We start from the raw sequence: 72,089 nt of genomic DNA, 5'->3' as shown, positions 1-72,089 counted from the left end.
ATGTGATACACAAAATGTTATACAACTCCTATGACACAAAAATTGCGTTCGCAACAGCTTAAACTTCCTTAGCCTTTAAAACATCAACAATAATTACTCCAAAGGAGAACAGAGATTACATATCGAGAAATAATGCACATGGCCACTATGAGAACAGTGATGACTAACTCCGAGAGAAAATAATTCGACTTCAATATAGAGTTCACTTGCAGGACGGTTGGTAACCACGTTGTCATATTTCAGGAGCTTTACCAATTGTTATTCAAAATCAAACGTGTGATATTTGTGAAAGCAGTTACAAATAAATTGAAATTGTAAAATTAGTTGGATAAAAATTAAAGTGATTGTGGTTGAGTAATTGGCATGATTATAGTTTACAGTTATAATTTCCTCACTAGTTGGTGAATTTATTTTATAATTGGAATTTAACTGGAAGGCTTTACAAGGATTGCTCGTTACCAGATGCTGTGGACTGGCATCAATAAGTTTATCGTATCCCAAACTTAGACCTACACTCTACCAAAACTATGATAAGATAGTTTTGGCACAGTACGTAAATGACGTAGCAAATGGTAGGCTCACTGGTAATATTGATAGCATTGGTAGTGAAAGTAACATAAATGAATTTGTAAGAGGGAAACTTGCAGCCGACGATTTCTTCTCCACTTTTGTCTTGTTTCCTCGTAAGTATAACCGCAATCCCTAAAGAATATGAATTCCATTTTACAAGTGGTAACAATTATTTGATCGCATAACTTCTGTGTTTTTATGTAACCAAAGGGATTGCTTTTTATTACGTCCACAAACATATATTTTATATATTATTTCTTACTCAACAGAACTTTCTTCATCACCGTCACAGGCGAGAGTTTCCTCTTATTATTGATAAATGCGAAAATTATTTATGAACAACAGAAGCATGTTTAGTACCAATTTGTCTAAGTATTGAAGCGATATTTGATATAAATTTGTTTTGCAGTTATTTTATTTTACCTTTTTTTTTGAAGAAAATGCTTTTTCACGTACTGCATGATAAATCCGTATTGTTTTCTTTATTTTTACTACAACATCCCATTGTTTCACTTTACAAATGAATAACTTTCGAATAAAATGAATTAATCGTTACAAATTTCAATTTTGCTAAAAGTGCTGCTTACTTTTAAGTAACCGGCAGGAGGCTAACTAATTGGAACAAAAGTTTCCATAGCTTATGCAGCCCTTTGCATACCCTCACTCAGTTTTTAGATGGTTCGCTGTTTCCAGTTTTTAGGGGAATTTAATAAGACACTGACCTCATGTGTAAAGAAAGCAATCATTATGAGGTAATGGCTAATAGGGATGCAACCCACTTAACGTATAGATAATGTGGGTGCGACCTTAAATAATCAAAGTTACCAGGAAAACTAGGGAAGCTACCGCAGTCAACGCTTACTTATGATAGTCTACGGTAGTCTATGCCAGTTTTACAACTATACCTAAGACAGAAACACATACAGGACAATCATATGCTGGAATTTATTTCAGAGGCCAGTGAAACTTTTTGCATTTATTCTCATTCTGCAATAAACTGCTAGTATAGAATAACACGCAGCCCGATAGTTTTTGAGACACCGAGACACTCTTACAGGTGAGTCAGCTTAAGGAAAACAATAACATGTTGCAGTGCTTTTGGCAACTTTCATCTTGCGAAGCGCTAACGTCTGTTGGCAGAAACGAAAGCCGTCTGTAGAGGTATGATGAGGTGTTGCCATAGAAATGTTTACAAAATTGCGTGTGTGCGTTTGACGAAGATAAACAGTAAGATCGAAATATGTGATAGTACGCTGTTGGTATGAGATACCACAGAAATGTGGATGATGTTGGTGACGTCTCCGGATTACACTTTTTTGGTAAAGTAGTTTGGATATAGATATGGAATATGGGACTGGTTAGAATTTCAAGTCAAAAATGATGTGGTAGTATGATGGACTTATCGAATACGCAATCGAGAACTGAGGACTGTTAACCAGTACAGCCTAGCTGTTAGGGGGCATCCAGAGCATAAGCCATGCAACCGGCTGTATTCTGATGATTCTTGGATGTGTATTTAGTGTGTCACTATCGCTAGTGTAGGATTTCGTGTAGTATTCTATGCCTGTAAAAAAATATAAATTAAGTAGAGCTCCATCCGCCTCTGAAGTTAGTCTGTCAGATAATATTTTACTTTTGCATAAAAATGAAAAGAATACTGTTTTAGGATTAGCGCGTTTTATTTAGTAAGCAGCTGTCTCATGACATTTGAAATAAACTATTCGGTTTATATTAAAAGTAGATTTTCTTGAGTATCGCATCTCCGCTTAAAAATTCGTTACTTATCTCCGAATAATTTTCACCATTATTTATAATTAATTTCAAGTTTTTAATTTTAGCCTTGTTTGTTTATAGGGGAAAAACTGTTGTAACATTTTTACATTTTTTGTTTCAACGGAGTGTAAATAATTTTTAAGAACTCGGCTCCTGGATTAAATTGAAAAACGATCAATTTTAGTACTTTCATCAGAACTTGTTTTTCAAAATATTTTGACCTCTTACGTTTTCATTATCATTTTATACTAAAAATGGAATAATTCTTGGTGAAATTCTTTTGAGTTAAGGCAGATAAAAAGTATACATGATCCTATATTACGTGGATTACCTAAATTACACAAACATTGGAGTCCTCTATGCCCAGCAATGTCATCCCATTCTTCTCCTTCTTACCTTTTAGCGAAGGAGCTAAATAACATGATTAAGAAGAAAACTAATTTTAAAGCTAAGATATATATATCAAAAGTTCCATAGGTCATGTTGACAAAATTGAAGATATACAAATTCCACAGTTTCTAAAGTAGTATACCTACCTACAATTTCTTCTTTGAGAATGATATTTCTATTGTCATACAGCAAAACAAGTCCTATTAAGCAGTTTTCTCCACGAAATTTTCTCAAACGAGTCTTAAGGAATTTCAGTGTCGAGGAGGATGTCTCTGCTGTTGCAGTGATGCAGGAATACAAGAAAGGATCAATATTAAAAATGCAACTAAAGGAAAATTTCTGGAGTGCAAAACCGAAGACACTCTACTGCACAGCCTGGTATAGCCCTTTTGTTTGCACCTTCCCTTTCCCATTTTGCTACTCACAGCTTGATCTCTGCCTTCAGATTAGAAACGCTGACAGTCTCATCATCCCAAATTACTTAGTAGTATTTTGTAGTCAGAGTTTCTGCATCCCTAATTATAGGCTTGTGAAAGACGAGGAAGTTTTTGGTAGAGTTGTGTTGAGATTGTAGAGACTGAGAACGTCTCTAGATCAGAGTTTAATGTGTCATGAACAGGGATAAAGACAGTCAACCTAAAATAAATTTTCGTACTTGACGCAGCACCGATACATATGTTAACTGTCGCGATGTGATGCTCCGTATCTGAATAGTGCTTCCTATAATATCCGTCAGTTTGTTTCCTTGATCTTACAGCACGCAGAGCTTTGGAAGCACATTTCCTAGTTTTGTTTCAAAACTGAGAAATTATCCGACAAATTCCCAGTTTTTTGCTAAAAACCAATAATCTCTTTTTGGAAAATCCCGCTGAGGAGCGGAGGGTGTAAGATGCGGGTCACCGAACGTGAAAAGACTTTGCAAGAACTATCTACATTGAAATTATTCCTAGGCGCTCCCCAGTTTCTGAAAAAAAATCGAGGTCAAAGTTGATGACGGAAAATCGAATTTTCAATGTTATAAATTAAAACATCGTCTAAAAACTAAAATTTTTTATTAATATAATATGGGGTCCGAAGATAATAATGTTCAAGCTACTAACGTTTTTGATCTATCATGGTGTAGCTAGGATACCTGTCATTTCACCTGTGTAGCTGAGCGGGGTCGCCGGTCGAGCTGTCAGTGCATTAAACTAACTGCTGTGCGTGGACGAGTCCTGGAAGCGGATTATTTTCATTCGATATTTTATGATTGTGTCTCAAATTACTCTGATAATCCGAATTTTTTCTTTGCCTGTTTATGGAGTAAAACATCGGGAGGTGTGATTAATAATCAAATGCGTATATGTGATGTATTGATAATCATTTTGAATGGTGATACATAGTACAGGAATACACCTATATTATCGCGTAATCCTAACTGATCGTCTATTAGTGAGCGTTCTAGCAGTCAGTGGGGTAAAACATATCATAGAAACAGGCAAAACATAAATATTTCTGTAGAATGCCCAACGCACGACCAATATCTGGCCACATTGATATTGTTCGTGGAAAACATTCCTGATTCACGCTGCTAAAATTAGGTTTATCAGAACTCAATTTGGACGTGCACCAAGCGTACAGGGGCATATCTTGAAACACAGGCGTAGACAACAAATGACGGACGAACGCATGAATTTTGATGGCATCCAGCCTATCTTTTAATTCACTGCTCTGCTGTGACGTTACATTACTTGCAGTAGTGCGACGTAATTCTTTACCTGTCAGAAAAGGGAAATGTCAGTTGGTTGACAAAGAGAGGCATATTTCGGTAGTATCACTTTCACTGTGCAGGTCGGCTGAGCCTTATAATCTATGAAAGTCCACTGTTCAAAGTGCGGTCAATGCGAACAAGAGGTGACCGAGACGAGTAACCAATGGCACCCCATACCCACGCCGGGTGATACTCCAGTATGGCGATGACGAATACACGCTTCCAATGTGCGTTCACCGCGATGTCGCCAAACACGGATGTGACCATCATGATGCTGTAAACAGAACCTGGATTCATCCGAAAAAATGACGTTTTGCCATTCGTGAACCCAGGTTCGTCGTCGAGTACACCATCGCAGGGGCTTCTGTCTGTGATGCAGCGTCAAGGGTAACCGCAGCCACGGTCTCCGAGCTGATAGTCCTTGTTGCTGCAAACGTCGTCGAACTGTTCGTGCAGATGATTGTTGTCTTGCAAACGTTCCCATCCGTAGATTCAGGGATCGAGACGTGGCTGCACGATCCGTTACAGCCATGCGGATAAGATGCCTGTCATCTCGACTGCTAGTGATACGAGGCCGTTGGGATCCAGCACGGCGTTCCGTATTACCCTCCTGAACCCACCGATTCCATATTCTGCTAACAGTCATTGGATCTCGACCAACGCGAGCAGCAATGTCGCGATACGATAAACCGCAATCGCGATAGGCTACAATCCGACCTTTATCAAAGTCGGAAACGTGATGGCACGCATTTCTCCTCCTTACACGAGGCGTCACAACAACGTTTCACCAGGCAACGCCGGTCAACTGCTGTTTGTGTATGAGAAATCGGGTGGAAACTTTTCTCATGTCAGCACGTTGTAGGTGTCGCCACCGGCGCCAACCTTGTGTGAATGCTCTGAAAAGCTAATCATTTGCATATCACAGCATCTTCTTCCTGTCGGTTAAATTTCGCGTCTGTAGCACGTCATCTTCGCGGTGTAGCAATTTTAATGGCCAGTAGTGGATTTTAATATTTTAACTGTGATGAAATCAAGAGTTAATAGTGTATCATAAAGACTCACTGATGAAACCTATCTTATGACATGGTATAGTATGATACTCACATGGTTATTTTTCGATATAAGAAAACAGTTGTTAAAACAATTCTCATTTGAATAAATTTACGTTTTTTGTGATTGAGAACTTTTTCTCTCTTTGTACCGCATTGAGAGAGAAAATAAAAGTGTCGGAAACCGGCAGCAAATAGAGTTCAGGGTAAAAAAATAAATTAACTGTTTGGTGGATTGCAAAATGAAAAATATTCCTCTCGACTGGTTATTCTCCTCTGCGTTATGAACTGAGGCAGCACTTGGAAAAATTGAGCAAAGGGATGTGGTGAAGTGAGGTGGAAATGGGAAGCGGTGTCCACGTTTGACGTGCGAGAGGTCGCTGGTGCGTGGGTGCGTGAGCATCGGCCAACCACAGCCGGCGGTACGGCGACCTGGCCGCTCCCGGGTCCGCTAGCCTCAGCCTGGCCAGGTGGGGGCGGCGGCGGCGGCGGCGGCGGCGGTCGATAGGGCGAGCCAACTGGGTCGCCACAGCGGGGCCCCGCCACTCCCCCCCCCCCCACAACCCTCCCCCACCACACACCAGCGCACAGCGCATCGACCCACCTCCCTCCCTCCCTCACTCACTCAACCCTCTGCCCGTCCGCACCGACCTGGCCATGACACCTTCACTCTCGCGCCAAGTCAGCTAAGCACACTCCGTGCCGACACATGTTCACATCGTGTCATCGTGGTTCCAGCAGGGAAGACTGCCAGTCAGTTACCATTACGGTCATATTCTCGAGTGCAATGCACACGCTGCGAAAATGGACAAAATACACCTCAAGCAACAAAAAGAAACTTGCAAACAAGGCACTTTATCAATCAAACGCCGTTAGGAAGCCAGGGCTTGTAAGCAACTGAAAATTAACGGCGTATATTTCGCGCCCTTAATTTCATTAATCATTCGCGAAACTTTCGCTAGTTCGTGAACCGTTTCCGTATTCTATTGCACTCTAGCGAGACATTTCTAAACTCAACGCGATCTTACTTATTTACCGAACATGGTAAGATTGGTACATTTTACATAATAACTATATAAGAAATGATAATTTCAGTATAACGAACAATAATGAAAAGGTATTGCTGAATTAGAAACGATTGCAGACCATATAATGACAATATGAATAACACTAAGAACTAATTACGTTGATGATGATGTCGTGTGACGACGGCCTCCCGTCGGGTAGACCGTTCGCCTGCTGCAAGTCTTTCGATTTGACGCCACTTCGGCGACTTGCGCGTCGATGGGGATGAAACGATGATGATTAAAACAACACAACACCCAGTCACTGAGCGGAGAAAATCTCCGACCCAGCCGGGAATCGAACCCGGGCCCTTAGGATTGAATTCTGTCGCACTGACCACTCAGCTACCGGGTGCGGACACTAATTGCGTTAGACAAGAGCTACTACTGCTGCTGCTTCTGCAAACAAAAATAAAATAATAATTATAATAATGATAGTGGAAGTAGCAGTTACGAAATATATTTCTGGCGTACAAAAGCGTTATTTTCTGAGACAGCTAGCTCTGAGGCGGAGAAACTGAGGCAGACTGCAACAGCGAGTAGCTTTGTGTGAAGTTGTTTGAAATCTCGTAGATTATCTCATGTAAGTGTAGGCTACAGTAGTTTTCCTACAAGTTTTCATCAGTTAAGGTCGCACCCGCGTTACCTGTACGTTAGACATGTTGCATCTATCGGATGTTAACCATAACGATCGCTTTCTTTACATACGTGATCAGTGTTTTACTACACACATAAAAAAAAAGCTTTGCATCACCACGGTTCCCAGAGTTCTGGAACCTGTACAGAAAACTGCAATAGAGATCAACATAAACATCATACCTGCCCTTTTTATTGCTCATGAAAACCACACATTGCATACTGTACCATTACATAGTACTGTAAGACCTTCAGAGGTAGTGGCCCACACTGCTGTACACACTGGTACCTACAATACCCAGTAGCACGTCCTAGTGTATTGATGCATGCCTGTATTCGTCGTAGCATACTATCCACAAGTTCATCAAGGCACTTTTGGTCCAGATTGTTCCACCTCTCAACGGCGATTCGGCGTAGATCCCTCAGAGTTGTTGGTGGGTCACGTCGTCCATAAACAGCCATTTTCAATTTATCCCAGGCATGTTCGACAGGGATCACATCTGGAGAACATGCTGGCCACTCTAGTCGAGCGATGTCGTTATCCTGAACGAAGTCATTCACATGATGTGAACGAGGGGGGCGCGAATTGACGTCCATGAAGACGAATGCCTCGCCAATATGTGCCGATATGGTTCCACCATTGGTCGGAGGACGGCATTCACGTATCGTACAGCCGTTAAGGCGTTTTCCATGGGCACTAGCGGCGTACGTCGGCCCCACATAATGCCACCCAAAGCAGCAGGCAATCTCCACCATGCTACACTCGCTGGCCAGTGTGTCTAAGGCGTTCAGCCTGACCGGGTTGCCTCCAAACACCTCTCCGACGATTGTCTGGTTGACATGTGACACTCATCGGTGAAAAAAACGTGATGCCAATCCTGAGTGGCCCATTCGGCATGTTGTTGGGCCCATCTGTACCGCGCTGCATGGTGTGGTTGCAAAGATGGACCCCGCCATGGACGTCGTGAGTGAAGTTGCGCATCATGCAGGCTATTGCGCACAGTTTGAGTCGTAACACGACGTCCTGTGCCTGCACGAAAAGCATTATTCAACTTGGTGGCGTTACTGTCAGGGTTCCTCCGAGCCATAATCCATAGGTAGCGGTCATCCACTGCAGTAGGAGCCCTTGGGCGACCTAAGCGAGGCATGTCATCGACAGTTCCTGTCTCTCTGTTATCTCCTCCATGTCTGAACAACATCTCTTTGGTTCACTCCGAGACACCTGGACACTTCCCTTGTGGAGAGCCCTTCCTGGCACAAAGTAACAACGCGGACGCGATCGAAGCGCTGTATTAATCGTCTAGGCATTGTTGAACTATATACAACACGAGCCATGTACCTCCTTCCTCGTGGGATGACTAGAATTGATCGGCTGTCGGACCTCCTCCGTCTAATAGGCGTTGCTCATGCATGGTTGTTTACATCTTTGGGCGGGTTTAGTGACGTCACTGAATAATGAAAGGGACTGTGTCTGTGATACAATATCCACAGTCAACGTATATCTTCAGGAGTTCTGGGAACCAAGGTGTTGCAAAACTTGTTTTTATGTGTGCAGATTCCCCTAACAACCGGAAGTGCTGAACTATCTAGGAACTGAATGAGAATATACAAAGTGCCACGTAACATAGGGAACATTTTTCTTCTCCTAGTTATCCTCTTGTCCGCTGCTGTAAAGATAAACAGTATTTATAGCAGAGTTTACATTGTTAATGTTTAATTCGGGTTTTAATAGCATACGGTTGATATATATAGTGTGAAAGAGAGGGATGTTGTAGCAAAAATAAAGAAAACAATACAGATTTATTATCTAGCACTAGAAAATGCAATTTCATTAAAAAGACAAAATATACCAAACGCAAAACGAAAATATATCAAACATCACTCCAATATTTCGTCGAACTATTATAAAACATATTTATGTTACTGATAAACAGCTTTTGCATTATCAACAATAACAGTTTGTCGTTTGTCCTAATTAAGAACGTTCTTTTGAGTACAAAACAATATATACTGTACTTGCATCAGAAGTAATTTCTTTCGTTTCATAAAAGCACAGAAGTTACGCAATCAAGTAATTCTTATTACTAACAAAATGCAATTTATGTCCTGTAAGGATGTAAAATACGCAATGGACTAACGCTATATGACGTGCAGTTCTAATTATGGCAAAAAAAAAACACAAAACAAAGAGAAGTCATCGGTTCGCAATTTCTCTCCAACGCACCAACGTTACGAATACTACCAGTGACCCTACCATTTACTACATCATGTATGTAGTTGTTTGCTCATATATTTATAACATGCTTTTTAACAATATTGTATACTATGTATGTGTATTGTGTGTGTGTGTGTGTGTGTGTGTGTGTGTGTGTGTGTGTGTGTGTAGTGGAATGGAGCGGAGTGTAATGTTGGTATTGGATGATGATGATTATTATTATTATTATTATTATTATTATTATGGTGATGGTGGTGTGAGAGGGGAGAAGATGAAACCCGGTGTGCCGGCAAACAGCCTACTCCTCACGTATAGCAGCACAGGTATCGCCAATCTTAACGTGCCCATCCGATGGACGGATTACCACCAACAGTGCCACTTGTCCTCACTTCATGAGACGCTGCGGAGGATATTGGCGCAAAGTCTGGTGATCAGGAACCTTACACAATCCTCTCTCCTTCCATTGATGACCAAATAATGGTAGTGAAAATTTTTCCCAACACTAGGATTCGAACTAGCTTATCCCCAGGTCGAGTGCCATAGCAGAAGCGTGCTTTGGCAAACTTTTTATGTTATTTTTTCCCGGCGCCTACAGGGAGGGGCAGGGGAAAAGAGGGCAAGGGTGAATGAGATGAGAGATTGACCGCATAAGCAGTGCAGCAAACGACGTGGCGACTGAGAGGCAGTGACAGAGGCAACAGAACATTGGTTCCCTGGTGCAAGAATACAACAGTGTAGAGAGCGGGCAGCCCTGATGCACTCGACGACAAATCAGGATGGGAGGGGTGAGACAGCCACTGCAGAAGACATCGAACATCGCTCCATGAAGGAGACACATTAGCACATTGACGGTAGTATCAGGGTATCCCATATTGCGAAGTATCCCTTCTGTAATCGACTCCATGTGACGCCTGGCTAGCCGGCCGCGGTGGTCTCGCGGTTCTAGGCGCGCAGTCCGGAACCGTCCGACTGATACGGTCGCAGGTTCGAATCCTGCCTCTGGCATGGATGTGTGTGATGTCCTTAGGTTGGTTAGGTTTAAGTAGTTCTACGTCCTAGGGGACTGATGACCACAGCAGTTGAGTCCCATGGTGCTCAGAGCCATTTGAACAATTTTTGAACGCCTGGCTAAAGTCAAGTGTGCCCAAAAGACCAGGCATACAACAAGTGTGAGCAAGAGCGATTGTGTGTCGACAACACGGAAGCCAGTGAGAATGTTGTTGGCGCCACTGAAAAAGGTTTGATCAGGAGAAAGTACATATTTGGTTAACCAGTTAAGTCATGCAGCTGAAAGCCAAGTAGAGATCTTTTTCTTGCTGTTGATTATGTCACAGGTGATAATGGCATATCTATGATATACCTTGAGCCTTGTGGATGGAAATGAGGGGACTTTTGAGGAAACTGTCAGGGATATTTATTATAGCCAGCATAAGGTCTTCACAAATTTCTGTCCACGCCAGTAGGGAACAAAATGTCCGATAAAGCTCTAGTGGGAGGCCGTTACAGCTGGGTGATTTGTTTGTAGAACGTGTCTTGATACCATCATGCACTTCATCCTCTGTGATGTCTGGCATTCATTTATACATCCAAACCCTCCACTCCCAGACATAGCGACCCACTTATCTGTACTGTCCTGTTACCCCTCATCCCTTCTCCTTCCCTCCCTTCCTACATATGGTATTAACTGGAAACTGACCTCAAGGGACTTGGTGGGTGTATTTTCACCACCACCACAACCACAACCATAACCACAACCAATTAGAACCAGCTACGCCAACGCCAAATGCGTTTTCCAGTGAATCGAAAGGAATCATTTTTATTGCATTTTAATCCCATTTTTTAAACTTACAACTTTTAAAATACTAAATGTATATACACTGCCCGAAAGAAATTAGTATACCTGGAAAGATAAGGTCGATTTTGATCCAGTGACCACATATGCCGCCTCACGGCATGTTGCAGCTTTTTTTGCTCCCTATGGCTTTGCAGCACACTTCTCCTATGTTGCCTCTACTGGTAGTGGAGTGGCGGTCCTCATATGTGACAGTATCTGCACTGATGCAGTTGCCTATTTTCCAGATGTGAAAGGTTTGGCTCTAACATTTGGTGGCATCAGGATCATAAATGTCTATGCACCATCTAGCTCAGATCACAACTGCAAACATTCTACTTTCTTGTCTGAGGTAGAATGAGATTTTCACTCTGCAGCGGAGTGTGCGCTGATATGAAACTTCCTGGCAGATTAAAACTGTGTGCCCGACCGAGACTCGAACTCGGGACCTTTGCCTTTCGCGGGCAAGTGCTCTACCAGGAGGTACTGGCAGAAGTAAAGCTGTGAGTACCGGGCGTGAGTCGTGCTTCGGTAGCTCAGTTGGTAGAGCACTTGCCCGCGAAAGGCAAAGGTCCCGAGTTCGAGTCTCGGTCGGGCACACAGTTTTAATCTGCCAGGAAGTTTCATTGTCTGAGGTAGTCACGCCTCTCTTCTTTGGTCTTGATCAAGACAGGCAACTTCAACTCATCCAGGCACCGAAGGACCAATTGACACATCACTTTCCAAGGTGCTAGTGGCCATTGTCCAGCACCTTAACTTTGTGGACTCTTAGGAACATGTTCATGACGATTGTCCAGGGCTTATGAATTTCACTAGTCGTTCTTCGAGCCACCTCAATCCTGTTTACATCCCCCATGATATTGGCAGTGGGGCACAGGCTGCTAAAGTCTGGCTTGTTGCATTTTCTGACCATGACGCCTACATCTATGCTGTCGATCAATGCTGCCAAAGGGTGAGTCCAAGTCAGGGACCATGGAAACTGGACATCTGACACCCCTACCGAGTAAAATTACTAACAGCCTGTGGAAGTAACGTCAGGCATAAGACAGTTATCTCCTTGTGGATCAGCGAAGTGTGTTGGGATTCTTATTGTACACGAGTTATAGTAATGATCTCGAAAACGATTTTGATGTTAACATCAGTCTTCCGCAGTGACTACTCTGAAGGATGGTAACAGGTGCAAACGTGTACCTCTTTTGTATCGATTGTGAATAAATAGTTGCCACTATTTAAGTTCCAACCATCGTATAATGAAGCACTCTGTGACACAAGTTGCACAAATATTCAGTGGGATCTTGATAGGATTTCAGAATGGTTCAAGGATTGACCACTTTCTTTAAATGTTAGGAAACGTGAAACCATTTGCTTTACAAAAGAAAAACCTAATATTCTATTAGTGCAATCACTGAGCCACAACTAGTATCAGTAAACGGATACAGATGCTTGGCTAACAATCTGTAAGGGTATGTAATGGATCTATTATATAGGCTCAGTCATGTACACGGGTTAAGCAGGTACCAAACTTCGGTTCACTGTTAGGATACTAGGACACTGCAACACGTCTAGAAGAGAGAGAGCGTGTAAAACACTTGTGCAATCCATCCTAGAGTTATGCTCACCTGGTATGGGAGCCCATACGAAATACAAGTATCGGAGCATATTGCACGTCTATAAAGAAGGGCAGCACAAATGGTCACATGTTTGTCTGGCCCATGGGTGAGCTATACGTAGATGGAGAAAAAACTGAATTGAGGAGGACAGACGCCAGCAATCGCGTGAAATCCTAGTCACAAAGTTACAAGAACCAGATTTAAGTGGGGACTCTACGAACATACCGCCTCCCACGCGTCGCTCCAGTAGAGGTCTTGCTGACAAGGTCAGACTGACTACATTGCGCACAAAAGCATCTAACCAGTCATTTTTTCTGCACCCCATACGCGACTAGAACTGGAAGAAGACCTAACAAGTGGTCTGTCATGCACTTCACTCTGCTTTGCCCACTATACACGTAGATGTACATTGAGGTGACAAAGATCATGGAATACATTCAAATATCGCATCGAACCTCTTTTGGACGGCGTAGTGCAGCAACTCGACATGGCATGGACTCAACAAGTCGTTGGAAGTCCCTTGCAAGAATACTGCGCCATGGTGCCTCTATAGCAGTCCATAAACCTGAGAGTTTTTCCTGCGCTGGATTTTGTCCACAAACTGACCTCTCTGTGATGTCCTATAGATGTTCAGTGGGATTCATGCTGAGTGATCTCGGTGGGCACATCATTCGCTCGAACTGTCCAGAATGTTCTTCAAACCAATCGTGAACAACTGTGAACCGGTGACATGGCTCATTGTAATCCATAAAAATTCTATCCTTGTTTGGGAACTTGAAGTCCATGAATGAAATTTCAGTCAATGATTGATTTAGTTGGACCCAGTCCATTCCACGTAAACACAGCCCACAGTATTATGTAACCAACTCCAGCTTGCGCAGTACCTTGCTGACAATTTGGTCCACGGCTTTGTGGCGTCTACACCACATTCGATCCCTACCATCACCTCTTACCAACTGAATGGGGACTCAGTTGACCAGGCCACGATTTTCCAGTCATCTAGGGTCCACCCGATGTGGTGGAGGACAGTCCAGGAGAGGCGCTGCAACGATTTCGTACTGTTAGCAGTGGCACTCGCGTCGGTCATCTGCTGCCATAGCCCGTCAACGCCGAATGTCGTCCCTGTCGTAACGGGTACGTTCGCCGGACGTTCCAGATTGATTTTTGTGGTTATTTCATGCGGTGTTGCTTGCTGTTAGCACTCACAACTCTACGTAAACACCGCTGCTCTCGGTTGTCAAGTAAAGGCCGTAGGCCACTGCATCCTCTGTGGACAGAGGTAATGCCTGAAACTTGATATTCTTTGGCACACTCTTGACACTGTGGGTCTCGGAATACTGAGTTCTCAAAAGATGTCCGAAATGGAATGTCCAATGCGTCTCACTCCAAATACCATTCCACTTTCAATGACGTAATTCCCGTCGTGCAGCCATAACCACGTCGGAAACCCTTTTACATGAATCACAAATGACAGCTCCACCAAAGCACTGCCATTTTGTACCTTGTGTACTCGATACCACCGCCATCTGCATACGTGCGTATCGCTTTGTTGTCACCTCAGTATATCTCCAGCTATACGCTACCATTATCCTCATTTTTACATCCGTCATCGGCCCTACACTAATGAAGCAAATTTTGTCTGTATCACTGCCCCCCCAAAACCTTTAGCATCCTTCGAAAGCAACCAAAGACTTCCTTTCCTTCCGGATCCATCTGCTCTCTCCTCTTCCTCTGTCACCTACTGCAAATGTTGCTACGCTCATAGTTACTGAACGCGTTTTCCTTGAGTGTTTCTGCGGAGAATTGTTGCCAGCAGGCTCCATTTGTCTGATGAATTGCAACAGCGCTCAGTTAAAGAATAGAAGAGGGACAAAGACATTCCGGAATTGCGAGGTGGTCCACTGCCCCACCTCGTCCACAGGCTCTGGAGAAACAAAAATTCTTTCTGGGAAGTACAATAGAGAAGACCGTGTAACGGGTTGTGAAGCATGCTACATGAAGGATAAGCTGCAGTGTCGACCCCAACGTTTTTCAAAAATTCTTTCAGAAAATTCAGAAGGGCTCCGAAGAGACAGTGAAGACACACGCGTGCGCAATTAACACGCGCAAAACAAGCGACACGCGAGAAATCTCTAACTACCCACAAGATACAGCTGTGTTTAAAATGCACCACGAAGTATGTTATAGTTTTCCACGGGAGCGATGACTCGTATCTCGATCATTTGCTGATTAGTAGTTGTCAGCCGCGGTGGCCGTGCGTTTCTAGGCGCTTCGGTCCGGAACCGTGGGACTGCTACGGTCGCAGGTTCGAATCCTGCCTCGGGCATGGATGTGTGTGATGTCCTTAGGTTAGTTAGGTTTAAGTAGTTCTAAGTTCTAGGGGACTTATGACCAAAGATGTTAAGTCCCATAGTGCTCAGAGCCATGTGAATCATTTTTGATTAGTAGTTTATATTACAGAAGAGTGTTCGTAAAGAATAGATTTTCGCTTTGTTTCCATGTACTAGCGCTAATAGTGGTAGATAACCATCCGGACATCATAAAAGTTTTCTTACTCTCACATCCCGAAAGGGCACATCGCGTTTAGAAAGTACTAAAGAAAAGCATAGTATCGAAAAACTTACCAGTAATCAAGGACAAACATGGCACGTAGTAGTTGTACAATACTTACAGGAGCACACGACCTCTCTGACAGTAGCATAGATGTGTACACTTACCTGAAACAAAAGAAATTGTTATACTTAGACACAAATATTGCAAAATACATCATCATTGTAGTTTTTTTACAATTTAATGGAGCTTCAAGGTGCAAAATTGGCAATCTTCTGGCGACCAGACTTGATAAATCCAACTTCTGGTATGTCAGTAAGACCATGAAGGCAGCATTGGAAATGCTGGAAATTTACACCTTTCCTATATTAACGGTAACACACAATTTCACCTTTCATTCTAAACCTTGTAAAATGACAGATAAAAGATAAGCATTTGGTAAGCTGCCTAAAATTTCAGGAATAACTACGACATTCCGTGGCATCAAATCTGAGAAATGCTGACTATACTGCGAGGACACGGTATTTACTCTGACTACATAAAACTTTGCAGGCCATTGGTATTCACTGGTGTAGACTATCAAGCACCAAGTGCAGACCTGACCGTCTCATACGTAATTTTCCAAAGGAGAGACGGCGTCAGCAGGTTACCATTGCCAGCAATATGCCAATCTCAGACAGTTTGGGACAAAGACTTGCATCCTGAGTTAACGTCTTCTGCAACTATAACTTATGTTACTCTTAACAATGCCAGAGTGAACACGGTCGTGAAACTTAGAAAGGGGAAATACATTAAGGTACCAAAAGTCATGGGATACCTCCTGACATCGTTCAAAAATGGCTCTAAGCACTATGGGACTTAACATCTGAGGTCATCAGTCCCCTAGAACTTAGAACTACTTAAACCTAACTAACCTAAGGACATCACACACATCCATGCCCAAGACAGGATTCGAACCTGCGACCGCAGCAGCAGCGCGGTTCCGGATGAAGTCTAGAACCGCTCGGTCACAACGGCCGGCCCCGATATCATGCAGACATCTTTTCACATGGTGTAGTTCAGCAGCTCAGCGTGGCATTGACTCAACAAGTCTTCGGAATTCCCCTGCAGAAATACTGAGCCATGCTGCCTTTCTAGCCGTCCGTAATTGCGAAAGTTCTGCCGGTGCAGAATTTTGTGCACGAACTGTCCTCTCAACTATGTCACACAAATATTCGATGCGATTCATGTCGAGGATCTAGGTGTCCATATCATTGGCTCTAATTTTCCAGAATATTCTTCAGACCAATCGCGAGGAACTGTTGCCGGTGACATGACGCACTGTCATCCATAAAAATTCCAGCCTTGTTTGGGAACATGAAATCCATGGATGACTAAATGACCCCAAGTAGACCAACATAACCATTTTCAGTCAACCAGTCAATGGTCGGTTCAGCTGGATCAGAGGATCTAGCACATTCCAAGTAAACACAGCCCACACCATTACGGAGCCACCACCAGCGTAAACAATGCCTTCTTGACACCTTGGGCCCATGGCTTCGTGGGATCTGCACCAAACTTGAATCCTACCAGCAGCTCTTACCAGCTGAAATCGGGAACCATCTGAGCAGGTCGCGGGTTTCGAGTCGTATAGGGTCCAAGCGATACGGTCACAAACTCAGGAGAGGCGCTGCGGGCGATGTCTTACTGTTAGCAAAGGCGATCGTGTCGGTCGTCTGCAGCCATAGCCCATTAACGTCAAATTTCTCCGCACTACCCTAACGGATACGTTCGCCATACGTCCCACACTTACTTCTGTCGTAGAGTTGCTTGTCTGTTAGTACTGACAACTCTATGCAAACGTCGCTGCTCTCAGTCGTTGAATGAAGGCCGTCGGCCACTGATTCATTCGCGGTGAGAGATAATGCCTGGAATTTTGTATTCTCGGCACGCTCTTAAGACTGTGGATCTCGGAATACTGAATTTCCAAACGATTTCCGAAATGAAATGTCCCATGCGTCTAGTTTCAACTACCATTCCGCGTTAGAAGTCTATTAATTCTCGTCGGAAACTTTTTCACATGAATCAACAGAGTACAAATCATAGCTCAATCAGTGCACTGCCCTTTTGTACCTTGTGTACGCAGTACTACCGGTATCTCTATATGTACATATCTCTTTACCATGATTTGTGTCACTTCAGTATCTTCACTTGCGGTAATCCAAAGCCAAAATAACTATCATTTCTTTTTCCTTTCGCGTTCTCCTTTATATATGCAGTATGCGTACGTAAGAGCTCCAAAATATTGTATTAGCTGTATTTTCACAACCTTAGTATGAAATGAATAGCTTACGACCTGCTAATGTGAGAGCCATAGTTCAAATATAAACATTTCCTTTAACGCAATAATCAAAATTTCTGATTCCCTAAATCCACGTGCAGTTCAAATTCGACCCCGATCAATATGCCGCGCGGGATTAGCCGAGTGGTCTAAGGCGCTGCAATCATGGACTGTGCGGCTGATCCCGGCGGAGATTCGAGTCCCCCTTCGGGCATGGTTGTGTGTGTTTGTCCTTCGGATAATTTAGGTTAAGTAGTGTGTAACCTTAGGGACTGATGACCTTAGCAGTTAAGTCCCATAAATTTCACACACACAGGATCAATACGTCTTATTTAACAGGCCCCTTTCTCATCTTTCAAAGGAATAGCTCTTTCCTGAATTCTGTGTAGTTATCTTTACTGAAAATGTCCGTTTTCAGAATATTCGAATTTTAGAAAGTTTAGGACTACAGGAGAATAAAATCAAAATTTTGAATGGATTACGCTGCGTCCAAAAATGCATAATTTTACCAAAAGAAGTTGTTTTCTGATGGCACAGGGTGGCTATAATTGAAGTGCAACTACTCACAGAGCTCCAATGTGGACTGCAGTTACCGTATGGCATTGAAACTTGGTAAACATTCTGCATCGCTTAATGTGTAAGCGATTTATTGTGGAAAAAATTAGTTACAGTTTTGATCACCATTGCAGATCTGACACTGTGAATGCAAGGAAGGCGTATAGAAATGTTTCCATGTGTAATGGATTGGGAACGGAACCTGGGCAGAGATGGTCAAACAAGTGAGAAAGGTATAATGTTTGTTTTATTATTAACCACTACTAACACAATTTGTTCAGTATGACCACCGGAAACGTCGACAACATGCTCCATCCACAAAACGACGAGATAAATAGTTGTTCGCAGCAGCTGCGACGGAATCTGAGTAATGTGTTCCTCTATACCGGTCCAGATCAGGAAGAGAGCGAACGTGTCCCTGGTAAATGCTTTCTTTTATGTATCGCCAGAGCTAAAAGTCAAGTGGATTCATGTAAGGTGAGCTTGCAGGTCATACATTTGGATAACCTTAGGAGATAACACGTTCGTGAAAGTTTGCATTAAACAAATCTTTTACTGGGCGAGCGACACGAGGTGTTGCCCAGTATTGTATGAAAAGAGTGGTTTCCACACAGTTGCGCTCTTCCAAAGCGGTAATCACATGCTGTACGAGGTCGTCTAGATAACGTGCCGGTGTCACCTGACAGGCTCTCTAGGTATGTTCTCTTCAAACATGAACGAGCTGAGAGTAAAAGTGCTCGTGATTCCACACCACACAGTCATATACGACGAGTGCAATGGCTCTTCGCGCACAACACGTGGCTTAACAGCACCTCAGACTCACCAGTCCTATGTATTCACTGCATCCTGTAGTGTAAAATGTGCCTTGTCACTCCATAGAATATTGCGCGTCCACATGCCATCAGCTTCAATCTGTGCCAGAAAACGAAGAGAAAATTCAGTGTGTTGCTGCGGATCATGAGGTTTCACTACACCTTCTGGACCTTGTATGGGTACCAGTGCAAAACAACCGAAAAACTTTCCGTGCTATTGACCATGGGGTGGATGGTTCTCGCGACACTGCACGAGGCACGAGCTCCATGGTCAGTTACAGTAACAGCAACCTCGTCAATAAGTTTAATCTTCAACAGGGGTTGGACGCCTACCCGTTCCAGGTGCCACACCAAGGTGAAATCATTAAATGATATCGGACCTCTCCTCACACTTTTCATTCGGCGATAATGTCTCAATGCAGCACTTTCATTGACGCCACTGCTTGGGGTGTCGTGCCGTCATACAGTGTACAGCCGCCAGATTTGCACCAGGTGGCCAGAATTGGAATTTTTTTTCCCAGCGTAAATCAGTTCCGTTTAAACGCATTAGCATAATTATCAGGTTTCGCTGTCCTACAGTAATTACAGCCTACACTGGACCTCTGTGAATAGCTGTACTTCAGTAACAAGCACTCCATTTTTCAAGTAGAATATTTGAGTTACTATAAAAAATTTGGTGAGCTTTTCCAAACCTCAAGAATATTACTACAAGTACAAAACTTACGCTACATAAAATAGAACTTATCATTTATAGTAATGTAAGGCTATGTAATCAGTTGTTAATTTATGTCTTTTGTATTACTACTGTTAATGGATAACTATATAACTTAACATTTTATGGTAACTGACCTAGACGAGTCTTCAAGTAGGCGTTGCACACAAAGTCATTTACAGGGCGCGTTTGGCCTTCACATGTAAACTTCCTTGTTAATAAGTCCACACTAAGCAATGAGCGAGGAATAGTACTATGTTAATCAGTTAGCACAAAAAAAATCTTCACTAACCTATCATTATGTACTGGTAATTGTACTTAACAGCCACTGAGTATAGATAATATGTTACTGATACTTGTCTGTGTAATTTAGATTCATCGTAGTCTTCGTGAGTTTACTGACATTTATTGTTACAAGCTCGAGCTTGCTTTATAAAAGCCATACTCATCGATGTATATGTTGTGGGTAAATAATAAGAAAACGAAAACCTTGTGTTGCGGAAAGTTATTTAAAAATTACAGAGAGCTTCTACCAATCCACAGCTGGCTTAAAGAAGGATGGGAAGACTAATCAGGAAAACGACTGACAGGTTAGTAAACTTATAATCCACTGAACATGGAAATAACTAACATCCACCAACGCGATCCATTCGCGGAGCACGCCCATTACTTCCGCCAACGCCGCGGGGAGCACACGTGTTGCAGTTAGCGAAGATTATTCCAAACCGATCCACCAGAAGCGTAACCAGATGGGTCGCTTAGCAGCGTTTTTCAGTGGTATATGGGAACCGGATTGGATGCGGTCTCGCATGTGTAACTCCGGCCGTTCTTTATGAAGCGCGGAGCACCTCAAATAGCGTGTGACCGCAGCCAGGTGTGTGTGTGTGTGTGTGTGTGTGTGTGTGTGTGTGTGTGAGTGTGTGTGTGTGTGGCGGACATTCCGGCTCAAGCTGGCCAGTGTGTCGCGTGTCCGACATAGATTGCCTGTCACGCACTTGTCACACGGCAGCGAGAGGCAATGAACTCCCGCGTCTGCACTCGAAAGCTCGGTCAAGTGTAACTTGCATCGATTGTGTCCCCACACTTCCATTTGAGTAACATCTTTGTTCTGCATAGTGACACTGTTTTCGACAGAATGAATATTGCTTTCTTTATGAAATGTAGGCAGGTGGTGTGACTGCTTGCTGAAGTGTGTGTTTTTTTATAAATAAGTTTCTCATTTTACTGAACAAGTTTTTCACTCTAGACTGTACGAACTCGCGAGGTAATGCTGACCCCACGAGTCAACTCACAAGACTGATTGAAGAAAGACAAGCATTTATAGATTTCGATAAAGATTTTTGCGTTCTTGGCTAGAACATATTCTTCGAAATTCTGATGTTATCACGGACAAAATGTAAAGAGCTCAAGTGTATCCAAACCATGTACAGAGAGCAGACTAGAGTTCTGTGTGGTTATAATTAAACCGCAGCTACTTACAGAGGTCCAGTGTGGGCTCTAATTATCATATGGCAGCGAAACTAGGCAGATATGACTTGACTTAATTCCTTTGGCCCCTATGGGGGCATAGGGCATCCAGGAGAACTTGCCATCCATCTCTGTCTTTGGCCATTTGCCTCAATGCCGCCCAGATCTTGCCAACTCTTTCTGCTTCCCCTTCCACTGTCCTCTTCCATGTGCCCCTAGGTCTTCCTCTCTTCCTTGTTCCCTGGGGATTCCATTCCAATGCTTTTCTCTCGATGGCTTCATCTGATTTTCTCAAGGTGTGCCCCAACCAACCACACTTTCTCTCTCGTATCGGGTCTTCTATAGGTATCTGGTTTGCTATTCGCCAGAGCTCCTCATTACATATTTTTTCTGGTCACGAGATGTTCATGATGCATCGAAGACATCTATTTATGAAGCTGTGTAACTGGGATGTTATAAGTCTTCACATTTGTATTAAAAATACGGATTTTTGTTTTGTACGTGATATTTCTATTTTTCCATTTTGTATACAATTGTTTGAAGGCAGCATTTGCCTTTTTAATGCGGTTTTTCACGTCATCTCCAGCTCCACCATCTTCCGTCACTATACTACCCAGATACAGGAATGAGTTGACAGTCTCCACTCGTTACTCCCCTATTAACAGTGAAACTTCCATGTTCCCTGAATTTACTTTCATTTCCTTTGTTTTGCCTGTATTTATCTTGAGGCCAGCAGTCTCTGCTTCTTCTTTCGGTAAGTTTAATTTAGCTTGCATATCAGTCAGCCTTTGAGGTAGATATGCTAAGGCGTAAATGCGGGACCGATTAACTGGAAAAAATAGTTCCAATTTTGGCCACCAGGTGCAAATCCGGTACTGTAAAGCATCTCGCCGAAGCCTCCGGTGCTAATATTGAATAAATTGTGCAAGCAGCGGTTAATAATAATAATAATAATAATAATAATAATAATAATGCCTTTTTCACTTGTTTGACCTTTTCTGCTCACGTCCTGTTCCTATTCCTTACATATGGAAACGTCTGTGCCCGTCCTTCTTGCACCGATGGCGCCAGATTTACACTTTGCGGCCAAAATTGGAATTAATTTCTTTCCGGCCTAGATCGGCTCCACATTAACGCATAAGAATATCCACCTAGTTTCGCTGCCTGACAACATTTACGATCCACACTGGATCTCTGTAAGTAGCTGCACTTTAATTATAACTCTCCGGTGCGTAAAAGGGATGTAGTAGGTGAGTAGGGAGTGTGACAGCGTTGAGCCTATCGCCCATGTTATTGATGATGATGATGAGGCTATTTGATTTGTGATGCGCCCATCTGCGCGGTTATCAGCGCTCGTACAAATTCCCAATCCTTGTAAGCCCAGTCTCGCCCATTTCCCGAATGATGATGAAATGATGAGGACAACACAAACACCCAGTCTCCGGACGGAGAAAATCTCTGACCCAGCTGGGAATGGAACCCAGGACTCCGTGACCCACATGTAGTAATACTAGCCATTTTGTAGCATACTCTAAATAAATGTTGTTTGTGATTTCTTGCCCTGTTGCCATATTTTTATAACAGAACGCCCTACCAAACACGTGTTTAACAGCAAGAGTGAAAATCAGCCACTTTTAAGGAAGCATAGCAGGAAAACAGTTTTCTGCTACCAAGACTGTTCGGGCTTAATTAATACTAGCATTCAGTTATTACATTCTCAACAGACAGCAAAACAACTAGCGATGGTGTAAGTGAAGAAGATATAAAATGTAGAGCGGCAATAATACAAGCAAGAGGAACTTTTCTGAAAAAAGATACCTATATTACTATGGAATTTAAATGTGCCTTCTGCAAGTAATTGTCTGGAATGCAGTCTTATATAGAAGTGGAGTGTGTGCAATGAACAGTGCAGACATGAAGAGAAAAACCTTTTGAAATGTGGTGCTACAGAACAATGCTAAAAAGCAAATGCGTAGGTGGAATGACTGATTAAGAGAGACTGAACAAAACTGGGATGGAAATATCTTTATGGCACAGGTTTACTAAAAGAACTGAGAGATTAATGGTACACATATTGGGCATGAAGGAATCATCAGTTTGGTAGTGTGAAATGGGAGGGCATAAAATTTGTACAGTTCTTATTACAATACGCAGGTTCAAATGAATGTAGCGAGCTCTAGTTACGCGGAGGTGAAAAAGACTTTCACATGATACACTGCTTCGAAACCTGTGTCTAGCTAGTCTTCGGACTGAACCACATTTAATCTCTGCCTTCATTAGGATTCTGCTCAGCTTTTTATTTATATTCACTTTAAATTCACGTGCGTGATTAATTTTCTGTAAAGTCATTGTCAAGGAAATTGGACAGATGAACCACAGCACCTCACATCAGAGATTACGCACCTGTGATGTCCCCACAATCGGAAGACAAGGTCTCACTTATTTAGTAACCTAGCTATGACCATCCACAAAACAAAAAGCATTCGCAGATTTTTTCTCAGGTGCTGCTGTCCGCGCTGAGACAAGCTACCTGCGCACAATTCAATGCCCAGTTGCTTTTGATTCCTCAACCTCATAGCCTTTCCCGAAAAGTTAACCTGCATGGCCAGTTTCCGTCTGTCGAACAGTCAAGCATATGCCCCCATTGCCTCTGTTACACTTTTGTCTCTATTAATTACTCACTCAGTACTGGTACCTTCCTGTCTGTCCTTATTCCATCACCTCACAAGTACATCGCTGCTAGTACTCACAGTTTAAAACTACCCACATGTAATTTGTATTTATTGTTATATTCACCACGAACAAACGTAAACTTTTTTTCTGTACTACAGCAATTTCTCACTGTAGGATTGCGCATGGTGCCGCAGGAAGAGTGGTCAGTATTCAGGCATACGACAGGAACGATAATTTGAAGCAAAACGGTCTTTTAAACATGAGCTCTAAAATGCATATCTTAAGATCTGTGAGCACTGTTTCATCTTCGATACTATGGAACAAATTTCTTCTATTGCAAATCTCTTTGCTTTCCTGTTTTGGGAGGAGGTAGTATGAAACAAAAAACGAATAAATTGCTCTAAAGTGCATATATCAAGAGCTGTGAGCATTTGTCCAACTATGCTATTCTGAGATACATCTCTTTTACTTTAGAAGGCACATAACTCTTAAGGTATGCATTTTAGAGCGCATGTTTATTAAACTTTTCTCCTTCAAATGATAGTTCCTGTCATATCCTTGAATACTGACCATTCCTCCTGGGGCAACCTATATACAGCGTATTTAACCTGTATAACACGCAAAGAAAAACATGTAGGCGGCTTGGTTACATATGGAGTGAATATATAACGTTAGAGTTATCACATAAAATATAAAGAAAATAGTATTTTTGTGTAAAAGGCTAGTGCTTACATCGATCCAAGAAGTTAAGCTGCACAAGTATGGTTCCCACACTGATGTAATTACCCCCTGAGGATAAAATGAAATTTTCTAAGGGGTAAAAACAAAAGGGTTCGATTGTGTTCCGGTCACGAAACCAAAATCATTTTAAAAGATCATTACTGTTATCACTATTATAAGGCAATAATACTGATTATATAAGTTAGCGCTAATTACATTTTTCCCTTACTAGGATTAACGTGTGACAGTATTTGGTGGGGTTACAGCTTGTGAAATGAATGTATGAACAACATCTTCCTCACGTAATCCATCCGCAACGCATATAGTGTGTACTTTGCACTACGCATCTATGACGAAACTGAGACATGTACATCATACATGCTTAAATATTTCATGGAAATGCGTTCTTCGAGTTGCAGGTAGTTCCCAGAATGGATCAAAAATTGCTTAAATGTTTCATAATTCACATCGTAACAGATAAACTATGTAAAGATTACTATATTACTGTAGGGTCTACATATTATTATCATCATTATTACTATTATTTTCATTATCATTTTTAGCGGCAGTGGTTAGACACAAAGCATTGGCAGTCTGAAGTCTTCCAATTTCTGTCAGAAAAAAAGGGGTCCATTAATCAAGTGGTGTACAAAAAATAAATGTAGTGCCCACATGTTAACTTGTTTGCTTTTAAATGAGAGAGCAAGATATGGGTGACGGAAACGCCGCAAGAGAGAAGAATAGTGTAGAGAAACACGTCTTGTAGCAAGTGTCGAGCCTCAATGTGGACCTTAGCTTTCTTATGTGAGAAGTAGTTGTAGGTAGCAACTGAGATGCACTGAGCATCGCTTCATCAGACTGTATGAAACATTGTTAGAAATAAGTAGTACCAACTGTCTCATTGACGCATTAGTTGGTGATTTAATAAAAAATGTACAAAAGCTAAATTGTCAATTACCTTTTATCATTTTAAAAATAAAAGTGTTAAAAAATTCTTTGTGATTCTAAAGTTTAGTAATGGCTAGCTTTGATGATGATAGAAGGCAGGAGAGTTGAGCTGGGGGTAACAGCCTATACCTTAGGGGTGACGGTCTAAGAAAGACTGGGATCCATCGCTCTATAACGAGTCGAGTACACTGTCTATAAAAAGCATTTCTGTGCATTCATAACTGACAGGATGTGGTGGACATACTGGGTGACTGAGCTACACGTCTCAAGCTTCCCTTTTCAACACCGAGATGCCTTTAGACGGACGCCTCAATGATCGGCGGCGGCAGAAGGCCAAGGGCCCACCCGACGCAGAGGACGGCGACACAAGCGATCGTCGCGCCAAGATTAATGTGTGCGACGAGGGGGCAGGGACGAGGGGGCGTTCGGCACGCGGAGCCTCCCTTTCAGCAGGCCTGAAACTCGCCCTCAGCTGTCACCACGATGGCCGCAGGCTTCCGGTGGGATCGCGGTGTCCCTTTATCTCCTCAAACACTGGCGTTAAGTGATCATGCTCTGGCTGACGCATTCTAGTTTATGCGCATACTGCGCTGCCTCTCTTCCCGATTTTTTAGAACCGTCTGACACATACAGTTACGTCACACATTCTCACTTTTGTTATACAATGCGACAGCAGCGCTTGAAAACGATATCCGATTAATGAGAAGGCGATCGTTTATACTGATTTTGTAACAGAGTGTATGGATTTCTTTCGCGTTCGGTCAGTGGCGACAAAAGAAATCAATTGATTTATACGATACCCTGATCCGAAAACCAGGCTCCGTCGGTCCAAAAATAACGAATATTCTTATTGTCAACTGATAATGAAAACATGGCACAAGAACACAAAATACATTTCCTATCTTAATTTATATTAAAAACTCCCCGAAAGTTACACATTATAATACATGCAAATATAATTAATTAACCAAAGCATAACAACAATATTACCTCTGAAGTTTCTGTACGTTTCTATGTCATTAAACTACGACTTCCTTCAGGTGAGTGATAAAAATATTAACTAGGATTGCCATTTGGAAAAGCTGATGGTCATGAACATCACAATCGATAACTATTAACTACATGTTGTGTCGTGAAAACATGTGTCAACAATGACGTTCATTTACATATTTTTCTTAGTATTTAGTCCATAAATTTGATGACAATATTTAATGTTCAAGAATTTAATTAATTCCAATTTGTTTCCTTTAAAAAACAGAATCACACATGAAACCAAATAATGGTACAGAACACATTACATCATATCATATGCCTAGAGTTGTAAAACTACCATAAGCTACCGTACACTATTTTAAGTAAGCGCAGGGTACGGTAGTTTTCCTTTTAGCTTTGCTCATTAAATGTCACACTTGCGTTACTGTATGTTAGGCGGGTTGCGTAGGTACAGAGCTTTGCCTCACAACGATTACTTCCTTTAGTTACGCGATCAGTGTCTTACTAGGTTCCCCTATAAACTATCAGCGGTGAACCACCTAGAAACTGAGTGAAGATATTAAAGGGCTGAGTAAGCTACGGAGTATTTTTGTTCTAAATAGTTGGCCGCCTGTCTGTCACTTAAAAATGAAAATTAATTATAGCAAAACTGGTACTATCTATGTTTAATTAAGGTTTTATTCGAAAGTTGTTGATTTGTCGCGTGAAACAGAGGGATTTTGCAGTAAAAATAAAGAAAACAATACAGACTTATCGTACAGTGCTAGAAAACGTAATTTCCTTGAGAAAAATATAAAATAAAAAGGAAAAAAATATTAAACAACGCTTCAATACTTCGTCAAACTTATAGCCTATAAAACATGTTTCTTTTATTGATAAACAACTTCCGCATGTCTCAATAATAACTGGAAACTCGTACCTTTGATCATGATGAAGAACGTTCCATGGTTCAAAATGGTTCAAATGGCTCTGAGCACTATGGGACTTAACTTCTGAGGTCATCAGAACTAACCAAAGTACATAACACACATCCATGCCCAAGGCAGGATTCGAACCTGCGACCGTAGCGGTCGCGCGGTTCCAGACTGTAGCGCCTAGAACCGCTCGGCCACTCTGGCCGGCAACGTTCCATGGAGTGCAAAATAACTATATATATATATATATATATATATATATATATATATATATATATATATATAATGTTTGTGCACGTAAACTGAATTTGCATAAAAAGTATTTGATCTCGTTACACAAACGCACAGCAGTTTGGCGATCAATTAATTTTTATCACTTGTGAAATGGAATTTATATTCTGTAAGGATACAAAATACAGAATGGACCAACACTGAAAGATGTGCGGTTTTAATTATGGGCCAAATAAACAACCAAGCAAACTAAAAAAATTCATTTATGTTTCTTTCCGTACCAACACTACCAATGCTCTGGTTATCCTATCATTTATGCGTCGTTTTTGATGTGCACGAAAACTACCGAACTGTAGTTGGTAGAATTCATCTCTTATTCCATCCAAGAACTTTCCTTCTCTCCTGATCTCCCTATCCACCTCTCGATAGTAACATTGCTTTTATTTTGTAATTCGGTGCTGCCCTCAAATTACAAAAACAGAAGTCATCCGCACAATGTACACACAAATATATTATTCCGTTTGAAGGCTCTTTTTATTACAAAATGTGGCGTTTCAGTGCAGTCAGTTGCAACAGTAACAACAAAAAAAGCTTCCGGATCCGTCATTCTCTAGGTTTACAGAGAACCTGAGAGAAATGAAATATCACGTTACGGGACTGTTTGTTGTGACTCTCTCGTAACCTACACACACTTAGCGAAGACTAATGTTTCTTTGTAAGAGTATAAACTGGCTATTAAACAGTACAAAACTTGACCTTTCGCAGAAAGAGTTCCTTAATCTCAAAATTAATATCATGTTTTGTTTGAGAAACTTGTTTACGGACGCCATCATAACTGCTGCTGATGAGAGAATTGCGGCACAGCCGTGATGACAAAACAGTTCTTAAAATTCACCAAAGCCTCTAAATTGCACAGAGAAATCACGGAAACTGCATTGACTCCAACAAGTGTTTTCTTGATTAAATTCCTGGGACTTGGACAAGCATTTACACGTGAGGCGTGTTGCGAACACGTTAGATATGCCGCTGAGAAGATGAAAATTGAAACTATTTTGAGTTACGACGATGTACGCTCACGTGTAACCTTCCCATCTCTCAAGAAGTCTCTGATCTTCGGGTATGAGTTTTCCAAACAGGTCTTCTCCCCCACCCCTCTGTTCACACGCCTCCCCCTGCTTAATTACGACGATGGCTGTCACGTCCTCTTACTCTCCTAAAGAACCCTTTGCATCAGAATTTTGAAAGGAGTGAAACGTTGAAAACTGCGTTTTTGGACTCACTGGAATGCCAGACCATAGAGTTACACGCACAGAAGTACGGAGAAGTTATGCAATTGTACCAGATGTATTTGGAAATTCAGTGGCTACTTAAATCAAGGAGGAGTAAATATAAGTGTGTGAATCACATTATTAATTTTTTTCATCTTGATTTGTTGTAATCTTCTACAGCTGATATGTAATTTCTTTGAGATGTAACCCGTAATTACTTTATTATTATTACAAAATTGCATTGTTCAAATCGTCGCACAGAAACAACATGCATTAGAGAAAGCCGAGTTAGCCTGTTTGATGTGGTGTAGTGATGTTCAGACCTGTGAAAGAGCCTGGGAACAAAAAGTGAATCCCATAATTATTCATAACGATCAGAAGAAGTATGAACTTTTACACCGAAGTGCCACATTTTATAGTATACTATCACTTCCGTGAATATAACCTAAAACGTCCCTACTCTCGATTTACAATCTATTGAAAATTTACTCAATGCATGGTATTCTCATAAAAAAAGAAGTTTTAAGAACTTAACCACAGTTTCATTGAGAAGTCGTGAGTAAAATATTATTTCAGATATATATATATGTGTGCCCGCATCTCGTGGTCGTGCGGTAGCGTTCTCGCTTCCCACGCCCGGGTTCCCGGGTTCGATTCCCGGCGGGGTCAGGGATTTTCTCTGCCTCGTGATGGCTGGGTGTTGTGTGCTGTCCTTAGGTTAGTTAGGTTTAAGTAGTTCTAAGTTCTAGGGGACTTATGACCACAGCAGTTGAGTCCCATAGTGCTCAGAGCCATTTGAACCATTTTATATATGTGTTTTGGCTGCAGTCCAATCGTTGCTGTTGTGGATGTACGTTATAGAATCTCTTGTTTTCTACAGGTTCGATTTTGCCGCAAACACCTATTGGTGCTGGATCGTTGTAATGATTTAAAAAACTCATTCTTCAATCTCTATTCACAAAATGAAAAGTTGAACTCTGAATACTGGCTGGACGATATCGACTATCCAACTCCTACAGCATGAAGAGACTGACCACAAACTGACTTTTATTCCCAGGCTCGCCTCGGACTGTGGGAAACAAAAATATTTCAACTGAATATCATAAGACAATCTACCTTCTTGAAGCGCACAAGCTCTTAATATAATCTTATTTTATTTTATAGCAAGTACTTTATTATTAATTAACGCGTTTTAATTTGTTTCAAGTTTTTATTTTTATAAAATAAATCCGACCATTATAACATTTAAATGTAAATATAATAATCACGAAACATTAAATTTGGTAATATGGTGCTACAATATAGATTACATCATTAATAAATGACGAAAATAACAGCATTTTTGTCTAGTCCCACAATACAGATCAGTAAGTGCGAGAAAGTATTCCTCTTCTAGACCAGTTCTTAAGGAATTAAGCGCCATTACAGTAACGAATATACAACAACAATTAATGTCCCTGAACCGATTAGAATAATTACATCACAAACTATGATACACACTTTCACTGCTATGCATAATCTCAATCCAAACATTTAAAAGAACGAAAGGTTTCCTAAAATAACGGTGGTTACTGTTCCAACGCTGTGTTGGGTTTATCTTTCTTATTTGATACAATTACACAGCTTTCCTCAGATATGGGGATTTGTAGCAGAAGTAGTCAAAAGGTACAGAAACTTGCAGCGTGCGTTTCACATGAGATTTATATAAAAGAGTGACGAAATATATAATTTTCAAAACTTTATACCGGGGATAATTGAATCCAGCAAGCTAAATAATAGTTTTTGACGCAAAATTCCAACAGCCGCAATGGACAACCTCATTTGCAATGCATTAGAAAAAGTGGCCTCGATGCGAAATTTTACAGACCGGCAGATTGAAACTTATAAAACTGCGGTTCTAGGCGCTTCAGTCCGGAACCGCGCGACTGCTATGGTCGCAGGTTCGAGTCCTGCGTCGGGTATGGATGTGTGTGATGTCCTTAGGTTAGTTTGGTTTAAGTAGTTCTAAGTGACAGATGACCTCAGATGTTAAGTCCCATCGTGCTCAGAGCCATTTCAACCTACGAGTCATTTGAATCTCTCTCTCTCTCTCTCTCTCTCTCTCTCTCTCTCTCTCTCTCTCGCACGGCCAACGTGGCCGGCAGAGAGAGAGAGAGAGAGACAGAGAACACTGACAATATTGCAGTCTAATGAGAAAGGTTACATAACAGCATCAGACAAGGCAAAACAAACCACAAGGAATCTTCTAACGGTGAATTTGTTTACTAAACAGCTAGATCCTTCTACACAAACCGCATACATCACAGGAGATGTTTGAGTACTTTATAGGGGAGTTCTGACACATCCGTCTCGCTGTCCAGGTGTTGTTGTGGTCTTCAGTCCTGAGACTGGTTTGATGCAGCTCTCCATGCTACTCTATACTGTGCAAGCTTTTTCATCTCCCAGTACCTACTGCAACCTACATCCTTCTGAATCTGCTTAGTGTATTCATCTCTTGGTCTCCCTCTACGATTTTTACCCTCCACGCTGCCCTCCAATACTAAATTGGTGATCCCTTGATGCCTCAGAATGTCCTACCAACCGATCCCTTCTTCTGGTCAAGTTGTGACACAAACTTCTCTTCTCCCCAATCCTATTCAATACTTCCTCATTAGTTATGTGATCTACCCATCTAATCTTCAGCATTCTTCTGTAGCACCACATTTCGAAAGCTTCTATTCTCTTCTTGTCCAAACTATTTATCGTCCATGTTTCACTTCCATACATGGCTACACTCCACACAAATACTTTCAGAAATGACTTCCTGACAATTAAATCTATACTCAATGTTAACAAATTTCTCTTCTTCAGAAACGCTTTCCTTGCCATTGCCAGTCTACATTTTACATTCTCCCTACTTCGACCATCATCAGTTATTTTGCTCCCCAAATAGCAAAACTCCTTTACTACTTTAAGTGTCTCATTTCCTAATCTAATTCCCTCAGCATCACCCGACTTCATTAGACTACATTCCATTATCCTTGTTTTGCTTTTGTTGATGTTCATCTTATATCCTCCTTTCAAGACACTGTCCATTCCATTCAACTGCTCTTCCAAGTCCTTTGCTGTCTCTGACAGAATTACAATGTCATCGGCGAACCTCAAAGTTTTTATTTCTTCTCCATGAATTTTAATACCTACTCCGAATTTTTCTTTTGTTTCCTTTACTGCTTGCTCAATATACAGATTGAACAACATCGGGGAGAGGCTACAACCCTGTCTTACTCCCTTCCCAACCACTGCTTCCCTTTCATGTCCCTCGACTCTTATAACTGCCATCTGGTTTCTGTACAAATTGTAAATAGCCTTTCGCTCCCTGTATTTTACCCCTGCCACCTTTAGAATTTGAAAGAGAGTATTCCATTCAACATTGTCAAAAGCTTTCTCTAAGTCTACAAATGCTAGAAACGTAGGTTTGCCTTTTCTTAATCTTTCTTCTAAGATAAGTCGTAAGGTCAGTATTGCCTCACGTGTTCCAATATTTCTACGGAATCCAAACTGATCTTCCCCGAGGTTGGCTTCTACTAGTTTTTCCATTCGTCTGTAAAGAATTCGTGTTAGTATTTTGCAGCTGTGACTTATTAAACTGATAGTTCGGTAATTTTCACATCTGTCAACACCTGCTTTCTTTGGGATTGGAATTATTATATTCTTCTTGAAGTCTGAGGGTATTTCGCCTGTTTCATACATCTTGCTCACCAGATGGTAGAGTTTTGTCATGACTGGCTCTCCCAAGGCCGTCAGTAGTTCCAATGGAATGTTGTCTACTACGGGGGCCTTGTTTCGACTCAGGTCTTTCAGTGCTCTGTCAAACTCTTCACACAGTATCATATCTCCCATTTCATCTTCATCCTCTTCCATTTCCATAATATTGTCCTCAAGTACATCGGCCTTGCATAGACCCTCTATATACTCCTTCCACCTTTCTGCTTTCCCTTCTTTGCTTAGAACTGGGTTTCCATCTGAGCTCTTGATATTCATACAAGTCATTCTCTTATCTCCAAAGGTCTCTTTAATTTTCCTGTAGGCAGTATCTATCTTACCCCTAGTGAGATAGGTCTCTACATCCTTACATTTGTCCTCCAGCCATCCCTGCTTAGCCATTTTGCACTTCCTGTCGATCTCATTTTTGAGACTTTTGTGTTCCTTTTTGCCTGCTTCATTTACTGCATTTTTATATTTTCTCCTTTCATCAACTAAATTCAATATTTCTTCTGTTACCCAAGGATTTCTACTAGCCCTCGTCTTTTTACCTACTTGATCCTCTGCTGCCTTCACTACTTCATCCCTCAAAGCTACCCATTCTTCTTCTACTGTAGTTCTTTCCCCCATTCCTGTCAATTGTTCCCTTATGCTCTCCCTGAAACTCTGTACAACCTCTGGTTCTTTCAGTTTATCCAGGTCCCATCTCCTTAAATTCCCACCTTTTTGCAGTTTCTTCAGTTTTAATCTACAGGTCATAACCAATAGATTGTGGTCAGAGTCCACATCTGCCCCTGGAAATGTTTTACAATTTGAAACCTGGTTCCTAAATCTCTGTCTTACCATTATATAATCTATCTGATACCTTTTAGTATCTCCAGGGTTCTTCCATGTATACAACCTTCTTTCATGATTCTTAAACCAAGTGTTAGCTATGATTATGTTGTGCTCTGTGCAAAATTCTACCAGGCGGCTTCCTCTTTCATTTCTTAGCCCCAATCCATATTCACCTACTATGTTTCCTTCTCTCCCTTTTCCTACACTCGAATTCCAGTCACCCATGACTATTAAATTTTCGTCTCCCTTCACTACCTGAATAATTTCTTTTATTTCATCATACATTTCTTCAATTTCTTCGTCATCTGCAGAGCTAGTTGGCATATAAATTTGTAATACTGTAGTAGGTGTGGGCTTCGTATCTATCTTGGCCACAATAATGCGTTCACTATGCTGTTTGTAGTAGCTTACCAAATGGTTCAAATGGCTCTGAGCACTATGGGACTCAACTGCTGAGGTCATTAGTCCCCTAGAACTTAGAACTAGTTAAACCTAACTAACCTAAGGACATCACAAACATCCATGCCCGAGGCAGGATTCGAACCTGCGACCGTAGCGGTCCTGCGGTTCCAGACTGCAGCGCCTTTAACCGCACGGCCACTTCGGCCGGCTAGTAGCTTACCCGCATTCCTATTTTCCTATTCATTATTAAACCTACTCCTGCATTACCCCTATTTGATTTTGTGTTTATAACCCTGTAGTCACCTGACCACAAGTCTTGTTCCTCCTGCCACCGAACTTCACTAATTCCCACTATATCTAACTTCAACCTATCCATTTCTCTTTTTAAATTTTCTAACCTACCTGCCCGATTAAGGGATCTGACATTCCACGCTCCGATCCGTAGAACGCCAGTTTTCTTTCTCCTGATAACGACATCCTCTTGAGTAGTCTCCGCCCGGAGATCCGAATGGGGGACTATTTTACCTCCGGAATATTTTATCCAAGAGGACGCCATCATCATTTAATCATACAGTAAAGCTGCAAGGGCAACAGTCTGGATGATTGACTGATGTGGCCTTGTAACAATAACCAAAACGGCCTTGCTGTGCTGGTACTGCGAACGGCTGAAAACAAGGGGAAACTACAGCCGTAATTTTTCCCGAGGGCATGCAGCTTTACTGTATGACTATACCCACTTATCGAGCAATAAAAGAACCCACAATTATGATTGGAAGATCGTACACTACGGGCTATTAAAATTGCTACACCACGAAGATGACGTGCTACAGACGCGAAATTTAACCGACAGGAAGAAGATACTGTGATATGCAAATGATTAGCTTTTAAGAGCATTCACACAAGATTGGCGCCGGTGGCGACACCTACAACGTACTGACATGAGGACAGTTTCCAACCGATTTCTCATACACAAACAGTAGTTGACCGGCATTGCCTGGTGAAACGTTGTTGTGATGCCTCGTGTAAGGAGGAGAAATGCGTACCATCACGTTTCCGACTTTGATAAAGGTCGGATTGTAGCCTATCGCGATTGCGGTTTATCGTATCGCGACATTGCTGCTCGCGTTGGTCGAGATCCAATGACTGTTAGCAGAATATGGAATCGGTGGGTTCAGGAGGGTAATACGGAACGACGTGCTGGATCCCAACGGCCACGTATCACTAGCAGTCGAGATGACAGGCATCTTATCCGCATGGCTGTAACGGATCGTGCAGCCATGTCTCGATCCCTTAGTCAACAGATGGGGACGTTTGCAAGACAACAACCATCTGCTCGAACAGTTCGACGACGTTTGCAGCAGCATGGACTATCAGCTCGGAGATCATGGCTGCGGTTACCCTTGACGCTGCATCACAGACAGGAGCGCCTGCGATAGTGTACTCAACGACCAACCTGGGTGCACGAATGGCAAAACGTCATTGTTTCGGATGAATTCAGGTTCTGTTTACAGCATCATGATGGTCGCATCCGTGTTTGGCGACATCGCGGTGAACGCACATTGGAAGCGTGTATTCGTCATCGCCATACTGGCGTATCACCCGGCGTGATGGTACGGGGTGCCATTGGTTACACGTTTCGGTCACCTCTTGTTCGCATTGACGGCACTTTGAACAGTGGGCGTTACATTTCAGATATGTTACGACCAGTGGCTCTACCCTTCATTCGATCCCTGCGAAACCCTACATTTCTGCAGGATAATGCACGACCGCATGTACGGGCTTTTCTGGATACAGAAAATGTTCGACTGCTGCCCTGGCCAGCACATTCTCCAGATCTCTCACCAACTGAAAACGTCTGGTCAATGGTGACCGAGCAACTTGCTCGTTCAAAATGGTTCAAATGGCTCTGAGCACTATGGGACTTAACTGCTGTGGTCATCAGTCCCCTAGAACTTAGAACTACTTAAACCTAACTAACCTAAGGACATCACACACATCCATGCCCGAGGCAGGATTTGAAGCTGCGACCGTAGCGGTAACACGGTTCCAGACTGTAGCGCAACTGGCTCGTCACAATACGCCAGTCACTACTCTTGATGAACTGTGGTATCGTGTTGAAGCTGCATGGGCAGCTGTACCTGTACACGCCATCCAAGCTCTGTCTGACTCAATGCCCAGGCGTATCAAGGCCGTTATTACTGCCAGAGGTGGTTGTTCTGGGTACTGATTTCTCAGGATCTATGCACCCAAATTGCGTGAAAATATAATCACATGTCATTTCTAGTATAATATTTTTGTGCAATGAATAACCGTTTATTATCTGCATTTCTTCTTGGTGTAGAAATTTTAATGGTGAGTAGTATAGTTATGTCTGGTCACAACAATAAAGACGTAAGCAGTTATGCAAGACTTCGTTCACTGTTGATTCAGGTATTTCCAGTTCTCTGATAAGCGTGTGTACTGATTCTGAAGGACTCTTTGCAAATGACTGTCGTGGATTGTCCATGTTGGAGTCTGAAAGAGACGAGTGACCGGCCGCTGTTTATGAGCCACAATACTTATTTCCTAAATGACGTATGACACGCCCGACTTCTACCTTTGATGTCATCACGAACTGAAAGCAGCCAGAGGCACACTGTGGGTGTGAGGGCGTTATTGGGAGCCATTAGGCGGTGTTTGTGCAGCGGCCGGCGCTGTGTAAACGCCGCCGTGTCGCGCCTTCCCACGGCTTAGCAGCACCCGGGCTGCGGAGCCGCTGTAGGCACGCAGGCCCGCGCCTGGCGCTAGGCACGCCCGCGTTGCGTTCTCGCTGCCGTGTTCGCGTGCGCTGCAAGCAGTTCCGCCCGGTCACGGAAAGGAAATGCGGGATTACCGCCGACACCGGCTGCCGCTGCCCTCGAGGTCGCCGTCGCCAAGATTTATGTAACTCTGACATGCTTCCTATGCCACTGCCGCAACTTGTGGACATTAGCACTCACCATAGACATCTCCGCAGCTCCTTAACACGAGTGGTTCACTTGTACTCTGCATTCCCCTAACATGTAAAGGGACATCTAGTCTGAATGCTATTGAGATCAGAGATGATGGATACGAATGAAGATAACGAAAGGAATTAATCCCTGTTTTACATCTACATCTACATTTATACTTCGCAAGCCACCCAACGGTGTGTGGCGGAGGTCACTTTTCGTGCCGCTGTCATTACCTCCCTTTCCTGTTCCAGTCGCGTATGGTTCGCGGGAAGAACGACTGCCGGAAAGCCTCCGTGCGCGCTCGAATCTCTCTAATTTTACATTCGTGACCACCTCGCAGGTATAAGTAGAGGGAGGCAATATACTCGATACCTCATCCAGAAATGCACCCTCTCGAAACCTGGACAACAAGCTACACCGCGATGAAGAGCGCCTCTATTGCAGAGTATGCCACTTGAGTTTGTTAAATATCTCCGTAACGCTATCACGCTTACCAAATAACCCTGTGACGAAACGCGCCGCTCTTCTTTGGATCTTCTCTATCTCCTCTGTCAACCCGACCTGGTACGGATCCCACATTGATGAGCAATACTCAAGTATAGGTCGAACGAGTGTTTTGTAAGCCACATCCTTTGTTGATGGACTACATTTTCTAAGGACTCTCCCAATGAATCTCAACCTGGCACCCGCCTTACCGCCGGCCGCGGTGGTCTAGCGGTTCTAGGCGCTCAGTCCGGAACCGCGCGACTGCTACGGTCGCAGGTTCGAATCCTGCCTCGGGCATGGATGTGTGTGATGTCCTTAGGTTAGTTAGGTTTAAGTAGTTCTAGGTTCTAGGGGACTGATGACCATAGATGTTAAGTCCCATAGTGCTCAGAGCCATTTGAACCATTTTGAACCCGCCTTACCAACAATTAATTTTGTATGATCATTCCACTTCAAATCGTTCCGTACGCATACTCCCAGATATTTTACAGAAGTAACTGCTACCAGTGTTTGTTCCGCTATCATATAATCATACAATAAAGAATCCTTCTTTCTATGTATTCGCAATACATTACATTTGTCTATGTTAAGGGTTTCAGCTGCCACTCCCTGCACCAAGTGCCTGTTGTGGTTGTCAGGAGAGCCAACACCGTGTTACTAGAGGAGGCCGAAAGGTACGCGTTTTAGCTCACGCAGGCTGGCGTGAGGTCTGAAACAGGACAAGGAAATTAGAATTTAGAAAAACGGACGTAGCTGGTGGAATACTTAACTTTAATCCATTAATGATGAACGTCGCTCTTGACGGTACATGATTCACAATATCAATAGTAACTGAATATGGCACCTAGCTAGGTCGTAGCAAATGACGTAGCTGAAGGCTATGCTAAACTATCGTCTCGGCAAATGAGAGCGTATTTTGTCAGTGAACCATCGCTAGCAAAGTCGGTTGTACAACTGGTGCGAGTGCTAGGAAGTCTCTAGACTAGACCTGCCGTGTGGCGGCGCTCGGCCTGCAATCACTGATAGTGGCGACACGCGGGTCCGACGTATACTAACGGACCGCGTCCGATTTAAAGGCTACCACCTAGCAAGTGTGGTGTCTGGCGGTGACACCACAGTGCCTATCCGCTGCAGATCTTCCTGCATTTCGCTGCAGTTTTCTAATACTGCAACTTCTCTGTATACTACCGAATTCCGATAGCAATAAGTACATTGATGGAAAAAAAACTTGCTACATCAAGGAGTTGTGCGACGTAAGCGAAAGGTAATAGTCGTGTTTCTACATCTGGAAGATTATATCTGTTCAAATTACGTGCCAGGTTTGCTTTAAATACACGCTGTAACGGTCGTGAGCGTTATTTATCTTTGAGATTGGACATGGCGAGTTGATGTTAGTGAAGAATGCCTTTAAGGCGAGAAAGACGTCGTTATCAACAACTGACTGAGTTTGTACGAGGTCCTACAGTAGGGCTACGAGAAGCTGCCATACTCGTTATGCGATATTTCACAAAGACTTCGTAGGAATGTAGCCACTGTACATAACTGCTGTATCAGTGGTCACAAGAATGTCTGGTCGCAAGATGACCAGTCCCCGGGTGGCTACGTGGCATTGCCGAGAGCGAAGACCATTGCGTTCGACGCATGGCTCCGGCACATCGTACTGCAGCTGCAGCAGCAATTTGAGCAGCAGTTGGCACCACAGTGACACAACGAACAGTTAAAAATATGTTACTTCAAGGACAGCTCCGAGCCAGACACCCTGTAGTGTACAGGGTGATTCAAAAAGAATACCACAACTTTAAAAATGTGTATTTAATGAAAGAAACATAATATAACCTTCTGTTATACATCATTACAAAGAGTATTTAAAAAGGTTTTTTTTCACTCAAAAACAAGTTCAGAGATGTTCAATATGGCCCCCTCCAGACACACGAGCAATATCAACCCGATACTCCAACTCGTTCCACACTCTCTGTAGCATATCAGGCGTAACAGTTTGGATAGCTGCTGTTATTTCTCGTTTCAAATCATCAATGGTGGCTGGGAGAGGTGGCCGAAACACCATATCCTTAACATACCCCCATAAGAAAAAATCGCAGGGGGTAAGATCAGGGCTTCTTGGAGGCCAGTGATGAAGTGCTCTGTCACGGGCTGCCTGGCGGCCGATCCATCGCCTCGGGTAGTTGACGTTCAGGTAGTTACGGACAGATAAGTGCCAATGTGGTGGCGCTCCATCCTGCTGAAATATGAATTGTTGTGCTTCTTGTTCGAGCTAAGGGAACAGCCAATTCTCTAACATCTCCAGATACTGTAGTCCAGTTACAGTAACACCTTCGAAGAAAAAGGGACCAAAAACTTTATTGGCTGAAATGGCACAGAAAACGTTCACCTTAGGCGAGTCACGTTCATACTGAGTTGTTTCCCGCAGATTCTCAGTGCCCCATATACAGACATTGTGACGGTTGACTTTCCCGTTAGTGTGGAAAGTTGCTTCATCACTAAACACAATCTTTGAAACGAAAGATTCATCTGCTTCCATTTGAGCAAGGGTAAAATCACAGAAATCGATTCTTTTAATCTTATCAGCTGCAGACAGTGCTTGAACCAATTTCAGACGATAAGGTTTCATAACTAACCTTTTTCGTAGGACTCTCCATACAGTTGATTGTGGAATTTGCAACTCTCTGCTAGCTCTGCGAGTCGATTTTCCTGGGCTGCGAACAAATGCTTGCTGGATGCGTGCTACATTTTCATCACTCGTTCTCGGCCGTCCAGAACTTTTCCCTTTGCACAAACACCCGTTCTCTGTAAACTGTTTATACCAACGTTTAATACCACCTATCAGGAGGTTTAACACCATACTTCGTTCGAAATGCACGCTGAACAACTGTCGTCGATTCACTTCTGCCGTACTCAATAACACAAAAAGCTTTCTGTTGGGCGGTCGCCATCTAAGCATCAACTGACGCTGACGCCTAGTCAACAGCGCCTCAAGCGAACAAACGTACAACTAAATGAAACTTTATAGCTCCCTTAATTCGCCGACAGATAGTGCTTAACTCTGCCTTTTGTCGTTGCAGAGTTTTAAATTCCTAAAGTTGTGGTATTCTTTTTGAATCACCCTGTATATTTCACTGACCCCAAACCACCGCCATTTGCGTCTTCAGTGGTGTCAAGCGAGAATTCATTGGAGGGCAGAGTGGAAGTCTTATGCTTTCTGATGAAATCTGGTTCTGCTCCGGTGCCAGTGATGGCCGTGTGTTGGTTAGAAGGAGACCAGCTGAGAGCGCGCAACCAACCTGTCTGTGTGCTAGGCACGTTGGACCTATACCTGGGGTGCCATTTCATATGACTGTAGGAGTTCTCTCGCGGTTATCCCACACACCCTGACTGCAAGTTTGTACGTCAATCTGGTGATTCGACCTGTTGTGCTGCCATTCGTGAACAGCATATCAGGGGATGGCTTCCTACAGGCTACCGCCAGCCCACATCTGGTAGTTGTAACCTAATATGCTCTACAGAGTGTCGAAATGTTGCCTTGGTCTGCTCGATCAACAGATCTGTCTCCAATGGAGCACGAAAGGGAAATCATCAAACGAAAACTACAGCGCCAACCATAAACAGTATAAACCGTCGCTATATTAACTGCCCAAGTGCAACGGGCATGGAATTCCATGCCACAAACAGATATACGTCACCTGTAAAACACAATACATGGACGTTTGCATGTTTGCATTCAACATTCTGGCTTTTACATCGATTGTTGATGTACCAGCATTTCACATTTGGCTTACTCGGGCTTACATTAACCTGTGATCTTGAAATGTTAATCACTTAAAAACACTCCCTAGGCAAGCGTATTTCCGAAAATTCATAGTTCTACATTAATTTTTTTGTGTTACGACTTTTTCCGTTAGTGTATATAACGCAGTTGAATACGAAACACGCACTGCTTTCTCCACACTAACAACTACATAAACTTACACTATCTGATAAAAACTATCCGGACACCCCCTATGTAATGCGGAATTGAGAACAAGCCTTTTGAAGAAAATCTAAGCAGATTGAAAACTGTGATGAAGTGTGTTCAGACTGCAGGTCTCTGCCTGAATCAAAAAAAAAGTGCCTCTTCGTCCCTAAGAATTACAAATCTTGGAGCACCAAGTGAATGTCGAGAGTCTGCCTTGATCCAGAGAAAGTAAGAGCAGTAAAATAAAAAGTCCTCAGAACATTCATGATATGAAAAGTATTCTTGTAATGTGCTCGTATAGCTGTTATCCATAACGGATTTCTGCAGCTAGGCACATCCGTTGTAAGAACTACAGCAGAGAGGCGCCAAATTTTCCTGGATTGAGGTGTAGGTTCTGCAGTCCTAGCATTGTATGACAAGAATACCAAGACACAACTTCAGATCGACACTACCGCTTATGTCATTGGTGCAGTGCTAGTTGGAATTCAGGAAATTACTTAAAATGTGAAAGGTTATGCTACCAGAGTACTTTCCAAGTCTGAGAAAAAACAATTCTTCAACCAAGAAAGAGCTCCTTGCAGTTCTCTGGGTCATCAACAAGAGCCGGCTGCAGTTATTTGGCAAACCATTCACCGTTGTCATGGACCACCGTTCTCTACGCTGGCTGACTAGCCTGAAGGATCCGTCGAATAGAATGGTGGGATGTGCAATGATGTTTCAGAATTACAACGTCACAATGGTGTACAAAAACGAATGCAAACACAAGAACGCTGACTGCCTTTCAAGCAACCCTGACGGAGTGGAAACGGTTGGTCGTAATTCCAGCTCATATGCAACCAGCAATCCTGAAATATTTCCAGGATGCTAGAACATATGGTCACCTGGGGTTCGTGAATATTCTAGACCGAAACAAACGCAGATGTCAAGTCTCTATCGAACTGTTAGGCACTATGTGAACTATTGTAAAGAAAGCCATATACGGAAACACGTACCGTATTTACCTCTGGGGCATCTGGTACCAATCCCACCCGCAGCATCACTATTCTACCGAATTAGAATTGAACTCTTGGGGAGGTTCCCATAGATAATCAGTGCGAAATAGTTTGCACAAGCTACCTCAGCGACTATGCTGTCTCCAAAGCAGTGCCAACTGCCAAAGTTCCAGAAATTGCAAAGTTCCTTGTACAAGACATTTTGAACCAGAGAGCACTCCGTGTAAAGATCCCTGATCGTGAGAAAGCTTTCCAGTCGAGACTAGTATTAGAGATAATTTCACGCTGCTGCATAACCCACACTACGGTTGCCACTGACAAGTACCTCACAGAACGCTTCAGTAAGATGTCGACAAATTTGCTCTAGATGTACTTTGATGTCGAACAGAGAGACTGGGATACAACACTGCCCACCATGACATTCGTATTCAAGACAGCAAGGCGAGACACTACAGGCTTCACACCGTTTTTTGGTTCCACGGTCGTGAGGCTGGAATGTCGTTTCCTTTTCAGTTGGACGTTTCTCAAGATGACTACCTGAAACGTCTCATCACCGGAATCGAAAGAGCAAGGTAGCTGGCTTGTATCGGAACCTGGACGCCCAGGAGAATTTATTTTAATTTAAGTTATGTTTTTCAGTTGTAGAGATCGCTAGACAAAGGTTCTGAACCAGGTAGGAGTTACAAAAGAACTACAGTAAGAGAACCGATGTGAATACAGATGTGTCAAAATCAGACTCGAGAAGAACCGAAACGAAGAAAACCGTTGTGCTTGTACGAACGACCTAGATACCCAAAACGACAGAAAACGAAATGGAATTACCCACGTTCACTGAGGTGACAAAAACTATGAGGTACCTCCTAATATTGTGTTCAACCTCCTTTTGACAGGCATAATGCAGCAACTCGACATGGAATGGATTCAACGAGTCGTTTTGAAAGTGTCCTGCAGAAATATTGAGCCATGCTGCCCCACTAGCCGTCTATAACTGCGAAAGTGTAGCCGGTGAAGAATTTTGTGCACGAACTATCTTCCCGCTTGTGTCCTACAAAGATTCGATGGGATTCATATCGAACGATTTGGGTGGCCAAGTCATTCGCTCGAATTGTGCAGACCGTCCTTCTATCCCATCGCAAACAATTGTGGCCCGGTGACGGCGCATTGTCATCCATGAAAATTCAGTCATTGTTTGAGAACACTGAGTCCATAACTGGCTGCAGACAGTCTTCAAGTACACGAACATTTCCAGCCAATGATTGGTTCAGTTAGACCAGAGGATCGAAATGTATACGTAATTAGTGTTTGCCTTTTTCTTTCATTAACCTCATGGGAAAGTTTCAATCAGCAATATTAAATAAATAGTCGACAAATCTTGTGATTCAATAGAGCGAGAGAACATTGAAGATCACGTGCGGTGCAAATGAGTTGTAGCTTAGAGGGCTTTTGGTGTGTAATTTGAAGTTGTTTCCCGACTTGATAAACCGTAAGTGTCCAGTATCAAACTGCTCGTCACGATTTCCCACACACAACTGTGGTACATTGCAAACAGTTATTGTTTACACACTGTATAACCTTTCGCTTCCTCTACACTGTGACAAAAGTCATGGGATATGCACATATACAGATGGCGGTAGTATTGCGTACACGAGATTTAAAAGTTAGTCTATTGGCAGAGTTATAATTTGTTCTTAGGTGATTCAGGTGAAAAGGGATCCGACATTCTTATGGCAGAGTTTCAACGCGGAATGGCAGTTGGAGCTAGAAGCATGGGTCAATTCATTTCGGAAATCGTTATGGAATTAAATAGTCCGAGATCTGAAGAGCAAAAGTGTGCCGAGAATATCAAATTTCAGGCATTACCACTCACCATGGAGTAAGTAGCAGACGACGGCCTTCCCTTGTCGACCGAGAGTAGCGGCGTTTTCTTAGAGCTGTCAGTGCAAACAGACAAACAACACCGCGTGGAACAGCTTCAGAACGTACGACGGACGAATCGGTTAGGTCAGTGAGGCTAAATCTGGCGTAATGGGTTATAGCAGCAGACGAACAAGGCAAGTGTCTTTACTAAAAGCACATCGCCTGTATCGCCTCTCCTGGACTCGTGACCATATCGGTTTGACCCTAGACGACTTGTCAGATGAGACCTGTTTTCAGTTGACAAGAGCTGATGAAAGAGGTTGAGTGTAGCGCAGAGTCCACTATGACAGCGATTGAAGTTGTCAGCAAGACACTGTGCAAGCTGCTGGTGGCTCCATAATGGTGTGAGCTGTATTTACAGGAAACAAACTGAGTCCTCTGATCAAACTGAAACGATGATTGACTGTAAATGATTATGTTCGGCTACCTGGAGACCATTTGCAGCCATTTATGGACTTCATGTTCCCAAACAACTTCGTAATTTTTACGGATGACGATACGCCATGTCACCGTCCACTTAAAATTCCTAAGGGATCAAATTGCATAGGTCATCGGCCCCTAGACTTACACACTACTTAAACTAACTTAAGTTAACTTATGCTAAGAACAACATACACACCCATGCCCGAGGAAGGAGTCGAACCTCCGGCGGGAGGGGCCCCGCATTCCGTGACATGACGTGAGGCAGTTAATAAAAACAAAATGTATATACATAAGTTTTATATCAGCAACAACTTCCAGGCCTATGCAACAAGAATAGCAGCAAATACATTATTTATAGTAAATAGCGTCGATTATAGCAGATTACACTTCTTTTAAAATAATAATAATAAAGAATCAAAATCTTTTAGAAAACAAAATGTGAAAAAAAAGTTTGGAAGTAGGTGTACATGTTCTGCTACTGTAGACTATCGTAAATAAGTATAGTCTATGGTATGTTTCCTAGCAGCTTCGGTCAGTTGAGCCCATGCCCACATTACCTGTAAGTTAGGTGTGTTGCACACCTGTTGGGCGTTGCTCATAACGATCGCTTTCTTCACGTATGCGATCATTGTCTTACAAGATTGTCATAAAAACATGAAGCAGTGAACCGTCTAGAAACAGATCGAGGACTGAGGATATATAGAGGACCAGGTAACCTGAGGAATAGATCGAGGACTGAGGATATATAGAGGACCAGGTAACCTGAGGAATATTTATGATCTACATAGCTATCCTCTGTTCATTACTTCAGCGTAAAAGATATTCGTTGGGAAATTGAAATTGTTAATCTTCAGTACAGGTTTTATTTTTAGATTGTTGACCTGTAACGTGAAACACAGGGATGTTGTCGTAAAAATGAAGAAAACAATACAGATTTATCATAAGGTGCTAAAAAAACGCAATTTCCTCAACAAAAAGGTAAAATAAAAAGAAACGGCATTTATCAATAATTACAGTTAATTTTTGTATTTGATCATAACGAAGAACGTTCTATCAAGGGGAAAATAACAATAATTATATAGTATATTCTTTAATGTTTGCGCATGTAAACTGTATTTGCGTCAGAAGTATTTGCTTTGCCTATACAAAACCGCAGGAAGTTTTTGCAAAAAAAATTGTTCAAATGGTTCTGAGCACTATGGGACTTAACATCTATGCTCATCAGTCCCCTAGAACCTAGAACTACTTAAACCTAACTAACCTAAGGACATCACACACATCCATGCCCGAGGCAGGATTCGAACCTGCGACCGTAGCAGTCGCGCGGTTCCGGACTGAAGCGCCTAGAACCGCTCGGCCACCGCGGCCGGAAAGTTTTTGCAATCGACTAACTCTTACTAATTATAAAATGCAGTTTATGTTTAAGGATATGAAATACATAATGAATATTGAATACTGAATGATGTCGGTTCCGTAAAAGAAACAACCGAAAAACAAAAAAGCAAAGAGGAATCATCGGCTTCCGGTTTCTCTCTTACATATTCATTTATGTTTCTTCCCTATAATGCTATCAATACTCTCGGTAACCCTACCATGTGCTACGTCATATATGAAGGGCTTATTTCAATAGTGGTACAAGTCCATTACCTCCACTTTTCTATCTATAATGCTTCTGAAATTAATGAGCCAAACAAACAGAAAGTAAGGTTCATCTCTAACAAGAAGCCATATTCTTGAATATTTGTGGTATCTCAACTGCAGATTTTTCAGTGCTCATTTAACTTTAGAACTCTGTATCTCAATATGAAAAAAAAAATGGACTTGTATCGCTATTTAAATAAGCCCTTCGTATGTAGTATACCATAGTTACTGAACTGCACTTTGGTCGAGTGCAACTCTACAGTAGCTCCTCAGGTATGTGGCACACAAATTGTATAGGCTATAAATGCAAATGTTATTATATGACAGTTAACTATAGTAAAATTGTACCGTAAACGACGCAATTTTGATAAATCAACATTGTGCTGTAGCGCTGAAACGCTATACTTTCATAGCATTATAAGACTAAAAGCAGCAAACAAAGGAAGACTTTAACTACCGATATGCAGTTTCTCTGCCGGACGGAGTGGCCGAGCGGTTCTAGGCGCTACAGTCTGGAACCGCGCGACCGCTAAGGTCGCAGGTTCGAATCCTGCCTCGGGCATGGATGTGTGTGATGTCCTTAGGTTAGTTAGGTTTAAAGTCAGGTTTAAGTATTTCTAAGTTCTAGGGGACTGATGACCTCAGAAGTTAAGTCCCATAGTGCTCAGAGCCATTTGAACCATTTGCAGATTCTCGTCATTCTGCCATAACAAGTCGTGCCTAAAAGAAGCTTTTTCGTGGGATTCTCAATGTGCTGGCGCTTTGAAACAGCTGATATTCACATCACCTACGCTGTAACAGAAAAAACTCACCATATATGGCGTTCAATTTTGTAAATTAATACATTATGGTGTCTTCTAAATGCCGTTTGTGACGTAAAACCGATGCTGCATCTCACTAGCTACGTTACTCTCCACGAGGAAAAAAAATTGACTTGGTAGATTCTTACTTCCAAACTTAGCAGCGTATTCGAATGTGGAATTCTACGCACCACCTACTCGTCCACAAACGTTTTCACTTCGTGTGAGGACGGTCCTAGTGTCAGTGTTGCCTGCCTTGTTCCTACATTTCTCTAGAACATGGGAGCGTAACGACGTATAAATTTATTGTGAGCCCCTCGTTTCTGTAACTGGTGCTCAGATCAGCGTGTGTGTGTGCTGCCCGCCTCTGCTGGGTCGTTAGCAGGTAGCAACTAGCAGGTAGCGTGCGCGCGTCCCGTACTGGTCTGGCTTATCGCCGGCGCTGCTCCACCCCACTCGTTTCCTGCCGACGCCGTTGCCGGCCCATTACCTCGCCAACATTTTAATAGGAGCCGGCGCGCCTTGATAGCCTTCTCTGAAACGCTCGCCGCCCCTAATACAATGTTCTGCACCGCACGCATTCGTTTCCACAGAATAAACCGCTTACGCACTCTAATGCTGCTGACGTAATTTTGTTTCCACTCAGACGCATTCTAAGAATGTCCATACGAAACGATATATTGTCGGTTGTCGTAGCTATACAATTACAGTCATATCAGTATGAATTGCGGTTTTTCAAAATGGAGCATTAGTACGAGGGGCGGTCAATAAGTACTGCAACATTTCTTTCTGAAAAGAGGTTGGTTTTTATTCAGGATACCTATACACCATTTTACTCCCCACGCTTTTGACTACAACCCTATTTTTCGGGGTAACGGCCTTGCCGCAGTGGATACACCTGTTCCCCTGAGATCACCGAACTTAAGCGCTGTCGGGCGTGGGCGGCACCTGGATGGGTGACCATCAGGGCCGCCACGCGCTGTTGCTATTTTTCGGGGTGCACTCAGCCTCGTGATGCTAATTGAGGAGCTACTCGACCGAATAGTAGCGGCTCCGGTCAAAGAAAACCATCATAACGGGAGAGCGGTGTGCTGACCACACGCCCGTCCTATCCGCATCCTCATCTGAGGATGACACGGCGGTCGGATGGCCTGAAGACGGAGTGCCTATTTTTCAGCACAATCCCAGTTCAATGCGACAGTACGCCACCTTAGTACGAGGGCCTGATGCCAGCATAGTACCAGTCTACTGGTCGATATCGGAGCTAACGTCTTGCTGCAACCACTAACCTACCCATCATCCACCTGCTGTTTCCAGTGGAATGCATCGTTCACTGGGTCAGACGCATAGAAGTCGGAAGAAGCGAGATCCAGTCTACAGGGTGGATGAGGAAGAACAGTCCAACGAAGTTTCGTGAGCTTCTCTCGGTGCGCAGACTTGTGTGGGTCCTGCACTGCCATGCAGAAGGAGAAGTTCGTTTGCACTTTTGTGCCGACGAGCACGCTGAAGTCGTTTCTTCAGTTTTCTGAGGGTAGCACAATAAACTTCAGCACCGTACCGCCATTAGAAAGGACATCAAACGGAATAACACGTTCTGAGTCCCAGAAGGCCGTCGCCACGGCTTTACCGGCTGAGCTTTCAGTATTGAACTTTTCCTTCAGAGTAGAACTAGTGTGGCGCCACTCCATGTATTGCCGTTTTCTTTCAGGTTCGAAGTGATGAACCCATGTTTCATCGCCTGTGACGATGTTCGATGAAAATTGTCACGTTCAGCCTCGTAACGCGCAAGTAATTTCGCACAGATGATCCTTCTTTGCTCTGTATTGTCTTCTGCTAGACAGCGAGGAACCCTGCTGGCACACACCTTTGAGTACTCCAACTGGTGGACGAGTGGTGACAGCACTACCAACAGAAACGTCCAGTTGAGCAGCGATGTGTTTGTTTGTCATCCGTCGATGATGTCGAATGACAATGGCCGCACTTTCCAATGTTGCAGGAGTCACAGCTGTGCGAACCCCGCCGACAGCGGGAGACAGCACAGGTTCGCCCGACCTTGTTGCGATAACAGACGCCTCTCCCAAAGACTCACCGTGCTTTTGTTCACTGACAGGTCCTCGTAGATATTCTACAAGCGCCAATGAATATCTGCGCTCGTAGATATTCTACAAGCGCCAATGAATATCTGCGATGCTCTGGTTTTCCGCCAAGAGGAACTCAATACACCTCTCTCCTTGGAACGCACCTCCATTGCAAACGCTATTTTAAAGGCTCCGTATAGCGCCGCCACTTCGGAACTAAGTGGGAGTATTTCATGATGTCCTCCGACAAATTCCACTTTTTTTCAATCGACATTGCCAGAGAAAAAAAAAATGAGTTGCGTTACTAACTTCAACGTCCCTCGTAATTTCTGCTACTTGTATTTTAGGTGGAAGTAGTTCACAAAGTGGTAATAAAGTATGGAACTCAGAGATGATACCTGAAGAGTGGCATGAGTCGATGCGATCCCAATTTTTAAGAAGGGCGACAAAATGGATTGTAGTACTTACAGAAGGATATCGCTATTACCAGTATGTTCCAAAATTTTCTCGAATATTCTGCTAAGCAGGCTTACTCCTTATGTAGATGAAATTGTGGGGGATTACCAAGCTGGCTTTCGGAGGAACAGATCAACTATAGCCCAAATATTCACCCTGCGTCAAATTTTGGAAAAGAAGTGGGAATACAATAAACCAATTCATAATCTTTTCATAGATTTTACAAAAGCATATGATTCAGTATTGCAATCAAAACTGTACAGAATTCTTTTGGAACTTGGAATACCAAAGAAGTATGTTAGACTTATAGAAGCGAGTTTGAAAAACACAAAAGGTAGAGTACGCGTGGGGAAATTGGAGTCAGAAGAATTTGTAATAAAGAACGGACTTAAGCAGGGAGATGCCCTGTCTCCGCTACTTTTTAATTTAGTCCTAGAATATATTGTACGAACGGCAGCAGATAATTCAGAGGGTGTGGAGTTAAATGGAAATATTAAGATATTAGGGTATGCAGATGATCTAAAACATCATTAGCGATAGGAAAGAATCTGTAACAGCAAATGCGAATGCGTTAATCAAAGCTAGTGAAGATGTAGGTCTAAGGATAAGTGAAGTCAAAGCTAAATACCTGGTTACTACTAGAACGCCAACAGCAGTAGATCAGGAAATTTTAAGAGTTGGAGACATGCAGTTTGAAAAAGTGAACACATTTAAGTATCTAGGCGTGGACATCACTTCGAGAAATTAGATTGAATCCGAACTGAAGAAGAGATTACGGGCGGGAAATGCGTGCTACTTCTCACTGAATAGATTACTTTCATCACGCATATTGTCTAGGAATTTAAAGATTAGAATATGCAAAACTATTATTCTACCAGTTATGCTGTATGGGTGTGAGACTTGGTCTCTCACTGTGCAAAATGAAAAGCCGTTTCGAGTATTTGAAAACAAAATTTTGAGGAAAATTTTCGGGGCAAAAAGGGATGACATGAGCGGAGAGTGGCGAAAACTGCATAACGAAGAGGTTCACGAAGCCTATTCAAGCCCTGACATAATCAGTATTATTAAATCACGTAGGCTGCGATGAGCGGGTCACGTACCTCGAATGGATGAGGGCAGGGCAGCGCGCAGAGTACTGGTAGGGCACCTAGAGGGAAAACGTCCTGTGGGGAGACCGAGGCGTAGATGGGAGGACAATGTGAAGGCTGATTTCAGGAGCATAGGTGTTGAAGGTGTATGGAAGGAAATAGCCCAAGACAGGGACAGATGGCGAAAATATGTTGCTGCGGTAATGGACTCTCGAGTCCGGTATGACCAGTGAGTGAGTGAGTGAGTGTATTTTAGGTCTCAAAGAGATGAATTCAACTGCTATTCAGTCTCCAAATTCGATTAGTTGTTTCGAAGATATCACAGTATTTACAACTTAGAACTTATCTGTTTTTAAAATTAAACTGATTGCTGTCTTATGCAGAAGTCCATGATTTTATACCAAATTGAGGAAATATGTGCATCAGATAAAGATGTTTTCATGCGTTTCAACCATTTTAGCCGGCCGATGTGGCCGAGCGGTTCTAGGCGCTTCAGTGTGGAACCGCGCGACCGCTACGGTCGCAGGTTCGAATCCTGCCTCGGCCTTGAGATTTGTGATGTCCTTAGGTTAGTTAGGTTTAAGTAGTTCCAAGTTCTAGGGGACTGATGACCTTAGATGTTAAGCCCCATAGCACTCAGAGCCATTTGAACCATTTTTTAACCATTTTATTAGGAACAATATTAAATTTGAACGAGTATTAAGAACTCTTAGTGTGTCGGCACACGATCAGAGTAGCAAATGAGTGTCCACACTGGCAACGATTCATCTTCTGCTGCAGCGGATGTTCTGCTGGCGAGTGTTGTGGAGTGAGAAATCGATGTCTTCGTGGGAAGATCTGCTGGAGACTGTGACGGTACAAACCCCAGTTACCAGATGAACAGGTCTAGTATGCAAGGATTGCTTTGTGGAGAGCGATCGTGCGACATCGTGCGCCCGCACGAGATTTGCAACGGGTCGGTGAGACGCCTCCGACGCCGGGCGGCCAAGTGGCCCGCAGCTTGGGGCATTACGCGAAAACTGTGTAACTTACGGTGAAGAGCGATGCGGCAGTGGATTGTGGTCAGCAACATGCACCTTCTGAAAGATCTATCTTTATTTTAAGTGACGAGACGCAAAAATTATAGTAACTTGAAACTTGATTAATAACAAGAATACTGAAAGATTAATAAAAATAGTAAATAACAACTTACATGGATGAGCGAGCGCTCAATAAAAACGTCTCGTCATAGCGGATCGAGTGCCGTAGTCATATGTTAAGATTCACAAATAATTAAGCTCGTAAAGAGCAATAAACAAAGTTTGATGGGAAATTGTTTATAAAATTCATGACGTAAAGAACGGCACGTCAAATGGTTCAAATGGCTCTGAGCACTATGGGACTCAACTGCTGTGGTCATAAGTCCCCTAGAACTTAGAACTACTTAAACCTAACTAACCTAAGGACAGCACACAACACCCAGCCATCACGAGGCAGAGAAAATCCCTGACCCCACCGGGAATCGAACCCGGGAACCCGGGCGTGGGAAGCGAGAACGCTACCGCACGACCACGAGATGCGGGCAAGAACGGCACTATATAATATTTTGGGTGGCATCACACGTATTTTAAACTAGTTGAGTTATACTATACACTTAACTTGCTATAGTTTTCATTGTTTGCAAATTATTATTAACATTTATCACCCATAATTAATTAATTATTATAGATATGAAATTTTGAGACTAATGAAGAATTTGATAGAACAATTCCACTTGGACCTTCTAATAATATTTGCCGTTTATTTAATGACAGCTGAAGTGTAAATGTCAGTTCTACAACAAAAATTAAATAAATAAAGTGAGATACTAGAGAAAAATACGATATAAATTAAAACATTTATATAAGATACATTATCCCAGGTGGGGTTTTTGAGGGGTTTTTCCTACCCATAAGGCGAATGCTGGTATATAACATCATTTCCCCTCAGGAACAAGAAGAAAAGAGGAAGAGGCAAATTAGGTAGGAAAAAAGGATGAAAGTAATAATGGATAGGAATAGAAGACATATAAGGTATTATTGAAAAATGATTGTTATTGAATTGGATAATCAATATTTTAAGTAAAACAAGAAATATCAATTTTTCTCAAATAATATAAATAAATGGAGTCCCAACTGTATTAAAGCACCTATGGCTGGAAAGAGCTAAGCTCTAGATACACCCCAACCTCGTAAGAGGGGATGAAAGATGAAAAAAAAAAAAGTCGTTGGGCAGTCCCTGGGGAGTTGGCCGGTGGGTGGCGAGCAAACCCCACTTGGGGGTGGCGCATGTAATCGTTTGAGTAAGAATTTTTCGCACCGATTTATTTCGATAAAGAGTACTGTTTAATAGGGCAAGTGTGCAAACATATATTTGGTGAACTGGAAGTGCTACGATTATTTGTGTGAGTACGAATTCCGAGGTATACATCGGCGTAAGTGAACGTGTGGAAGAGGATAGTGGGACTTGTGGTTCTGTTCGAGTTGCTTGAGTAACTCTCGATTATAGCAACCTACATTACTGCTATTTGGGGCTCGGAGTCAAATTATTATTAAAGTAAAACTGTAAACCGTCTCACCATTGCTAATTTCATTGTGTGAACGAAAAGGACGACACCAATAAATAGTGATCGAACTGTGTCGTGAAAAATGATTTGGCTATAATAATCGACTAATTTCTGTTCCCTAGCATAAACTGTATTCATGTCTGAGTGATTATTAATTCAAAAACTATAACTAACGCGCGGGTGTGGAACAGTGTACTAATGCAACAAGTGTGGAAGTTATCAAAATGGCTCTGAACACAATGGGACTTAACTTCTATGGTCATCAGTCCCATAGAACTTAGAACTACTTAAACCTAACTAACTTAAGGACGTCACACACATCCATGCCCGAGGCAGGATTCGAACCTGCGACCGTAGCGGCCGCGCGGTTCCGGACTGTAGCGCCTAGAACCGCTTGGCCACTCCGGGCCGGCGTGGAAATTATCCCCTGAGACTTACGTAAGAGCCAAAATTTGCACTACCATTTTTAAACGAATATTAGTATATGCACATTCGTGTGGACGCTTCAACCGCACTTATTTTCCACCTCATCGCAATTGGGAGCTCGTCGGGGATACTAGTGTGCTAGGCAACTAGGCCCAAAGGCTAGTGGAACTAGGCGAAGCATGAACATTCGCGAAAACGTGTGTTTCGGCTAATCGCGTGCGCGCCTACTGTCACCGTTCGACGACGCCACGCAGCGTTGATCGAGCGACCAGCGGACCTGCAGCCAGCGGCCGTGACTACGCTCTGCAACGCACCCTCTTCAGCAGCGCCGAGACCGACGCAGCCTCTCCAGAAAGATAAGTGGTCACAGCGGGCGCAATTTTTGTTTTCTTGTTTTCAGTTCTTGTGCTGGCCAGGGCAATGGAGCACGAAATTAAAAAATCGCTTAGTGATTGAGGGGCGTCAGGGAGTGGTAGTGAACCACAAAGTCCTCAGAAACAGGAGGAAATCGGTATCCTGTAATGTATAAAGAATTAATTGCTCTTCTCCAAAATATGAGTAGCCAAATAGGTTCATTTAAAACCGATATGGATAGTAAATTAAGTGCTTTAGACGCTAATTTTGGAACTAAGTTAAGTTAACTAAATTCCGAATTAAGTTCTCTGAAGACTAATGTGGGCGAAATAAATAGGCAATTGGGGTCAATGAAACAAGAAATTATGACCGAATTAGATAATAAATTAGAAAAAATAGAAGAGAGCTGGCATTCCAAGGCTGAAGCGGTTGAGGCTGAGCTGAAGGGTGAAATTGATTCGGGAAGGCAGATGTGTGACGATAGGGAAGAGGCGACAAGGCAAACTTTGGCTGAAGTGAATGCGAAAATAGTGGCTAGCAATGATGAGACAAAAGCTGTGCTGATAAATAAATTAGACAGCACAGCTGATGATCTCAGAAGGGAAATGGAAACTGTCGCCTCAAAAGTAAAAGACAAAATTACCCAGCTAGAATTGTATAATGTTTCGGGTCATGCTGGGTGTCCAGTAATGCAGGCACCTTTTGAAAAGACATTTTCAGGTGAAAACTGAGATGATGCCGTGGATTTTTTGGCCAGTCGGAAGGACTGTCTTCTGTCTGGGATGTCAGATGAGGCAAAAGTAAAATTTGTAAAGAGAATGCCGCGAGGTTCAGCTCAGACATGGGCTAACAAATTTAAGGATCAGTTCATTTCATTTGAAATCTTTGAACGAATGTTTCTAGACAAATACTGGAGTAAAAATAAGCAGTGTACATTGAAAAATGAGTTTTTGAATTTACCTGTGTGCAGGGGAGGCAGACAAACTATGAGGGAATTTTTTCAGGAAGAGTTGAATAAATTAGTACATCTGGATCAGCCTTTAGGTGTGTTCACAGAAATATCTACTTTAAGGAGGAGACTACCTGAGGAGTTACAATGGGAACTCATACATTGCCCCACTGATTCTGTGGAGAAGTTTTTAGACTTTGTTGACAGGCTGGAGCAGGCTATGTGCCATAGGCCTGGCTCAAAGGGAAACAATCCAGGGAATAACCATAGGGATCTGGGGGAGAGAGGAAATATGAATTGGGGTAACAATCATCAAAATGGTCACAGACATAGGAATTGTGGAAATAATCATCAGAGCCATCATGGGGACAGAAGTATAAATGAACATTGGAGAGGAAATGGGGAAAGATATAACGAAGAGAGCCAAAGTCAAAGGGATTTCAGGGGCAGTGATGTAAGAAATGAACCAATGCCAATGCTGGAAAATGGACCTGGAAGAGGGGGACAGAACAGCAGCACACAACAGGGACAGCATCCTTTAAACTAGGAGCTGTCTCAAATGGGGTCCACTTTGGGACAAGACAAGTTGCAAACAATAGGGCCAAGAGATGGAACAATAATAATTATAATTAGACTAGGGGTGGGTATTCTAAAAGTGGGTATGACAATAATTATAGAAGTAGAAGAGAGGAAAGAATTTGTGATATGGAGGCAATTTTAAATGATGAAAATGTATTGGGGAGCTGGTGCATGGAGCATGGCAAAAGGAGAGGTTTTAAGAGGAAGAATGGTAGGGGTTTAAAGGCCCAAATGGAAGAAATCAATTCTGAGAATGTTTTTTGTAAATAGTTTTGGGGATGTGAATTCTGAGGAAGATAGTATTGGTTTGGTGAGCATTATTAACTGGTCAGGGACTAAGGCACCGTCTGAAGGTATAGATGGATGTTGTGATGACCAAAGTGTGTGTGAAAGTAATAGTGAGAAATTTGTTGAGTTGTGTGACACTGAAGCAGATACAGTGGATGATAATGTTAATTCTGAGAGGGCCAAGTTGCCTGAAACTAATGGTTTTGTAGATGATGGTAATAATTTTGGGGCCATAGTGCCTATTGTTGATGTAGTGATAAATGAATACGTATCAGAGAGTGTATCTGGTGAAATTTATGAGGTTAGCTGTGAGCAGCCAGAAGGGGCTGGTTAAGGGATGTCTGGTGAAAGTGTCTGTAATGTGCAGGATGGTAATGCAAGTGATATTTCGGTGGAGAAAGCTGTTTCTAAATCCAAGAAACAAATTGTGCTAGTGTTTACATGCATGGGGTTAAACAGTAAACTAAGAATTATGAACAGTGGAGAACTAAGGGGGAATCTGAACTGAACTTAAATGGTTTGGTAGCAAGGGCAAAATGGTTGCAAAAATATACTCCAGAAAATTGGACAGTTGGGAAATATAATTATGTGAACATTTCAAGGCAGTTAAATGTTGAGGCTGCGGCATATTATGATGTACTCAAGAAAATATTTGATGGGGATAAGGAGTTTGATGGTTTAAGGGGGGATTTTATAAATGAAATGGTATGATGTGCTGTGGAGAGTAACTGCAGGGTTAGAGATTGTGGAAAATTAGTGTGTGATAAGGGAGAAAAATTGAAAAAGTGAATAATTATGTAGTGTATGAGGATGAGCAGTATGTTGGTATGGAAGAGGCTGAATGGAATACTGGTTGGATGGGGAAGAGTGAATGTGATTTTGATGCAAGTCATTGGGTGGATTTTTCTAAGTATATACAGAAGTTGGGACCAAAGCTATGGGAGAAGGAGAAGTTTAGTTTTGCCAGAAAATTTGGATGGTTGGGCTTAGGAAATAAAGAACACAAAGATGCTTTTGAAGTAATATTTGAAGGGGATAATGAAATAGAAATATTCAATGGGGGGCACGTACTCACTATGGAAAAGTACTATGCTAATGAAGTGGAGGAGGATCTTTTAGCAGAAGTAGAGCTCAAGCAGGAAAATTAAGGAAGGTGCAACCAATAGTTAAAGTTCAGATAGGTAAAGTCGGTGAAGAAGGCTTGGTGGGGACAGGTGGTACAGTCAGTGGGATAGCAGAGGGTTTCTACAATTATATCAGGAATGCCAAAAGTGGTAGAATTCCCGGTCACAGGTGTTAGAATACAAAATGCTACTGGTAATTACAGCAATTACTTTAATAACAAATATTAGATCTTATAGGCAATGGCTACACATATGGATCAAGGGATAAATCATCTTACAAATAGTGAGTATTGTTCCATTATTCATTATCTTAAAAATAGAAGTTTTAAGCATAATTCCTGTCGCTGAGTCTAAAATAGCAGAACGCGGGACGAAGGTGGAGCAAAATCTAAGGATGAAATTTAGCGCTTTAAGAAGTCTGCCAGCCTCAGGTTAGATGTGGGACGCATTACGTGTCGTGTATGACAAACTTGACTGCCGCTAGTCTGGCGGGCACTTGCTTTAGACAATAAAGGCTTTGAAATTATGGCACACTAGAAGTGATTTCTTTGTAGGTGAAGAAAAGAGAGGTTGGTGAAGTACGGAAGTGGGAGTTTGGATGAACTTGTTTTTAAGGCCATAATTGGCAAAATCTTTGTTTACTGGCTACGATTAGCCGAGTTGTGGCACAGCAGAACTGTCGCTCTCTGGGCGCGGTGTGGCAGAGAGTAGGAGTTTTGGTTCCTTGCCGCTGCAGAAGTCGGTCGCGTACTTTGCCGCCCTTGCGGCAGAGAAATTTCATTCGCAGATTTACTTATCCTACCATCCGGACAACCACTTAGTTTTTCACACATGTGCACTTCGGTCGGTCTCCACGGCAGAGCCCGTCTCCACGCACCCGAGCCGACCACTAGTGGCAGCCGTCATCAGCACACCACCTTGCCGTACTGTAGGTAAAACACGCGGCTCCGGTCTATAGGGTTCCAGATGATCCTTCAGCCGCCCAATATTTGAATTGAGGTTTCTTAGCGGTGGCATCTGTAGAACCACTTTGCCTCCTTAGGTGATATCGTGGTACAGCATCCCATTATCACTTGTTTACAGATATACATTTCACTTGTTCACGTGGAACACAGTACCAAGGGAAAAAATTCCGTATCTACTAAAAGCTGGACATATGTTTGTAAAACTTTCATGTCGAAAGCATTGCCAAATAGAACTCAGAAAATCGTTCAGATATTTAATGTTTCCATTTACACAGTTTAATTATTACTTTTAACGATGCTGTCTAGTAAACAAGACAGAGTACTCCACATTTCTCCACAAAATGAGTAAACGCAACATCACCCACTGCACAAGTTAAAATTTCAGTACAACATTCGATAGCCTAAAAAAAAAAAAAGAGTCCCTAATTTCTTTTCATATTTCAGTAACTGAAATTTTCATCGTATTGTTATCTATTTTTCTGCTCCTTAGAATTTTATCGTTGGATTTGTTATAGACGTCCGTACAAGACGTTTACATATACTGGACATGAGAGCCTGCCTTTTCACAAAATTTCGAATATAGAAATAGGTTTTAACAAATAAAAACATATGTAAATGACAAAAAATGGACAAAAGTGAAACATGTTCCCCTGTCTATACCAACGTTTGACGAAATTTTAAACTTAAAAAGAACATGACTTGTGTTAAAATCAAATATTATGTCCATGTGGTCGGTGAAAAAACACATATGATTAAGACTGTAGAAGTACATCATCCCTGAGACTGAGAAATAAAGTTGGTATGAAGCCTTCGCATTTTGCTATCAGAGCCTGTAAAGTTCGTGGCACAGAAGAAAAGAAGCTTACCAACAATCTCAACTCAAATGGTCGATACATAAACCCAATACGCAAACTGTTATGACTGACAATTCGCAATTTTTCACAAACAAAACTTTTATTTATGTAAGTTCATAAGGTTGATGACTGAACAAAAAATGACAGGTAACAATAACAATGCCAGTAAAAGTCTCCTAATTGAGGCAAATAAAAGTTCACCTCTAATTTTCCACAAAGGTTCGTGGTAAAACACACGCACATATTAGTAACAGTCCAATTCAGAGACGAAGTCAAGGTACGCAATACACGAGGTCGGCATCCGGCGTGAACTGAACTTCGGGGATGGTTCTATCCCCTAAATAGCTGTCTCCAGCCGATCACGTTTTGCTGTAGTGATACTTCCTGCAGGCCGTGACTCGAGCTCCCCCTGCAGGAAGTAGTGCACAGAATGTCTGTTTCCATTATCTTGTATGCAAATAGCCGGTGTTTGCGATGGTGCTTTTGGTACACCTTGGGCATAGACAACCTCGTCCTCTGTGGTGTAATATGGGTTGCCGGCCCTCAGGGGCTACCTTGACTCTGGTATAACACAAACCAAATCTGTTGACGTGCTTGCTTCTGGAACACAGATTGCTCATTCCCAACACATGTAGCCGGACACTATAGTCGTTACTGATCAGGCTGCCCTCACTGTGGAATGTTATTTCGAGTGACGCTCCTAGATTGCGCACTTGCTATTTTCCCGCATTGCATGTTGTCAAACCGTGATCATCCCGACTGTACATATGTGGCCATCACTGCAGAGCAGTATAAACGGAATGCGCCCGAAAATACTGCTTTTTGCCACTCAGCACGTCAGTGTCGAAGTGGGTACACGTTCACCCTGCCTATAGATAAGTACTGTTTCAAGTCTTTAGTACTTTACTTTAGTACAACTCAGTGTCAGAAAGCTGAGAATGACAGTTCTCATCACTTAGCGCAGCTAAAGTTATCTCCTCGCGACGAGATCGACGAGAAGAAATCTTCCAAGACGTAGTGAGGGGTTTATCTCTGAGTTTATTCCCGCTAAGAGCCACCCAGAGTTCGTGCCGCAGCGATAGAATGTTCCCACATATAGCAACGCTGAGATTGTCCGAGGGTACAGAATAACTAAAAGGTCTGGCCAGGTACTAGAATTGCAGCCTTAGCTGTAGCATCAACAGCCTCATTCCCCGACATGCCAACGTGTCCGGCCGAGTGTGGTGGCACATTGGTTAGCACACTGGACTCGCATCCGGAAGGACGACGGTTCAAAACCCACGTCCAGCCATCCTGATTTAGATTTCCCGTGATTCCCTAAATCGCTTCAGGCATATGTCAGTATTGTTCCTTTGAAAAGGCACGCCCGATTTCCTTAATTCACCTTCCCTAATCCGAGCTTGCGCTTCTTCTCTAAAGATCTTGCGGTCGACGCGATGTTAAACATTAATCTCCTCCTCCTCCGACGCGTCCGGGAATCCACACGCATCACCCATTCGCACCAGCTTCAGCGTGCGTGTGACGGCCATCCTAGATAGGCAGTACTAAAGGGTGACTATCGTAACAGCATGCCGCATACAAGACGGAAAATACCAGTATGAAAAGATTATTTCCAAGAAGCCTTCATCCTGCCGTATTTGTACTTACCCAAAGGCTGATATTAGTGGACTTCACATCGGCGAGCATTTGGCTTCACGTTTCCGTTTCGTCTGGCGTGTGATCACTGAGTGAGGGGTCTTTACGATGTACAGGAAAGGGCGCTATTGAGCCTGTGTGTATGCAATACCTCTGTACTCTACACTGACGAAAAAAAAAATATCGCACCATCAAGAAGGAGTTGTGCGAGGTAAAGGAAAATTGGTAGGCGTGTTTCGATATCTGAAATATGACATTATTCAGACTTCGCTCCAGACGCGTAAGAATGGCGGTGTAACAGATGTGAGCGTTAGTTACCTTTGAGACTAGACGTAGTGAATTGATGTTAGTCAATAATGTCTTTAAGATGACGAAGACGCCATTATCAACACGGGACACATCGAGAGGGAAGACTATCGTGTTCGGTGTATGGCTGTGGGGCATTGCACTGTGTCTGCAGCAGCAGTTGGCACCACAGTGACACACTGTTACAAATTGATTATTTCAAGGACAGCTCCAAACCAAACGCCAAATCGCCGCTGTTTAGGACTTCTGTGGAATCAAGAGAGAGCTCATTGGAGGTTGCAGAGGAGATCTGTTGCGTTTTCTGATGAAAGTACATTCTATCTCGATGCCTGTAATGGAACTGTGTTGGTTCGAAGGAGGCCAGATGAGCGTCTGCGACCAACCTGTCTACGACCTAGACACACTGGACCGACACCTGGAGTTGTGGTCTGGGGTGCGATTTTGTATGAGAATAGGAGCACTCTCGTGGCTATCCCGCGCACCATGAAAGCAAATTTGCACGTTAATCTGGTGATTCGGCCTGTCGTGCTGTAATGTGTGAACATCATTCCAGGGGATGTTTTCCAACAGGATAACGCTCGCTCACATAGCGCTGTTGTAACCCAACAGGCTCTGCAGAATGTCGACATGTTGCCTTGATCTGTTCGATCACCAGATCTGTCTCCAGTTGAGCACGTAATGGACATCATCAGACGACAACTCGAGCGTCATCCACAACCAGCATTAACCGTACTTTTATTAACCGACCAAGTGCAACAGGCATATAACTTAACCCCACAAGCTGATACCGGGCACCTTGCGTTGAACATTCTGGTATTATACCAGTTATTAATGTATCAGAATTTCACATCTGCAGTGGCTTTTCCCGCACCTATGATCTTGAAACGTTAATCACTTAAATGCGCTACTATGACAGTTTTGTTACACCACATTTTTGGTGTTGGGATTTTTTTCCATCAGTCTAATAACTAAATGACCACACTATTTCGCACAATTTTGGATCCTTTTACCGGTTCTTTGACGGCCACTGTGGCCGAGCGGTTGTAGGCGCTGCAGTCGGGAAGCGCGCTGCTGCTACGGTCGCAGGTTCGAATCCTGCCTCGGGCATCGATGTGTGTGATGTCCTTAGGTTAGTTAGGTTTAAGTAGTTCTAAGTCTAGGGGACTGATGTCCTCAGATGTTAAGTCTAATAGTGCCTAGAGCTGTTTGAACCAGTTTTTTGTAGGTATTGCAATTATCACAGGCATTAGTACATATGGTTTGAGTAAAGCATTGTTCCTTGGAGATTAATTGTAATTCTAGATCTCATAAAATTCTACCATTCTCAGCAACTTCATACCAGACATTGGATGTTTACTAATTAGAGTCTTCTTTAAATCAAACAAATTTAATTTATCCCCTTATTGCCGGTAGGTACAACGGAAAAAGGGCAATGTGTTCGCAACCAACCACCACTCTGTGCTAGTTGCGTTAATTTATTGATGTGTAGAGGTGGAACACTCATTTGCTTCTCTCACAATCAATATCCGTAAAGCTAGGATGTCTTTGGGACCTAAGAAGAGACACCTGACCCATGTCATTCTGTGTGTAAACAGAAAGGGTGACGTCTCCTTCCGCTATACGTCTTCTCAGATAAAAAGCTTTGTGTGAATGGGCACTCTACTGCTGGGCATTCCTGAGCAAGTGTTACATGGGTCCCACTGTGGACAGTAAAGTTGGTGGCGAAACATTTTAATGTAATTACGTATATTGAAAAAGGTTTTCAGCCTACTTCTCGCCGCGCGGGTAGCCGTGCAGTTTAAGGCGCCTTGTCACGGTTCTCGCGGCTGCTCCCGTCAGAGGTTCGACTCCTCCCTCAGGTATGGGTGTGTCTTTAGCGTAAGTTCGTTTAAGTTAGATTAAGTGGTTTGTAAGCTTAGATACCTATGACCGGAGCAGTTTGGTCCCATAGGACTTACTGCAAATTTCTATTTCTATTTCCATTCCTACTTACCTAACGAAAGAGTGTAAATGTTCCGTTTTTATTTTCTTTCTTACAATAAGAATTTTCCACCACCAAAGACTTATTCTAACCGCTTCAGGACAAGCACTTGGGAGCATCAGAAACAACTATTGCGTTTCTTGGGCCCAGGAACTTCCTTAGTCGTTTTATTCCTTGTGTTCATTATCGAGCGAAACTAAAGTCACAGTTTGGCAAAATTACGGTTCTGGGTTTGTATTTCGGACCTTCGCTTGAATCTCTTCTTTAATGGTCTACCGGTAATTAAACGCGTGTTAAGTTCCATGTTTACAATATATTACATTTTCTTTCCATGTGATTTATTCATTTTTTTTTTTTGCAATTATGATTAATGTATAATTGTATAGTTTCTATCTGAGAAAAACGAGGTCACGCACTGAGTGAGAGCTGAAGCGTAGGTGTTCAAGAAATGCTATGTACTGACGGGTAGGCACAAAGTCGACACGCCAATCACAAAGTTTCCGCTCTTACGGTAATCAAAAGGAGCTCGTCTACACACAGTCTCAACGGCTCTCTCTCTAGCACAGTTTATCCGACAGCCAGAGTTTAGGGAGGAGTGCATCAGCAGGCGCGGCTTTACTTCGTCACTTCCGCTAAAAACAAACGACTGCCACGTTCGCTTGTTTCTCTTGGCAGAGCGCGTTCCTGCTGCGAAGCCAGCCATTTACCTCCGGTCACAGAGGCGGCGCGCGCGTCTCTCACCAGCGATGTTTACAACGGAACTCACAGCACCACCGCAAGTCATTCTGCCTGCGTTAAGCAACATCAGCTACCTAGCCAAATGACCAGAAATACGAAAGCAACAGTATAAAGGTGTGATTAATAGGAACTGGAAGTGTTCCAAAATCTGTTGAACATAGCGCTGAACAAATCTAAGCAACAGATAATGTACACTGAGGTGACAAAATTCACGGGATACCTTCCAGTATCGTGTCGGGCCTCCTTTCTCCCGGCGTAGTGCTGTAAGTTGACGTGGTATGGACTCAAAAAATCGTTACAAGTCTCCTGCAGAAATACTGAGCCGTGCTGCCTGCATAGCCGTCCATAATTACGAATGTGTTTCCGCTGCAAGACTTTGTGCACGACCTGACCTCTCGATTATGTCCAATAAATGTTCGATGGGATTCATATCGGGCGATATGCAAGGCCAAATCATTCTCAAGAATTTCCAGACTGTTCTTAAAACCAATCGCGAACAACTGTGGCCCAGTGATATGGCTTATTGTCATCCACAAAAATTCCATCGTTGTTTGGGATCAGGAAGCCAATGAATGGTTGAAAATTTTCAATGATCGCTTCAGTTGGACCAGAGGACCCAATCTATTTCATGTACATACAGCCCACATCATTACGCAGCCAACACCAGCTTGCACAGTGACTTGTTGACGACTTCGGTTCAGGGCTTCGTGGGTTCTGAGCGACACTCTGAACCCTACCATCAGCTCTTACGACCTGAAATCGGGACGTATCCGACCAGACTACAGTTTTCCGTCGTCTAGGGTCCCACTGATATGTGCACGAGCCCAGGAGAGGCGCTCTAGGTGATGTCGTGCTGTTATGAAACACACTCGCTTAGGTCGTCTGGTGCCATAGCGGTTTAACGCCCAATTTCCCGGCACTGTCCTAACGGATACGTTCGTCGTACGTCCCACGTTAACTTCTGCGGTTGTTTCATCCTATGTTACGAGGGTCACTCCAAAAGAAACACACACTATTTCTGTAAAAATACAGTTTTCATTTTGCATGTGTGAAAGTTTTACAGTGTGTAGACACATCCTTCCCGCTTGTTTTCAAACTTAGTTCAACCTGTTCCCGTGAGTGGCGCCGTCACAGTATGTCTTAAAGATGGCTGCTACACTTGACGTTCGTCAGAAGCAACGTGCTGTCATAGAATTCCTGTGCTGTGAAAACGAGACAGTGGGAAACATCCACAAGAGGTCGAAAAAGGTGTATGGAGATGCTGCTGTCGATCGCAGTACAGTTAGTCGGTGGGCAAGCAGGTTACGTGATGAAAGTGGGCACGGCAATATTGAGGATTGTCCTCGCAGCGGCAGGCCTCGTACTGCACACACTCCAGACAATGTGCAGAGAATTAACGAATTTGTGACTGTTGACAAACGCATCGCAGTGAATGAATTGTCACGCTACGTTGGGATAGGGGAAGGAAGTGTTTGTAGAATACTGAAAGTGATGGCGTTAAAAAAGGTTTGTGCCAGGTGGGTTCCAAGGATGTTGACAGTGGCTCACAAAGAAACAAGAAAAACGGTATGCAGAGAACTTTTGGAACAGTACGAGAATGGTGGAGATGAATTTGTTGGAAGAATTGTGACAGGTGATGAAACATGGCTCCATCCTTTCTCACCAGAGACGAAGAGCCAATCAATGGAGTGGGATAATGCAAATTCACTCAAGAAAAAAAATTCAAAACCACACCTTCTGCTGGAAAAGTTATGGCTACGGTGTTCTTCGATTCCGAAGGACTCTTGCTTGTGGATATCATGCCAAGTGGAACAACCATAAATTCTGATCCATATGTGACGACACTGAAGAAACTTCAAGCTCGACTGAGTCATGTTAGACCACATCGGCAAAAGCAGGATGTTTTGCTGTTGGATGACAATGCACGGCCACATATCAGTCAAAAAACCATGGAAGCGATCACAAAACCCGAATGGACAACACTGAAACACCCGCCTTACAGTTCTGAGCTAGCTCTATGTGGCTATCATCTCTTTGGGAAAGTGAAAGACACTCTTCGTGGAACAAGGTTTGAAGATGATGACTCCCTCGTGCACGCTGCCAAACAGGACTCCAACTGGTTGGTCCAGAATTGTACCGTGCGGGTGTACAGGATCTGGTTCCAAGATGGCGTAAGGCAGTTGAGAGGGATGGAAATTATGTGGAGAAATGAAAACATTGTTCCTAAAGGATATACCTACACACTGTAAGACTTTCAAACATGTAGAATAAAAGATGGATTAAAAAAAAGTGTGCATTTCTTTTGGAGTGACCCTCGTATTTGTCTGTTAGTACTGACAACTGTACGCAAACCCCGCTGTCCTCGGTCGTTAAGTGAAGGCCGTCGGTCACTGCGTTGTTCGTGGTGAGAGCCAATGCCTGAAATGCACACTCTTTATACAGTAGATCTTTGAATTTTGAATTCACTGACGATTTACAAAATGGAATGTCCTATGATATAGTTACAACTACCACTGCGCGTTCAGAGTCTGTTAATTGCCGTCGTGCGGCCACACTCAATCCGGAAACCTTTCCACATGAATCACCTCGTGTGGATGACAGTTTTGCCAATGCAGTGCCCTTGTGTCTGTATACGTGCATATCGCTACCCACGCCATTTGTCACCTCAGTGTATTACAGGAATAAACAGAAGCAATGAGAGAATAACAGACAGGAATGAAAATGAGACCAGTATTCTGTGTGACCAGAGACATATACAGTAATAAGAATGTATCTACCGACGCAAAGATCACATACTACAAGGCAACAGCGAGGAATGTGGTACTTACATGCGAGGAATGTGGTACTTAGATGCAGCTCAGACGATAATACGTGGATGAGTTGGTGCAGTTCAAGTAGAGGAAGAACAGAAAAAAAACACTGAGGAGAATACTAGGCCCTAAATGAACTGCTGAGAGGTGGATGCGAAACCGTGGAAAAACCAAAGCACGAGGACAATATCAAGAGAAATCCGTCTGAAAGGAGCAGTGTTTGCGGGATATGTAATGGAGTAAATATGGATTGAATGATGTAACGAGAACAGAAAACAGTAGGAAGGCCAAGAGGAGATACTGGAACAAATGGGTTGTTGAAAGCGGGGAGGACTGGTCGGAATTAGGGGTCAAGGTGGAAGGTTAGGAAAATTGGAGAAGGACGTACACACCGACAAGAACATAAAGATCTCGAAGAAGAGCGGGAGAGAAGAAAGGCAAGGGTGAAGAAGTTCTGGAATGAGAAGAAGGAAATGCAATCTATGAAAGGGCTACCCATGATCCTACAGAGGCAGTAACTTGAAGAAGAAGAAGAATTCAATCTGATATTGAGATCTGTTAACTGATATTTAATGTCGCCAGTAGCTATTCAGCAAACCAAAAAAAGTCCACGATCCGAAGAAACGTACGTCTATTTTTGAAAATGGATATAGGCCTACTGAATGAAATAAATATTGAGCAGAATTGTTAATTTATGCATAAATTATCTCTAGAGGTCCATTATTTAGGAGACGATACTGATAACATTATCATCAGCAGTGAAGTGTAAGGTGCCACACACTGAATCATAAACCATGTGACATCACAACGCACTGTTCAAGCTGTGCTGAAGTTAATGAAGTGGACGATGACAGCACAAAAAGATGGAAAGTGATAATTATGTTCAAATTTATTGAAATTACGCTAACTCGAAAACATGTTATTAAATGAGCCTTCCTGCAGTCCAAGAATAACAAGAAATCAGATTCCTGTCACCATGTCGAAGCGGTATGTGTCTGAAATAGGACAATGGAAGTTTAAAAGACGGCATGGGTTAAAAGTAATTACTTCGGTCAAACTAATAGCGATTTTTAAAAACATTTCCTTTACCTCTCTAAAAGTATAATTCTTAGTCACGTTACCTTGCCATTTACCTGGACGAGTGATAAAGACAGCTCGTGAAAGGAAGAAGCCGCCGTGTAATTAGAAAAGTATTAATTCAGATGATATTGACTTCATACTACACAGACATTGTCTAGTCGTCGTGTGATCCATTACTGGTTTCTGTATGGGAATTTCATCAATCATTTCGTTATATTTCGTCAAGAGCAAAGGTCGAAGTTGTGTGTGTGTGTGTGTGTGTGTGTGTGAGAGAGAGAGAGAGAGAGAGAGAGAGAGAGAGCTGACTGTCAGATCACAATAATACGTTGATATCTCTCTTAAAGGAGAGAAAGGAGGAGTATCAAGGACAAAGGCAGCCTTCTTCGGACATGCTCGCCTATAACCCTTTCAGGCTTTTGGTGCAGTTCAGCCTGGAGCAGAAATATTTTGAAATATTGTTTTTAGATCCAGCAAATATAAAACAAAGAAACGGTTCTCTTGTAAATTAAAAAAAGTATTATTAAATCTTTATTGACAATACTAATAATATGGAAAAAGCATAAAGAAGAGTTACAACTTCCAGGTGGCTTATGGAATATGCTGCTACTGCCATTATACATATGGCAAGGAAACGAAAGGTGTTATGATTGTAGGAGTCATGGGAGGCCAAAACTGTGCGAAAGTCTACATCGTGCTTTAATGACATGATAATTAATGTATTAATGCAACTCATTACGTAAGGCATCCACAGCCAGCTTTTACAATGTCGCGTGTAGAGCACCTGGTGCATAAGTGAAGACTACACTGACAAATGATGGAATGCTTCGTTACTAGTAAATTCGGATGGCAAGCATAATGCTCTTCAACGGCTATAGCTTACGATTAAAACGAAATTCCGTGCCGCTGTCATCCTATACGACATTGATGAAGTACCGCCTCATTCTATAAAGGCATAACTTATGATCCACATTCGATTTTCCTGACCGTTAACGTTATATTTCCGTGATGCAACCGCTGCTTCTACTTCATGTAGTTCCTCGCGGCCCTCGCGCTTTCTCAGTCACATCCTGAAGGCCGCGTATCAAAGCCGTCCGGTAGATGCAGTATTTATTGGCCTTTAAAAAGGATTTGACTTACTGCCACAGAAACTTAAGTGCGATTACATGGGGTATGAAAAAAATTTGTAGCGTGATTGTGGATTTCTTGGATGAAGAGTCGTCGACAGATGCAGAAATAACTCCAGGGCGTGCCCCAGGACATTGTGTTGCACTCCTTGTTGCTTATGTCTTGTACTCGTCCCTAATGAGTTGGCGCACAATATGAACAGTAACAGATTCCTTGTGGAAGATGCAGTTAGTGAATTATTCCACGTATCTGAAAAAAACTGTACTAATATCCTGTCAGGTATGATTTGGTTGTTGAATTCTGTAAAACTAAAAATGTCTGTACACTTAGCTGCTTCGGAATCACTATTACAACAATTGTAAGAAGCACTCAAGACATCACAGATAAAACTGGGCATGGAACAAGAGTCACTGGCCAACTTAACTTCTAACAATGGAATGGCAAAATTACAAAGAGATCAATAAGTCAATCGTAGAAAGTAACGCCACATATGACAATATGGGAGCGAATGAAAAATGAGAAGAATGACTTGACGGCCCTTGAGATAGATTTTTGGCGAACATGTTGTCCCATGTCCAGACCAGAACACATCAGAAATGACAGAATACGGGAAATTATAGGAGGAAAAAGACCTTATTCTCGATGCAATAGACAAGCTGTTATGAACCTGGTAAGCCCACTTCCAAAGAATAGATGATAATCGATGGCCAAAAATAATTAGTAAATGGGCATCAGGTGTGCGAAGAAAACATGTAAGACCACCTAGATGGTGGATGCAAGTATAAGTTAAAAATGCTATGAATTCAGGGGCCTTCAGGAAGAACATTGAACAGATAGCAAACTAAGGACGTAGAGAAGCGGAAGACGAGGACCTCATGAAAAAAGACGCTTGGTTATTTTTAAGATTACAACGTGGTGCAAAGATTGGAAGCTGCTTTTAAATATTCAATACTGTAAAACAGTACACTTTACATAACGATAAAACAACGTCAACGAATCAAAACTGGGATCAGTCAACTCAAAAAAACATCTAAGTGACACAATTCGTTAGGATATGAAATGGAATGACCACAGAGGCTCAGTCGTAGGTAAAGCATGTGGCAGATTTCCATTCGTTGGCTGGATATTATGAAAATGGAGTCAGTTTACAAAAGAGACTGCTTACAAAACACGCTTGATCCATTTTTGAATATTGCTCAGGTGTTCAGGACCCGTACAACAGAGGACTAACAAAAGGTGTTGAATGTATACAATAAAAGGAGCGCCGGCGGCTATAACCTCCTTTGACCCATGGGAGAGCGCCAGAGAGATGCTGGGGAGGAAAAAACTGACAGACGCTGGAAGATAATGGCAAAGCATCCGGTGAAAATCCACTTACAAAGTTTCTAAAAGCAGCTTTAAGTCAGAAATTCAGGAATACAGAAAACCCTGTACCTATCCCATCGCGAAGAGAATATTGATTACAGCGCGCACACTGTGGCGTTTAAGCTCTCACTGTTCCCGCACTCAACACGCGAAGGGAACAAGTGGTTCCAGCATCTTCAGAGTATACACTGACCAGCAAGAACGTTATCACTACCGACCTACTATCGATATAAACCCGTCCAGGCGATAGTAGCGCAACCTGCGAGGAATGACTGCTAGTCAGACACACACGGTGCATGTAGTATCAGTGAGCGTGCTGTCTCTGTGTATTGTACATTGGGAGGGGGGAGCTATCTGAGTTTGACGGAGGGCAGATTATGATAGCTCGAAGGCTTGGCACCACCATTTCAGAAAATGCACGACTTTTCGGGTGTTTGAGGAGTGCTGTGGTGAAGCAAGATATTACAGATGTCGGACGTAGTTGGCTAGGCAGACTGGTAAACGAGGACAGGCGGCCAACTGTGGCGGAATTAACATCAGACTTTAATGCTGCACAGAGTACGAGTGTGCCTGAACAAACAGTCCACCGAACACTCCTAACGATGGGCCTCCGCTGCCGACGATGCATGCATGTGCCACTGTTAAGACAGCGACATCAGCAACTACGACTGAAATGGACACGTGACCATCGACACTGGACGTTGGTGCAGAGGCAGAGCGTTTAATTACCTGATGAATGCCGATACCTTCTTCATCATCCCGATAGCAGGGCGTGAGTCCGTCGTCTTCCAGGGGAACAGCTCCTTGACACCCGTACTGTGAGACGGAGACAAGCTGGCGGCCGCTCCATTATGCTCTGGGGAATATTCACGTGGGAATCCGTGGGTGTATGGTGGTGTGTTTCGAGGAAACAGTGGCGAGTTCCAATTGATGTGCTGGCCTCCCAACTCACCAGATCTGAACCCGATCGAACACATCTGGGATGTGATTGAACGTGGCGTCACAGCTCATCGACCTCTACCCGGAAATTGCGGGAATTAGGTGACTTGTGTGTGTAGCTGCGGTGCCCCTTCCCTCCAGCGAAATGCCCAGGCCTCATTGCTTTCATGCCACGACGCGTCGCCGTAATTATCCGCACAAAGGTGGACATACCGGCTACTAGGTAGGTGGTCATAATGCTCTGGCTGATCAGCCTATATGTACACTCCTGGAAATTGAAATAAGAACACCGTGAATTCATTGTCCCAGGAAGGGGAAACTTTATTGACACATTCCTGGGGTCAGATACATCACATGATCACACTGACAGAACCACAGGCACATAGACACAGGCAACAGAGCATGCACAATGTCGGCACTAGTACAGTGTATATCCACCTTTCGCAGCAATGCAGGCTGCTATTCTCCCATGGAGACGATCGTAGAGATGCTGGATGTAGTCCTGTGGAACGGCTTGCCATGCCATTTCCACCTGGCGCCTCAGTTGGACCAGCGTTCGTGCTGGACGTGCAGACCGCGTGAGACGACGCTTCATCCAGTCCCAAACATGCTCAATGGGGGACAGATCCGGAGATCTTGCTGGCCAGGGTAGTTGACATACACCTTCTAGAGCACGTTGGGTGGCACGGGATACATGCGGACGTGCATTGTCCTGTTGGAACAGCAAGTTCCCTTGCCGGTCTAGGAATGGTAGAACGATGGGTTCGATGACGGTTTGGATGTACCGTGCACTATTCAGTGTCCCCTCGACGATCACCAGTGGTGTACGGCCAGTGTAGGAGATCGCTCCCCACGCCATGATGCCGGGTGTTGGCCCTGTGTGCCTCGGTCGTATGCAGTCCTGATTGTGGCGCTCACCTGCACGGCGCCAAACACGCATACGACCATCATTGGCACCAAGGCAGAAGCGACTCTCATCTCTGAAGACGACACGTCTCCATTCGTCCCTCCATTCACGCCTGTCGCGACGCCACTGGAGGCGGGCTGCACGATGTTGGGGCGTGAGCGGAAGACGGCCTAACGGTGTGCGGGACCGTAGCCCAGCTTCATGGAGACGGTTGCGAATGGTCCTC

This window comes from Schistocerca nitens, chromosome 1 (genome assembly GCF_023898315.1).
Source record: "Schistocerca nitens isolate TAMUIC-IGC-003100 chromosome 1, iqSchNite1.1, whole genome shotgun sequence".
In the NCBI taxonomy this organism is placed as follows: Eukaryota; Metazoa; Arthropoda; class Insecta; order Orthoptera; family Acrididae; genus Schistocerca; species Schistocerca nitens.
Note: the sequence above shows the minus strand (reverse complement) of the source record.